Source organism: Poecilia formosa, unplaced genomic scaffold, assembly GCF_000485575.1.
Source record: "Poecilia formosa unplaced genomic scaffold, Poecilia_formosa-5.1.2 Scaffold34, whole genome shotgun sequence".
NCBI classification, from domain to species: Eukaryota; Metazoa; Chordata; class Actinopteri; order Cyprinodontiformes; family Poeciliidae; genus Poecilia; species Poecilia formosa.
Genome location: NW_006799973.1, coordinates 3,030,621 through 3,097,661, shown reverse-complemented (window position 1 = coordinate 3,097,661; position 67,041 = coordinate 3,030,621). Strand labels below are relative to the sequence as shown.

The 67,041-nt window shown below is 40.0% G+C and overlaps 3 protein-coding genes across 6 annotated transcripts in view; all 3 read right to left on the bottom strand.

Annotated features, from left to right (window-relative positions):
• Nucleotides 1–14,152, bottom strand: part of LOC103136825 (glutamate receptor ionotropic, kainate 5) — a 134,791-nt gene extending 120,639 nt beyond the window's left edge. Inside the window, exons 1-3 of the mRNA XM_016670476.1 lie at nt 13,784–14,152; nt 13,397–13,564; nt 7,570–9,444 (exon numbers count right to left, since the gene is read on the bottom strand). The gene's annotated coding sequence lies outside the window, so the exon portion shown is untranslated. The remainder of the gene's footprint in view (nt 1–7,569; nt 9,445–13,396; nt 13,565–13,783) is intronic.
• A 14,074-nt stretch (nt 14,153–28,226) lies between these two features.
• znf574 (zinc finger protein 574) lies at nt 28,227–54,997 on the bottom strand. Of its 4 annotated transcripts, none has more exons than XM_007550236.2 (10): nt 54,893–54,997; nt 50,916–51,073; nt 44,043–45,234; nt 43,031–43,239; nt 42,322–42,501; nt 41,024–41,115; nt 37,836–37,930; nt 34,212–34,360; nt 32,142–32,429; nt 28,227–29,851 (listed from the first exon to the last, which is right to left on the bottom strand). In XM_007550236.2, the coding sequence occupies exons 2-10, from the start codon at nt 51,069–51,071 to the stop codon at nt 29,252–29,254; spliced, it is 2,961 nt and encodes a 986-aa protein (XP_007550298.1). In that variant the 5' UTR covers nt 51,072–51,073; nt 54,893–54,997; the 3' UTR covers nt 28,227–29,251. The 4 variants fall into 4 exon arrangements, with proteins under 4 accessions (XP_007550298.1, XP_007550299.1, XP_007550302.1 ...); XM_007550237.2 differs by having other exon boundaries at nt 50,916–51,076; nt 54,893–54,992; XM_007550240.2 differs by having other exon boundaries at nt 54,904–54,987.
• Nucleotides 54,998–62,216: 7,219 nt separating this feature from the next.
• On the bottom strand, nt 62,217–67,029 carry LOC103136806 (glycogen synthase kinase-3 alpha-like). Its single transcript, XM_007550235.2, has 6 exons — nt 66,764–67,029; nt 66,443–66,647; nt 65,131–65,226; nt 64,815–65,001; nt 64,603–64,680; nt 62,217–63,449 (listed from the first exon to the last, which is right to left on the bottom strand). Exons 1-6 carry the CDS (start codon nt 66,988–66,990, stop codon nt 63,382–63,384), a joined length of 861 nt encoding a protein of 286 aa, XP_007550297.1. The 5' UTR covers nt 66,991–67,029; the 3' UTR covers nt 62,217–63,381.
• Nucleotides 67,030–67,041: the final 12 nt, after the last annotated feature.

Genomic DNA, 67,041 nt, shown 5'->3' with positions numbered 1-67,041 from the left:
TATATAATGTTGTGTTTTTTTAGCCACATAGTCCAGCCCCTACACCCTTTAGACTTTTTCACATTTCTTCATGTCAGAACCACAAACTTCAGAGTATTTTGTTGCAAATCCTTGCAGTAGCTCAGCACAAAGTAGCCCCAAAATGTGAAGTTGTAGAAATACAGCCAAATAAAAATGTTGGTATGCATATGTATTCAGACCACATTTCTGCTAAGTTTCCAAAGCACAAAAACACTTAAAAATAAGTGACAGATTTAGCCTCCCATCCTCCTGAGTCACTGTGTCAACCCCGCTTAATTAGAAAAAGTGATTTAAGGCTATTTCTGCCTGCGAGCTAACTTTCCCATGCAGCTTCTTGTGGAACAGAAGAAAGGAGCGAGGCTGGCCAGACCAACTGGAGCTCGAGACACGATGGGCATGGTGACATAAGCTAACCCTGTGGTAAGATTCAAAAGGCTGACATGGATGTAATGAGCAGTCATGCCACCATGAAAACAACACGCAAGGCTTCCCAGAATGCCTTTCTCCATCTCCGCTACATTCTCTTGGGAATGAGTCCTGAACTGACCTGAGATCAAGCTTATCAGAGTTTGTCACTCCGGCAGCCGCACGAGGCAGCAGCAATCTGACTGCTGCCGCGACGCGAGCCTCAGCCGGCAGCCTGATTAGAGCGAGCCAGGTTAAGACTGATTAGCTGAGCCTCAGACCGCGTTACATTCACACCGGCAGAAAACTGACCTTTTCCACTAATGCTAATGCACAACACCACCAGCGTGTGTTTTGTTGCCATCTGGCAAATATGTAGCAAAAAGCTGAACAAATACAAATTCACTAGATGGTTACAGTAAATGTACAAATATACAAATGATCACGCTTCTACCTCAGATCACACACATTACACACATCGCCTTTATCTCCTTGCAATCCAGTCTTAATGACTCCATTAACGGAGAGGCCATTAGCAGCATTCACTTTATGGCCAGCCAAACAGCCCAGCCGGGAGCACATTATGGAAAGGGCATGTGTGTCCTAATGTCCACTTCTTGTCACTCGGCTCGTACACACGCACTCCGTCTTTCCCCTCAAGGCCGGCCGGCCCGAAGCAAGCAGGACTGAACAAAGGAGAGTCATTTTCATTTGCGCAACGTGGGGCAAAGGTTTAGCGCAGACTGCTTTGTGCTGGTGGTCCATCAACGGAGGAAACTTAAGTGCTGTTAGGAGTTTGAGCAGATCTCATATCCCCAAATTAGCTCATTGTTGGAGCAGAGGCTGAGTCACGGGTTGCAGCAGCAAAAGCTCGTCACACTCCCAAGTTGATGACAAAATGATAGATTTCGTGTTGATAACATAATAATTATTTACTTCAGCAAAATGCTTTAGAAATGCTTTTAGGAGAAGCATATCCTGTTTTGCTAGATGCAGCAGCTGCTTTCAGGGCCCGGTTAAATGACTGGATCAGTGATCTGAAAGGATCCGAGCAGAACAAACTAGGGTAATGAGAGGCTCTAAAATTCAGGGTAAATTGTTATTTCATGAACCATGTGAATTTATGGCACAGTTTAGAGCAAGTCGAGAGGAAAAACTGAAGTAATCTTTCAGCGCAATATATTTCTGCTCGTATAAGACTTTAAAAATAAAACGCCATTTGATTTAAGCACACTGCTGCTTATTTGTTCCACTTACATATTGCATTCCTGGAATTCAACATGAATCCTCATTGAATGGATGTCACTGAGGCAAATACAACTAAAAAAAAACCCTCTAGAAATTTGGCTATAGGGTTAGGGTTAGGGTTAATTATATAACCCTAACCCTCCAGCTGCTAGATAGGATCAGAACATGAGGATGGAGAGACCAGCAAGTGTTGAGTCAGAGAAGGCCAGGTAGGGAAGTAAGTATTGCTTTTAAGGGCCAGGTGTATTTGGCTAACTATATTTCTCCTAGTCAGTTTATTTATTAGTTTTAAAACTAATGCATGCTTATGAGTTAGTAATGGTACATTGTAATAAAAATACAAAAATTACCACCAACATCCTGGCAGAAGTCCTAAACAAGTTTATATCCAAGCTTTTTTTTTTTTTTTTGCATCTGGAACACATTAAAAGCGAATTACCAAATTTTCTTTATTCCCTGTTATGTTAACGTTCAGTTATTTCTCCCTTTTTCATCCTCACTGCAGCTGGAGCTGGACTGGAGTTCTGTTTGGCTTTAGTGGCTTCTTGGATGGAGACATCGGCTGAGCTAAAGCGGCTAACAACGCAACATTTTCCCTCTCCTATCATAAACTTTGCTTTTCTTCAACCTGGAAAATACTCCTACATCAGTATGATGTTGATGATGATGATCCTCTCTAGCAGCTGGAGGAATCAGTAATACCTACAAGCCTGTCCTGCTTCAGCTGCACTCTGCTGGTCATATTAAATCTAATTCAAAATAAAACTAAGTACAAGACACATACACACCAAATAATAAAAAACACAGAAATTATATGAATGTCCTCCTTTGGCCTGTGACCTACCAGCTTAGTTTTACATTTTACATCTGGAAGAAAATGTATATATTTAAGAGTTGCATTGCTTCCCCTCATCGACAGCACTGATTATGTGCTTGGTAAATAAATAATCTGCACAGTCACTTGACGTATGGTGCAGATTAACGTGGACCTAATAACATTGGTGCAACGATCCGCTGTTTTCCCATTTTAGCTTCAATGCTAGTTAATACACACACACACACTGAGGATTGCGCAACAGTTTTTTAACACATATTTCCTCCAGATATATTTGGTATTTTCCACGCTTAATGCCACTCGACAGAGGTGCGCTGGATAACGAATTCAACATTAAGACAAGCCAATATTACACAAACCCAGTTTATGCATTTTACCTTGTGCTAACATTAGCTAGCACAGTATGCTACCGGGGATCGCGGCAGACAAAATATGTGACTGTCGTCATAAGTTGAGTAAGATTTCTTCTTTGAAACAGGGTGGAAACTTTAGAAGCTGCTAAACGATGTAATTTTGTGAAGATTACTTACCATTCACATCCTGTGTCCCGTCACCGAAGCCCTGCAGTTCGGGACAGAGTTCTGAGATCTCAGGGAGTCGGAGCTTTAGTCAGCGCTATCCAATCGGAACACGTCTTACATTGCTCGTCTTTAAGCCCCGCCCCGGATGCTCATGTGAGATTCGCAAGCAAAAATCGTTGAGTTCAATCAAAAAACAGGAACTTAAAAAAAAAATTTAGAATCAACCAAAAAATTCTGATATGCAAAAATAAAAGTTTCAAACAAAACTTAGTGATTTCAATTTTAAAAAAAGTTTTTAAAGCAAATCTTTTTGCTTAAAAAAAATAATTCTTACAATTTGATTGAAATATTTTTTTTGTTTGAGACTTTTTTTTTTGAAAATCCAAAAGTTTTGAAGTTTTGATCACAACTCTATGTTTTTGTTTGAGACGATTTTTTCTTTTTTTTTTTTTTTGATTGAATACTACGTTTTTGGTTTGACATGATTTTGTTTTTTTTATTGAATTGTGAAACAAATCTAACTCCATACAGAACTGATGACCTTGTTTAGCAAATGCGGTGACGTCATAGAAAATAAAAACGTCTTGAAAAATTAGAGAAAAATGAACAGACAGAAATGTAACCCCAAAAGAATATAAAGATTACGTATTAAATTGAAGATTATAGACCGCAATAATATTGCGGCCTTTAATCGTGTAAGGCTCTCATAATTTAATATTATAGCAGAAAGACGTTAAGTATTCAATTATGCCATATGAGCTGACCAGTACATTATTAAGAATGCAAAACGTATTGCGAGGGAATGCAATACTTTTGTGAGATAAAGGAAAGGGAAAAAAATCCCCTAAAAGACATCTATGCAGCAGCAAGACAGAATAAAATTATACTTCTTTGCACTGCTAGACACTCAAAGTACACAAAACATGTATATAAGGGCTAAAACAAAGTGGATTTTGCATGATTTGTCCATTTAAATCAAAGCCATATTGGTGTGTTAGAGAGGCAGAATAGTCTAAATTTAAAAATTACTGTTAATCCGAGGAAGAACAGCTCATAAATTTTGGTCTCTAGATGTACAAAACTGGTGAAGGGGTACTAATAAAAATGTGGAAAATCTAAAAAGTTCTGAATATAGCATCTGAAAAAGCAGACAGAAAGTAAAATCTGTTTTTCATAACTTACTGATTTCATTGTGTGGCCTCAGCTCTCCAACGTTTTTTCTCATCCTGACACACCATCACGTGGTAAATGTGTCTTTTCAATTGCTCCTCCAAGCTAATCTTTAGCTCTGCAGGCAAATGGTTGCTCCTACTGAGAGAAGAGTGGAAATACCTCATACCTCTTAGGAGGGGGGCTGAGCCCAGGCCAGTCTTTATATTAGCTCTCTACTCCGGGAGCCATGGGCAACAGAGAGACGTTCTCCACCTCTGCTGAGACAAACTGGACGGTGGTACCTGCTGCCCGCTTGTTTTTTACCCCTGCTCTCCCATGGGGTGGAAGACTATTTATCTGCTGGTGGGAGAACATGTATCAATGTGCAACATAGCTTGGGATTTGAGCTTTTATTACGATTCAAACTGCAAGGTCAACTTCGCATGAATTTGTGTCAAAGCTATCAAGCAGAGAAACATAAAACAAAAAGCCCACACAGAGGAAGCAGAGTAAACAACGGGGCTTAGGGGCCAGATGTCTGGCTGTTTTTTTATGCTTTCACGTGTACAGTCAAGTAATATGCAGCGTTTGGATCTGAAAGCGCATTATTAGAGACAAGAAGAGATAAGTGAGTTGTTGTTGCATGATGGCACATAATGACATTTGTGGAGAAAACTTATTTTTTCCCTCTGTATCTTTGTCTGCATGGCTACTCTTCAGATAAAAAGTGAAACCAGCTCTCGTCTGAAGCTCAGGCCCTTGTGTCAGTGTAATGTAGTCGGATCTGTCATGCCTTTGATGCCATCGTATGCCACTCCTCCTCTCTTCTCTGGGCTTTCTGACAGTGACAAAGGGGATCGGCAGCAGCGTGTTATCAGTGTGCAGCTGCAGTAATCGTATTATTTAGTTAAGCTTAATTCTGAGAGGCTGACCAACAGCGTGAACAAAGCGAGGCCTTGCTAAGCCCATCAGAGTGCTCCCATGGAGCAGAGGTCTTTTCCTGCCTTGCGGCCTCTCTGTACCCATGCTCTCCCATTTTCCTCGCTGTTTCCCGCTGCCCTCCTCTGCGTCTGCCTCTCTGTTGCTTTCTCCCTCGCGCTCGCTCTCTTCCTCCTCTTGTTTTTCTGTATCCAGGATAGTTTTTCACTCCCCCCAACCTCATTTTCCTTCCATCTTCATCCCCTTTAAATCTTTCCTTTCTGAAATGCTCAGCACTGGGAGTTTGTATAACGGTGTTATTCACAGTTCATTGGTCTGTTTGAAGGTACTGTCTTGATTGAGGGCTTGATGATTGTGCGCGTGCATAAAGAGGTGACCATGGAGATAGATGAGCTTACTAATATGCAGGACATTGCAGGGGTTGTAGATAAGTGTTGAGCTTCATTCAAGCAGCTCATTTGGGGATTGAGAGGATTGGAAATGATATGGAGCCGTTGTGCAATACTATTAATTCATTGTCGTCCGTGTACTTCTAAACATCTTGTTAAGCTAAAACCAAAACGTTAAATGTATTCTATTGGTATTGTAGGTGATAAACTACCACAGATTAGTATGCATGTGCATTCAGCCCTGCTGCTTTTCTTGAGGAGACTGAAATTCTTCTGAGCAAAAAGGTTCAGCCTCTATAGGGTAGAGTTTCTAACTAGGAATGCACCAATATATTGGGCCGATATCAATATCCAATATAACTAATATTTCTGTGGTATATTTTATGTGTATATTTCACTATCACTTTGACACCTTAAAGAGGCAGTATTGTGTACTTTATAGGTAAATAGTGTCGTTTTATAGCATAATTAAGTAACTGTCACCTTCAGTTGTTATAAAATGCTCTCTATATAAAATATGACTGAAAAGAAATCTGTCTTCATAATTTAGCATCTTGAAATTGGGCCTCTGTCTCTTTAAGAAGCTCCTGCTCCATTCCTCCTTCAGGAAGTCATAGCAACAATATTCATCTATTGAGCCTTTGACAAAGTCCTGGGGAGCTTTTTCAATGGGAAGCAGTTCCTATGATAAGATTATTAGATGTGAAACTCCACCAGGTGCTAAATTTCTTGTCTTGATAAGAATTTTGATTTTTAGTTGTCACGATACACTGTCTGTATTGTCTGAATTATTATTGTTACCCTTTTCTCTGCTTTTTGATCAATGAGAGTATCAATAAATATCAATAAAGTTGAACATATGATATATGTGTGCAGTTCAGTGGTACAAATCACATATTTTTATGTGGCTGGGGTCCTAAAGAAGTGCATTACAAGTGGGAATGTTTCTGAAGAGCAGTATTTGTGTTTGTGGGGCTATGATTGCTGTGACACACCGTCTCAGTCATACAGCAACCTAAAAGAGAAGCAATAAATAGTCTTTATTTATCTATATCACAATGGTACCACAGAATACCAGGATAAAATCTTGAGTACATATTGCCCATCCCACTCTTGTATGTTTTTTTTTTTATTAATACCATCCTCGCCCTCCGTTTAAATGGACAGCCATGTCTTTTTAGGTTTGAATGCTCTTTTTGTGTGCAAAACTTGTTATATCCTGCTTTAAACTTCTCCACAACTTTCTCCCTGATCGTTTCTGCTTCTTCTTGATGCTGTTTTCTATTAAACCTTTATTTTATCAGGATAAAAACCCATTGAGATTAAAAACCTGCTTTTCAAGGGAATCCTGGCCAAGAGCAGCAACAAATACGGTAATGTCCTCTGACAAACATCTGAGGCATTCACAGAAAAGATGCATTTAAACTGAGATTAAATTACATACAAGTGGACTCTGTTTACTAATTACCCATCACATCCAACCTCAGTAAAATGCATTGAAGATTGTGGCTACAACATAGCAGAATCTGGACAGGTTCGATGGATATACACATCTCTGCAAGGCATTGGATGTTAAATGCAGGTAATAAAGAAGTCAAGGAGTCATTCTCAGTAGCTGATGCATCCAGTTTCCATTCGACCCTCAGCAGTGTTAAAACATTAAAACAGAAGTGAAAAATATGCAAAAAAAATTCTCATTAATTAGCTCAAATTAACCCTGGGGGTTCACACAACCAAGGGAAAGCACCCCATGTACCTTATTCTGACACTGACTCTCTTGCAAGCTTGGATCTGAGATCAAACTCATATTTGGCAGACTCTCACACACGCATGCACGCACACACGCACGCATACACACCCACACACACACACGCTCTCCGCCCGAAGCAGAGAAAGCACAGAAAAGCAAATCCTCTGTGAAGGAACCATAAAACCAAACGCTGCAGCAAGACAGACCACTCCTGCGCCTCACAATATATGAGCTTAATGAATGTTAATGACCTGTAGCGAGCATGTGAAGACATACATTCACAGACAGATAGAAAGAGGCTTTACTTACAGAATGATTCAGACAGTTTCAGAGGGGCCGTGCCATACTATAGCTGTAGTGGTGAGTCAACGAGGGCGCTAGGATCCGACGGCACAGAGTTCCTGCACCTCAGCCGGCGGGTGAGGGGGGACGGAGGCTGGCGGGGGAGCTAGAGGAGTTTGTCACTGGAGGGGAGGATGTGTGGAGGAAATCTGGAGCAAGCCAGTGTTTAAAACTCAGAGGAAAAGGTAATCCATGTAGAGGAACAGTCGATGAGAGGGGAGATTCAGTTCTTGAGTACAAACAGAATGAGGGATTGATTTGGTGGGTGTTTTTCTTCTTTCGCTTTACTCAGAGAAAAAATAACAAGAGGCCATCTCGACAAACTGGAAAAGCAGGGGGTGAAAAATCAGTCAATGAGAAAGGCTCCATCTTTTCCCTTTCTTGTGGTTGTTGTTGTTGTTGTTGTTGTTGTTGTTGTTGTGGTCTTATTCTGCTCTCCTCTGTCTCGCTTGCACCCAGGGACTGCAGAGGGCTTATAGGAGGAGTAACGCTGGCGTCAGAAAATCAATCCCTGTGCCAAACGACGAGCGAGCATAAAGGAGTAAATGACAAGCAGATGAAGGGGAGGATTTCTGACACCTGCTCTCTCGCTCCGCTTCTGTCTGCCTCCCACCCTCTCTCTCTTTCCAACCTGGATTTCCTTTTTAGTAACAACCCTCCCTTTGCTGTATGTTGGGCTTTCTTCAGTGCAACGGTACTGACTTAGATGGATCCTAAAGGAGCCACAAACACGAGGATGCTCCTCTTCGCTTCTTCTTACCTCCTCTGAAAACAGTGAGTGGAATGACAATGAAATGCAGAACGTCGGCTCTGCCAGCTCTGGATGTCTGCTGCCTTTTTTTTTTTTTTTTGCCTGACACTTCGGCTGTGTAGCTGTCTTCCTCTCTGTCTCAGAGCTTCTCTGTCAGTCCTTACAGGTGTCTGTTTACCGGGCCATGGTTTAGTTCAAACACCAACACGCAGAGACAGCAGCTTCAGACCAGACAGTGAACTCAAGCCCCCTCTCTGGCTGAAATCCTGACCCCTCCCCTGCCCATGGCGTTAACTACCCTCCAACACACCCCAGACGAATTACAGGAGGTCTAAAAAAAGGGACGCTGGACAATCCTAGTTAATACTGGGGGGGTTTTCTCGCTCTCTCTTCTGTCTGTTTCCTTTCGTGTTATTTTCTCCACCTGTCCTTCTGTTTTCTGCTTCCCCACCCTCCTCCTCCTTTGCTCTGTGGCTGTCTCCTTATTCGTTATCTATTCTGGACAGTCTGTCCCTCTTCCCTCTCCGTCACTGAGGGAGGATGAAGAAGAATGGTGCTGCTTCATAATATATTTCTCTGCAATGTGAGAGAAGGGACAGGGAATTTCAGGTACAGAAGCTGCTCCTTTGAAAAAAAAAAAAAAGTAAAAATAAAAACTAGCCTCCCAGGGGGGGGTGATTTTCAATTACTCGCCTTTGCCCACAAACTTATGTGGAAAAAGTGACCCGGCACTGAGGTGCGCCCCAAAAGTGTCGTAATCTCAATGAAATATCCGGCCAATAAATCCGTACACGTCCAAAAGCTCCGTACCGCTGCTCAAGCATCACCGCATCATATTTCATTTCACATGAAGTTCAAGCAGCTTAATTGCTCGACGCACTGACTGGTGGCTGGTGGCACGTCGACTCCTCCGAGGCCTGCTTATCTCTGCTTCCTGCAGTCGGCTCCAGGCAAACCCCAACCTCAATTCTGCAGGCTCAGCGCTGGCTGCAGCGGACGGCTGGAGATGCTGGAGATGGTCAGGTGTGGAAAGCTGGCTGCTGAAGGGAACGTGTTGGCCATTCGGCGACCACCGCTCCCAGGCTTTGGGCCTAGAAAGGAGAGGAAGAGGAGAGGTAAAAGTACAAGAGAAGAGGAGTGAGAGTGCATGAAAGGTTAGCTTGGCGACATTTGTGTCACTCTGTCTTATCGCGCATGTCATTCTCCTGCCTGTCACACTCCTCCCTAGCTGTCGTCCTGCTGTCTATTCTGTCCTTGTCACTCTTTCTCCGACTCTGCTGCTTGTTTGCTCCTTAGTCCTCGGGACTCGCGTTAAGATTTGATCCTTTCGCTCCCCTAACAAGCTCATCTTCACACAGTCTCCACATGACATCTCTTCTATTCCCCCTGTGCAATTTAATAACGACACCTTTACTGCTTTCATTCAATTCGTTCTGCTGTCTTCTTCCTCCTCAAGTCTTTGCGTCAGGTGAAGCATGGCGACGCCGAGTTTTAGCAGGAGTGAAACGCAGATTTATTTAAAGTGTTGTGGTTGATCCCGACTTCAACTTAAAAAAAACTTTAAAAACTTAAGTTCCCAACTTAAAAAAATCAATGTTGAGCGTCTGCAGATCCAAAAACGCAAAGTCTTAACGACGTTCTGCGCTTAAATAATATAACTTCACTGTTGAGCTGAAAAAAATGTATTCTTATTATAATCTAACCTTGAGTTTAAAATACTGTGGTTTCAAAAATATCACAGCTTTCACACAAAAATACAAAACAGATGTTTAACATGATCCAGCTGCTTTGAACAGGAAACCGTAAACTAATCCCTCTGCTGCCAAAATAATGCAACATATTGATTATTACAATTAAAACAGTGTTACCTTTAACACTTATTTAAAGTTAATGTGAACTTTATATGTAAACTTAAGCAAAACCACAATATAAACTCATTTGCTTTATATATTCTTTATATTAAATAACACAACTATAACAATCTGCTGATGGTAAATTAGTTGAAATATATTTTAAGGTAGAGCTTGCTTTTTGTAGTCTTTTGAAGGTTTTAATAATAGTAGTAATAATAATTGTATTTGTGTAGCTCTTTACAGTTGCCAGTAGATAGAGCAAAGCACTCTACAGTGGGTAAAATAAGATAAAACATAAAAAACACAAGACATAAAACAGGATGTTGCTGTGAAGAGGCTGTTTGGTGCTCAGTCGGTTTCCACTCTACGATTGTTGAGTTTTTCCACAACTATTGATATTCCTGAAATGCCAAACTTGTATTTTTATTTTCAACGTGAGGCTAAATTTAATGTACCAAAAGTCTGCAGCAACAGGTGGGTGAGGGGCGGCGCTGTATTACTCCACACAGCCTGAGAAAACTCCATTTAAGAAACATTTTCTCTGCCATCTTATTTAGAGATTCAAGCTTTTTCTTCCGGACTGATTCCCATTTTGACCGATCCTGACTGTTTTAAATCGAACTGAAATGAATAAATCACACGATTATTTGTGGTATGTGGGATTTATGCATTAAATCACATGCATACACCTCATGCATTGAACTCTATGTCCTTCATCTGATGTTTATTACTGTCAAAAGAAGTGCGTGAAAGCATACACTGATTGATAATGCATATATAGACTAAAAATGGTGGAAATTATTAGTTTTGATGCGTTAGGTTTAGGTTTATTCAATAGATCAAGAACAAAATCACCTCATTCCAATCTCTGCATAACTGAAGCACCAATGGCTTTATTAAAAACATTTTCAATAACAGAAAGGAAGAGTAATTATAAATTCATTTCAAATTCTAATTTTTGATTAAAGCTATTGTTTGAATGAAGAGAATTTCATTTGATTATCTGCAAAAGCAAATCAAAGAGACAATTTGAACCGTTGCTGCTGTTAGTAAACAACATGATTTCATGTGGCCAATAGGTGAACAATTCAAAGATGGTAGTTAATTGGGTAAAGAATGGCTCAAAACACAAGTCAAGAAGCATCAGAATAAACCTGATCATTAGAATGAACTTTCATTTAAATTTTGTTTAACAAAACTCATCCATCACCTGTCAAACTCAACCAAACAATTATGTAGAGCGCTACTGAAGCACAAAAAGGCTCTCATATTTATTTTGGTTCTAATGCGTCACCTCATTACACAAATACACAACCGCCTCCTTCTAATGCCACCCTGGGAAACTGCCCATTCATCCCAGTTTGCTCAGCAATGGTCCATCTGGACCAGAACCCTGCAACCTGCAGCCCCAGTCCCTCCAAATAATATTTTTAAAAATGGATAATAATAATAAGTATTTAGCTTTTTTTTGTGGAATATTTTAACTACAATTCCAAAACAGTCTTACATTAAAAGTACCAGCCACATGTTTTTACAGATATTTTCTCATAATTATAAGCATGTTCTTTTTTTCATTTAAAAAAAATACTAACATCCCACAAAATAAAATGTATCCATCTTCTTTTTGCAAAAGTTTTCTGATTTTCTCTGTTTCAAAACTTCAATTATAATAAGTTTTTTCAAAAGGTCAGGTAACACCATCAACTCTGAACCAGAATTAGGAGGCGACAGTGAGGGTAAAACTTATTTTTTGGATTGTAAAGGTTGCAGACCTTTGATCTAGATATATGCAGATGAGACCCTGATTTTGGTTTTACCTTAAAGAAATTTGGATTTCTTGCCATCGCCTTCGACTTTTTTAAAAATCACACCCTCTTTTGTTAAATAGACAAGACAATTAGCATGATTCAAAAATAGCAGCAAGGTGTCAAATCTTCCCTAACAGGTTGTCTTGTCTCTCTGTTACTATGCAACAGTTAGCACCTGTTGAATATGAATTATTGAATCCTGAGAAAAACTCCCTGTGCTCACAGTTTCGGGACTGGTCTCCTCTTCAGTCGCAGAGGAAATATAGAAAGAAGCAGATCCATGCAGGAGTTATATTACCTCTTTTTACGAACTCATTAAACCGGGTGAGTGACTCCTTCCTTTCTGCAGAGCACAATGAAGCGACGCTTCATTTGCAATAAAGCACCAGAGCCTTTTCAGTTTATCAGCTGCAATCAATACGACTCTGCGGATAGATATGGCCCTCCTCTGACACCGTATCCTCCCAGGATCGTTTAGGACGGGAGTCTGAGTGTTCCTGCACACTTAGTTAGGTCAGGGCTCAGCGTCGGCTGTTGTGTGTCCCTCCGCTGGGAACATTTGCATGCTATGTCATTGCAGGTGTGAGGGGATGTAGATGGGTGTGAATTGGTGTGCAGAAGGTATGTCAGCGTGAAGTACAAAGACATGAGAAGAAGAAGAAGAGGAAGAAGAGGAGGAGGAAGAGGAGGAGGGGGTTCAGCGTTGCATGTGTCACATCTGTCAGGCAGGAAGCAATTAATTACACTGATCTACTTCATAACCTTTTGTTTGTTTGGGCCCAAAACACCAAAATAAAGCCAAAAAAGGTGACTGACACAAACACACACACACACGCACACACACACCAATCAGTGCTGATTGCCTGTGTCAGGATAGACTCTAACATCTCTGGTGAGCCTGAATTCAAACAGAATGTGGAGAAGAGCTTGAGGAGAGAAGGAGAGAGGGATGGAGGCGAGGAAGGGGGGGAGGGGTGACACAGCCGAGGAGGGAAGGATGGAGAGAGGGATGGAGGGAGAGAGGGATGGAGGGAGGGAATGCGGTGTGGAGTGGCATGGGGTGGGGTGCGGGGGGGGGCAAAGCGCAAAAAATGAAGTGAGCCAGTCCAATTTTATCCAAATCCATCAAGCTGGACAGTTCTGTTTCAGGAATGATTGAGAGGTGCGGGGATGCGAAGGGATGGAGGGAAACAGGTGGGGCAGCGGCGGGGTGAGCGGGTTAAGCAAGGAAAACAGAGGGAGCCCCTCAGAAGTAGAAAAAACGCTCTGGATGAAACTAAAACGGGAGGAAGATGAGTTAACCGGTGAGCTGTGACACATTTGAGGTGAAAGAGGATGGAGTGATGAGGCTGGGAGGGGGGACGGGAGACGCGGACACTCACCCATTTCAGCGGGCTCTCCTCAGGCAAGCACAATCCCTGCTCTGTGATCCCATCCCGGGGAAAAGGCGCAGCGAGATCCTGGAGCTCCCTCCGCTGAATACCAATGGAGCTGCTATTATCAGCTTACACACACTGACTCACACACACACACACACACACACACCGGCGCTGAGGAAGAGGCACAAACGCACAGAGTCAAGTCAGGGCTGCATGTTCAAATCAGAGGGGGAAAAAATGCAGTTTGACAATGCATGTCACAGTAGAAAAATCACTGGTGTGCTCCCCCCTACCCCCCACCCCATTTTTTTTATTAATGTTTCTTCATGAAAAAAGCAGCCTGAAACAACCATTCACACACTCCCGTTCCCCGCCTGTGTCAGTACTTACTGAGATTATATTCAAAATCCCAGCGAGTCCCACGGTTGACTCTGTTCCGGCTCACAGCTCTGCTTCCAAGGGAGACGAATGAGTTGTCCGCTATTTTCCCTCGCCTCCCCGTGGGCTCCTCGCAGCTCTGATGCAGAGATACACACACATTAAGACAAACACTTCCTCCTTTATACGCAGTATCCATCCAGTTTTTCAGTCTCCATTTGTTGATTTAGGTCCAGTTCGTCCGCCTGGCTGTGGACTTCACTGTGATTCGGCGTTCACTCAGTCACGCACTCCCTCTGCTCAATAGTACAGCCGTACCTCCTTGGCTCTCTCCAATCTAATCAGCTCTCTCTCTCTCTCTCTCTCTCTCTCTCTCTCTCTCTCTCTCTCTCTCTTTCACACACACTCTCTCCCACTCTTCCCTCTCCCTTGTTCCTCCTTCCCAGCACCCGCTCCTTTACTCCTCCTTTCTCTCTCCCTCCAAGATATTTTTCTCAAAGATGAATATCTGCCCTCCTCCACTCCTCATCCGTTCTTCTTTCTGTCACTTCATCAGATAAGGGTTTGAAACAAGAGCAAAAGAAGAGAGAAAAAACTGGTCATCTGGAGCATTTTTTTCACACATCCACACAGAGAGGAGGGAGTATGGGAGACAGAAGAAACTCATGAGGATGTGTTTCATCGTCAGCAGGGTAAACTAGGCTGACAAAGTTTGTCATGCCTCCATGGTCGGGGTGACAAACACCATCAAACCACCACACGACTCGCCTCACACCCGATGACACGCAAACACATTTGCGCAGAGACCGACTGAAATCTGATGGAGCAAACACTTAGGGTGATGGTAAAGAGACCTTCCAACTGCAAAAGCTTCACCTTATTCATAAAAAAATGCCGTAATGCTGAATTAATCGGATTAATAAGCGGTGATTGAAATAATCGTCAATTTAGAAATCAATTAATCGTTACCTGGCATATACAGACTCAAAATAAGGCCATTTGCTGAAAAAAACAACAAACTCAAAGCAGTAATTAAGCCAAATCTGCACAATACGTATATAGAGAGATATATTTATACAGCTCTGGAAAAAAAAAGTAGGAGACCACATAAAATGATCAGTTCTCTGATTTTTACTTTTTACAGTTATATGTTTAAATAAAATGAACTTTGTTCTTTCATTCTATGAGCTACTGACAACATGTCTCCGAAATCCCAAGCAAAGATTTAGTATTTATTTTCTGAGAAAATTGAGAAATGGTCAAAATAACAAAAAATCGATTGAGTGCATTTAGACCTCAAATAACGCAAAGAAAACAAGTTCATATTCATACTAATGTTTCAACTCAGGAAGGGATCAGAAATCAATATTTGATGGAATAACCAGGAGCTTTTCAATGGGGTTCAATGCAGTGGTGGCTTCATTTTGTCCAGAGCTGTATACATTTTCTATTTAAGATAAAAACACTCAGTCAGTTCAAATTCACTGAAGGAAATCAACGTTTTTAGGCAACAAAATGTTTAACTGCATTACACACATTTAAATAAATCTTAACACAGAGCAACAGCTCAAACATGTAAGCAGGCACACAGATGTGTAAAAGGTTTAAAAATAAATCCATCTTTTCTTGCAGTTGGATAAACTCACTGATGATTTAAATGAACTATTTAACATTATTCTTATTTTTGTTGTTATAGATCATGGCACTGGTAGTCATTGTATCAGGGTTTATTTACTTAATTAAGTCTTCATGTTCCATTATTATTTATTAATTAAACGTAATATGACAATGACGATGATGATCGTTGCTACTATTATGTTTTAAATGTCGCACACATCCATGCTAACATTGACTTAAACTATCAGTCATCGCACTGTTCTTATAACATGTATAGTTTCTAATATATGTTTTGCTTTTCTGTCTTTAAAATCCCGCTGCAACATAAGCTGAAGTATTTGGATCTGTTCTTTGGGTACACCATGTGAAGACGATGCAGTCCTGGGTTAAACTGCTTCCTTAAAGTCTTTTGCTTAATGTCATCCCCTTTATCTTTCTGCCCTCTTTCCAGTCAATTTAATGTCAAAAAAGGCCTCTAGTACCAAAAAATATTCTTGACTTATTTAAGATGAGAGTTTCTAGGAACTTCTAATTAGTAACCCATGATTTTGTGTTTGCCTCGGGTATAAATATGATAAAAACAGACGCATTTTTACTCATTGAACACAAGGCTGGACATATTTATCTTGATAGAAGGATCATAAGGGATGCTTTACAAAACACTTCCAGCTTGAAAGCTCCTGCAAAGAGCAGAAGTGGTTTTTGTCCTACCATATCAAATGTCAACATGTAGAGTTTCCTAAACTCTGCTGGGATTTTAACTGGGACCATAAGCTTTAGCCAGATGAGACTGGATTTATTTGGCATCAAACTCTGCAGGTGGATTTGACATAAAACATTCTACAGAGAATGAATGTAAGGAATAAAAAATAAACTAAAAACTAAAGCAGCATTATCCTATGTAACTCATTGGAGTAATGAGCCAAAAGAAAAGGCTAATCAACATATTTTTTTTTTTCTAAAGGTGCAAAGTCAATCTTTTTCCTTGGCTGTACAACTAAATCTGCTGAAGGGAAGAGAGTATAAAACATAATTCAGGATCCTGGATTATCTAGTTTCTAAACCTTTCTAATCTTACAACAAAAAGCATTATAATATAATGATTGTTTCTATTTATAAGGTTTTACATTGTTATTTAATCTAACTTCTGAAGTCAGTCTAAAGCATTGGTGTCCAAACTTTTTGCCATCAGAGCTAAAATCATTAAGTTGAACGCATGTGCCACATGTAAAAAAAAAAGAAAGAAAAAAGAAGCTAATATAAAAAAATTAATAGAATTTAATACAACTTTATAAAATCAAACTTTTTGAGCCTTTTTCATTTTATCTGCTAAACAATGAACCAAAAAAATAAAATTTTATTGTTGGATTTTTAAACAAACGGATCAGTAAATCAGAAAACATGAAGGTGCTGCAAGACCAGACTGCCCAAAATCTTTCATAGGGCTCCAAATGGCTCCCGGGCCGCACATTGGACATTAGCAGCTTGTTGATTTACCTAAAGAGATTCTGCAAGGATGATGGATTCAAGATTTCTCCCTCAAATCTTGTGAAATGCTAAAGGAGAAGACTAAGTGCTATGCTGCCACTAAAGGATGGCTGTAAAAATTATTAACAGCAGAGGTGCCAATATTTATATCACCACTTAAATTAAAGATTGGATTCTTGATTGCTTTAAATTAAAGCTAATAAATTTGCCTACTGCTGTGCATTCTGCAAATGCCCGACTATCATAAATCAAGTGCAGTAAAGTATTGTGGATACTTTACCAGACTGTTTACATACAATAAATAAAACGAGAACATAGATATGCAAAGAGAAGTGTTCAGTTACTTCCTCGCCATCATCCTAATGCACAGAAGATGGAGTGAAACAGTGTTTACATTACTGAAATAATGGACACAGCTTTAATGAAAATGAAAACTGATAATGTCAGCTCAAATGATTGTAATTATGAAAACATGGCAGCTCGGTTTGCAGGGAATTGTGAACTGTGCCGCTTGGACTCCTGCAGCGCCATGTGCAGACGTGTCTGTGTGTAGTACACATCCATAGCATCATTACTCCTCTCAGCAGAGCATCCTGTCACTTTATGCAGGACGCCGTTGAATGGAGCTGACACACTATTTACAATGTTCAGACATACAAGAAGAAAACCCACAACAGCATGAAACCAATCTGCAGCGACGCTCATCCAGGCCCGGGCATTAGGAGGCACTGGGGGGCATTGCCCGCCTAAACAGTCAGCCGCGCCCCCTATGGACTTCAAGCTTTTTCTGCTCATTTTTACCTCAGAGTGGCCAACTTTCTATTATTTCTATCTCGATTTGATACAGTAGGGGTTCCCGCACTTCCCTTATCTGTGATTTCTAACCCCAGAACTTATAACGGTTTAATCCATTGCTAACATGTTGTAACGTATTTTTCCGAGCTGCTTTTAAACGCAACATGAGTCCTAATATGAGTGGCAGTGACGGAGACCTGCCGCTGCTGCGTGGAGCTGCACAGGTGTGTGTTAGAAACAGTAAACCCGCAAAAGACAAAAGAAAACTTTTAACAGTTTTACTTTCCCCCGAAGCTAACCGAGTGAGCTGAGTAATGCTGCTGGATGCAGGTAATGTTAGCGAACATTAGCAAGCTAACTCCAATATACCACGTTACGCTAGTAATAAGTATAAGCTAAGTAATGTTCTCATCTATGTTCAAAAGTGGGTAGTACTAGTTACATTTACTTGAGTAACTTTTTTTTGGGGGGGAAAGGTACTTATAAGAGTAATTTTACTGCACTGCACATTTTTTTTTCTTAAGTAATATTATTATTCCTGCCATTTCAATAGATTGTTTTCGCAGTTGGAAACATTAGATTCTTAAACTGTTTTTTGGCGGTTTCTCCTAAACTGGAGACGCAAAAATAAATAAATAAAGTCTCAAGTTTACGGTAAAATAACGGAAGCTGTGGTTGTTAGAATTTTCCCGTTTAAATACGTATAAATACAGTGAAGTTTTGCCATTTATACTGTATACGTATTTTACCGTATTCATATGAATTTACCGTATTTGTACGGTAAAATTCTGGCATCCACAGTTGCGGGTATTTTTTATCGTAAATTAGAGAATTTTTAGTGTCGATTTCTGCAATTTATAATCTAATGTTTATGCAAATCTGACATGCTGATTGTTTATTTTGTTTGAAAGGTGACATAAAGGTGTGTCTATGTATTTAAGCAAAAGCTCGTTTACTCTGGCCGCCCCTGTTAAATTCCTCTGGAGCTCATCGCTGGTACTATACGACGTCCCGTGTCGCCCTTTCCCCCCCCGCAGCTCTGGGCCTGCAGCCTGAGGCGCCTCTGCTCCTCTCGGCTCAGTCCACCTCCTGTTTTTGATATAGATCTGTTCCTCAACCTTACGGCCCCTGAGCTCTCCGTGTCCTCTAAAGCTATTAAACTCACCACAGCGTGTTGAATCATTGATTTTGTCACTGCGCATGACTTGGCTTTTTAATTGCTAGTGTCAACACTCTGCTGGCTTACAACTGCATTTGTGAGTTATGCTCTGAAGAGATAATCAGTTCTAGCGTCCATTCAGATTGTCAGAATAAGCAGCGGGATCTATTAATGATGAACTCTCATTCATGATTCGGGCGCAGAGCGGTGTGGGGTGTGACTGTGGGACCGATCTGTGGCTGAGTCGGGAGCCTTTGGAAGGATCAGCTCTGGTTTGTCCGGCGAAGCTGTCGCCTAATCAAACGAGGGAGCAAAAATAGCATGTGACAATGCTGAGCTGTCTCCTCTGTTTTGCTTTCAAACAGCCTCCACCCCCACACCATTCATCATCATCATGTTTTCACCTATTCACTTTGCATCTCATGAAATAATGCGCATCTCAAGATGTCTGTGTCCAGTGGGCGGACAGTGCTGGATCACCTATTACTCACTCATGCTTGATCCTATTAGACTGCAGCCATGTCACGCAAGAGTTTCCCTCGGGTCGCACAGGCTGTGTGTGATGCGTCTGTACGGGCATTTGGATGCATCTGTTGTTCAGCCTCCCAAATTGTAGATTTCTGAACTTTTTTTTTTTTTTTTTCAGACTGTGCATGAGGAGTGTTTATGTGGCGGAGCGGCGGACACTGCCTCACCCCTGGCTGTGACCCTCAGCTGCAGTTTTCAGGAAGTCGGGAGGAGTCTCCATGTGCTGTCTCTCCCATTCCATCACACACACTGACACACGGCCTGCAGTGCCAGTGTGTGTTTGTTCGAGGTCTCATTCCGCCTTAGTCTAATTTCCTCCACTTTGCTTCTAAATGCTGCTTTGCAAAAGTATTTATGTCGTTTTAACCGCTAACTTCTATGTGTTTCTGGTTGTATTTTATGTAACGGATTAATCAAAAGTCTATCACACATAAAAATCTAAGAAATGTGGTGTGCATTTTAATCTGAGCCGTTATAACATAAATATTTTTAATCTAAACCTTAACATTGTTGCTCTGGATGTAAGTTATTGTCTTCTTTGAAGACTAAAGGTTGTTCCTTGGTCTTCAAAAACTAGAATAACAGCAGCATCCGATATTTAGATTTACACAAAAAAGTTCTTAAAGTGTTAAAACAATATATACGAAACAAGATTAACAATAATAGTAATAATAATAAAAAATACTGCAAATAGGAATATCGGATTCACAATCCAAGGAATGTGCAGTCGAGTCAGATGACTTTTTAAGTAAATTTACGTATTATACACGTGTTTTGATTTATATTCATGATGCAGTTTGTGCACTGATGTTCACAGAACGGCTGAATTTATACTGTGAAACTTGACGACTCTTGGATTTTATCAAAGGGTGTCAGAGTAGAGGGGTATGATTACAGAAGTGCACTTTATGTTGATTTATAACACAAAATGTCAATATTGCACATGGAGGTTTTTGGCTGTATGTGAAAACATTCAAAGGGTGTGAATACTTTTGAAGTACACTGTTGCACTTTTAAGTCAATAACTTAAAAAAAAAAAAGAAAGATTGTCTGCCTCCATTAGCTAAACATTTGAATGAGAAACCACTTAATATTAAATTAATATTTAATATTAAATGCAATAAAATCATTCACTTCCATATTAATGGTTATTCAGGCGCCAGTGTTTGCACTGAGACTCTGCTGTCACTGTGTTCACCACTCTCTAAATATGCATTCAACAGCTGTCTCTCTCTCTCAGCTCCATCCCACACCACTTTGCTCTTGACAAATTGATGTGCAGCACTTTTACATAACAACTAAGTAATATACACACAGACGCACGCACACTTGAAAACCCATCCACGGCACAAATGTGATCCTAACTCAACCATTACACACACACTGCAGAGCAGGTGTTAAAAGCCCAGAGTCTGCAATCGCTAATGCATGTTTGCATTTCCTTAATTCACTTCTGCAGAACACAAATGTGGTTCCGATGTTAACTATTGCTTGGTAAGCAAGGCAAAGGAGGGAAGAAGTAGACCGAGGGACTGGGGGGGGGGGATTGACATTCTGCCTGAGTTCTGCGCTCTGCTGGTGGAATAATGATTAGCTCCTCTGTATTCCAGGCACATATTCCCCACTATCAATGAAGGGAGGAGGGAGGCGCAACCGTGAGGGAGGGACGGCGAGAGGTGTGGGCGTCACGCAGGCGAAAACAAGGTGAGCGGGGAAGAAACGCATGAGAAAAGTGAGGGATAATGGAGGACAGGGCAGAGCAGCACACACCACCGCCGCTGCTGCAGCAGCCGCAGCAGTGAGTTCATGCATGTGGTCAACAACTGCAACTTCAAAACTTTAGGGAAGCTTCTGCAAAGTGAAGCTGCTGCACACTTGTGCACCCATCCATACACACACACACACGCATTTATATAAAAAATAGAAAACTACACGCTTGGAGACTACTTTGTCAAAGTCATAGCAGGTACAGCAACCTCAGCAAAGAGAGACAGAGGCTGCATCGCAGGGGGAGAGCAGGGGGGGAAGTAATGAAGAAAATATTACAGCGAAGAGAAAAGGAAGCATGTGAGAGCTATAATTATATAATTTAAAAGCATAGAGAATGAGAAATGTACACTATTACTTAAATAGGTCAATCATGCATTAATAAGTACAATATGATAATAGAGCTCAGAAGTCAGCCGCAGCCCGCTGCGCGAGTTTGTGCTCATTAAATTACAGAGAAAAAGACTACATCGTGTTTTTCATTTAATTTTTAAGCGAAGGTGAATTTCTCCAGCGAAACTCAGATTATTACATAATCTGGCGTCGTTCACTGTAATGGATGACAGTTTCTTTTAACATAATGTTTGACTTTATGCAGCGAACGCGTTTTTCGTGTTTACTGGGAGCCTGGATGAGTGTTTTTACCGTTTTATCGTGTGTTAACAGCTAAACTAACATAATCACCATAAATGTCTCCTGAGCTGCAAACAAGAAAGAAATATGAATACAGTAAAGCAGACACTGAAAATATCAAGGGATGCATAATTCTGTGTAACGAATATAAAACAAAACCTCAGGCAGACGTTGGGATGTCATTTCAAAATCTACATTTTGGTGTGCATGTTAAAATGTAAGTAAATAAAATATGCATGTCTTTCCAACATAAAGCCACTCTATATAATTTTTCATGCCGAAGCGTATAATGCAGAGTTGCACATGCAGTGAATTGAACTTAATGTGATTTATGATCTTGTCCTTCTCCTGCAGAATTATTAGTACATGTGATATTCACTGTAAATTGTTTGACCTTTAATGGCCACATGCAAGCTCTGCTGAGTTATTTCAGCTGTCAGGTGTACGCTGCATCTTATTGTTTTCAGTCCTTTGTTCAGGTGCTGGATGTATTTTAACTTATAATGTCTAATATAGATATTTACTGCACATAAAAACTGCCTTTTATCTATGAGGAATAACTGTAACGTCATCCAAAGGCTGGCTTAAACCTGTCAATATGAAGAATATAAACAATGTGATGTCCTTGTGACGTACCAATAAATGGCCTCTATCTAGTTAGTTCTCAGCGGTCATTTAGTTTTTAATTTCTGAAACGTAACATCATCGCACATTAAGGTGGATCTGCTGATTTGGGATCCAATAATCAATTCTTAACACATCAAATCACATCACTGGGCTTCCTGATTCAAAAATCTGCAGCCTAAATGTCCTTGAATCAGAACTCAAGGACATTTTTGTTTTTATTATTAGCACAATTTTAGCAGATGGTTTGTCATATTTGCAGCATAAACGATCAAATATAAAATGTAAGGTCCACACATGGCTGTGCTGACATTAGATCTTCCAGTTAGTGTTGGAGCTGCTTCCTCTTTTATAATTATATTAACACCGATAGATAAAACATTTGGCAGGTCAAATGAGGTAGGACACACACGGCTGCATCTCACTAAATCCAAACCTCATCTATATTTCAATGATTTAATTATAAAGGTTAAACAGAGCTTCATTGCACAGAGTGATATATTTCAGTTTTGTGTTTTAGAAACATCAAACTTGTGAGTATTTCTTTGAACTTTATGCTGCATGTGTCGCCTACAGCTCTGGTAAAAAACAAACTGCACTGAAAACCTCGTCATTATTCCACTAAATATTGATTCCTGAGTTAAAACATCAGTATTGTTGTTTCTAAATGAATATGAACTTGTTTTCTTTGCTTTGTTTGAGGTCTGAAAGCACTGCAATTTTTTTATAATTGTGACCATTTTTTGATTTTCTACTAATACTACATTTTCGTTTGTAACTTCAGAGACATGTTGTCAGTAGTTTATAGAATAAAAGAACAAAGTTCACTTAAACATAAACCTACAAAGAGTAAAATCTGATCATTTTAAGTGGTCTCTTAAATGTCTACATTGTTTCTCTCATCTTCCTTGATTCCCAGATTCTCTGTAAGGTTTATTTCACATCAGTTTTCTGCCCAATCAAACACAACGAGATTCAAGTAACTAACTTGAAATTGGCTCTGCAGTAACACAACATCTTAATGTACCCAACCTGAAATGAAAATATCAGTCTCTTAACTCATTGTCTTCCTAATGTGAAGGCTGGCACTGTTATGTAAATGTGAACCATTTCTTTATCCGCGCCTCTTTTCCTTCCCATTAGCAACCCTTTGTCCGATTTTGGCATTCAACCCGAGTTCATTTTCTAAATTTAATTAAACCTGCTGGCCTCTTTTGATACTTGCCTGTTTGTACATCTGTCTCCTCTTTATTTGTGTTTGCTGACCTCAGAGTGAACTCTACCAGCCTTTAGTTTCTCTCTGCTGAGGCTGTGAAAACACGAGTGCCATCCATCTGTCCGTCCGTCCGTCTGTCCATCATCTTCATGTCTTCCTACATGCTTCCGCCACTCACCCAGGGGGTTGGGTGCCAAGTGATGGGGGCGGCGGCCAAAGGCGGGGTCTTGGCGATCCGATCCTCGGCTTTAGAAACTGGCTCTTGAAAATACAGAAGCATCTCAGTAAATAAGAATATCATCCACAAAAATATTTATTTAGTAAATCAATTAGAAAAGTGGAGCTTATAAAATGTTGATTCATTATAGAGGCATATATACATATATAATACATATATGTATGTATTATTGTTACAAACAAAAAGGGATTTTAATGGAGAAACGTTCAGCTTACATGACACCTGCCAGGTCATTTCTAAAGAAGTTCAGTTCATAGAGCGCTGTAGCCAAACACATTAATGGAAAGTTAAGTGGAAGGAAAAAGTACTACACAAAAAGTCTTAAAAGGGTTGTGACACAAAACCGGTTGAAGAATTTGAAGGAGATTCACAAGTTGTGGACTATGTTTGAAGTAAATTCTCCAATATGAAAGTTAGAACCTTCATGTTGTTTTGGTTAAGTTACTCCAGAACAAAAGACCACATGTGAAGCTTCTTACCTGAAATAAGGACAAAAAGGACCATACTTTTGTTTAATTTCCAAATTCCTCTTTTTAGATGAAGGTAAAGTTTGTGTTTCATTTAGAAATCAAGGAGGAAGGCAGAAAAGGCAGAGGATCCATGCTGCTTAGTGTGAAATTTCTACAGTCGGCGATGATTTGAGGAAACATGTCGTCTGCTGGTGTTGGTCAACTATCAGGTCCAGATAAATCAGCAAGACTGCAATCCAAATCCAGACTGATGGATGGATTCAACTTTCTGTTCAACAAAATAATAGGAAGAAAGTGCTAATATCTAACCATAAAACAAAAACTATGTGAATAAATAAGAAAAATGCAGCAAACCACTGAGAACATGCGAAGTAACAAGAACTGGCCCACAAAGTTGACTTTTATCAGCTAAAATGACTAGTAATTACACATTTATGCCGTAAAGTTGGTGTTTTTTAAACTCCACACAGATGACAAAAAGTTTTCCAGAGTTGTTTAGTTTCACACAGCCCCTCTTACGGCAGTAAAAAAACACACACTTTAAATATGGTCCACTTTAAATGTCTCACCTGGTGATGAAAGCCGAACACAAGCGGCTCCTGGTGTCCTCCACCTGCTCAGGACTCTGTGATGTCAGCGGGTTTGGAGAGCTGAGAGCTGAATTTGCATCTTTCTCTGCAGGGTCAATTAGAAACAAAGAGCAGGAGAAACAGCGAGAGGACAGCTTTCCTTGTTGCACAGCTGGGATTCCCAGAGCTGCAGCCAGGAAGCACAAACTGTGGGGTCTTCAGTTTGATGTCTGGAGTCTCAGGTGGTTTCTGCTGCCATTAGTCTCTTGCTACCCGGATTATTTGCTCAATTTTTATTGTTCAGCAAGTAAACTTTTATAATTACGCACTAATTCACCATGTTCTGTCACGTACATAGAGAGTTATTAGTTTAATGTGACAAAAAGTGAAAAAAAATCAAAGTCTATGTGTGCTTTTGAATCGATACTGATGCCTATTTTTGGGTAAATAAGGAACTAAAACAAACACTTAAAAAAAAAAGAAATCCACTGTTTGAAAGGTTGACCTTTCCTGCATTTATTTACATCTTAGATTTTTAAACAATCTGATATTTTATAAATTTTTTTAGATCCCATGATGCTGAGAAATGTAATATTTCACTAGATTAATCCGTCTAATCTCTGCTTGCTTTACTGCCACATAAATGCCCTAAATAATTAATGGAGGTAATTGCAAAATCCCTGTGCACAGGCACCCGCGAGAGCTTTTTTTTTTTTCTTTACTTCCAGCTCTCTGCATGCATGATCGTACGTCATTTAACACGGAATTAGACACGTTTTATGAAGCTTATCCACTTCTTGCAATCGATCCAAGCTTTGTCACAAAGTGCTGCAAACACAAACTACGGTTTCATCTGGAAGTCTTTGACTCCGGTGGAGAGAAAACTTTGGTTTCCAGGTTTTGTCCTAATTTCCACTCTTTTACTGCAGCTGCACAAGAAATGAGGTGAATAACTTCACTTCCTGGAGGGATACTTGCTTCTTGGAGGGTTTTTTTTGTGTGTGGAATAATTTCATCCATGTTTAGCAGAAAATGTATCCATCCAGAGTTCAGAGTTCGTCTGTGACATCATTTACTCCAAGTACCATTAGAAGACATGCTTGTCAGGCTGCCTATATGTCTCCACTTGATGATGCTTCACATCATTAACTATATAGAATATTAGCATTTTTTTCCTTCCCGTCGTTAAATCTTCGTTTTGTCTGACTGAAAAAATCTATTTCAACATTTTCCGACATGTTTCAACCTGTCCCTGAACTCCTTGCATTTGCTCTTATGAGGGTTTTTTTTTTTAAATTAGTACTATTTTTGCCCTTCCTATAGTCCCCCCCCCCCAGGTCGTGGCCATGAAGCGGTTTTGCATCAAATCCACTTCAAAACAAATGAATTGAAAATCTCCTAAGGTTTGCAAAAGGTTTGTAGACTTTCCTCTGAACTGCGTAGAGTTCAAACTCTTAATTCAATTTAATCTTATTTTTATACCACATTTAAAACACATATTTAACCCAGGGGGCTACAAGTAGAAAGAATGAAATTTAAATCACCTTAACAATAATCAGCAGCTCTGTTAAAAAAGGTTTGCAAATGAAAAGGAAGCAAAGAAATAGAATATAAAAACCCTCCGCAGCGAGAACGCAGCAGTGGTTTTCTGAAGAGAGGCCACAGGTGGAATTAACTCCCCAACAAAAAGATGAACAAAGAGTCGCTTTTTAGTAGCTGAAACACAAGTTTCTAGAAAATATGATGCATTTTTAAGACTAGAATTAATTCAACACATTTATACACACATGAGTTACACGTGACCCAAACATCATCATTAATTTGTGAGATCGGCCGATACTTCCACGTGAAGCCGATCTTATTTACCTCAGCAGATGTTTAAAATCGACCGCCGTCCTCTTCTGCTCTGCAGTGGTCGAGGTTTGACTGACGGACCGGCCCTCCACGCACGCTTCACTGTTGCCAACTCAGCAACTTTCTTGCTATTTTCAGCAACATTTCCGACAAAAAAAATTGGTATCAGCCAAAATCGAAATCAGCAGGTCAGGATTTTTAAAGATCGGTAATCAGCGATCGACCAGAAAACTGCAGCCGGTGCAGCCCTAAATATTAAAATACATAAACTCACTTTTATCCAAGGAACTCAGTACATTTGAAGCAACATGGATATAGGTCTGGGCTTTGAATAGGCCATTTGAACACATTGATATGCCTACAGCAGTTCTGACCAGCTTACCTAGGTGGGCCCCATACGAGATAAATATGGGCTACAATAAGGGTCCCACAGGGATTTGTCCAGATGTGTTTGTCTTTTTCTATCTTGCATTTTAAAGATCGACTTTGTTAAATTAAAAAAATAAAAAACTGGAGAAAAAAGCTTGTTTCATCACAATCTAAAGAGGAATTTTATTTATCTTTGTTCATCCAAAAACATCCAGGTCTGAGCCAACAGTTGAACAGCAGCAGCATTTTGTCTTCGGCGCATCTAAAAGTCATTAATACTGCAGGCAGATTCTCTCAGCAGAGCATTAAAGTCTCATGATTTCAACGCCAGGCTAAACTATTTAATTACACGTCTGTGTGTGTTATTTCTGCTTCACTGTTGGGCACCAGGTTGATAAAAAAAAGCACTCAACCAGAAACTGCAGCCCTCAAGTTTTTTCCAGAAAGAAATAAAAATAACACGTTTTCATCGACTGGTTGCTCGTCGAGGCTCCTAGAAACGGTTCTTGACGCCCGCTTCTTTCCTGAAATGCAGCCACTTCCCCTCATATTTTGGGTTTTCCAGCACAATCATCAGCATTTCTGCCTCCATGACATAAAACAAACGAAGACTGAGCGCCTCTGCCTCAGTGTGTGCGGTTTGAAACCCCCCTGTCAGCAATCACTGGGTGGGAGACGGACATAAACCAGGCTTTAGAAGCCCATAATGGCCCACTGCAGCGCTGGCAAAACTTATATCACATTAAGCCTTTTCCCATTCAGACACAAATAGGATCATTATTTTTGATAACTATACAGCAAGTGCCGGATGATTCAATTACATTACTTGCCACCGCACATTTCTGCATTTCGGTTAAATCGTCATAAATCTCACCGTGTCCTCATTACTGTATTTAATTATAGCACAAAACGAATCAATAACACACTGCGCAACAAATTATCAGAACATTGTCGCCCGTCGGCGAACAGCAAGCAGGTCCGATTCATTTTCTCCTCAACCAGGAGTCACACTGACTGCTGCTTACTGGGTTTATTTATTTTAATTTTTTTTTTTTAGGAGAACAGCCTCTACTTCTGTTAGAATGACAGGAGAGGTGATTTACAGGAGGGCCAATAAAGCAACGCAGGTTCACCAGAGTGGAAGCCGAAGCTTTTTATTTTTAGGAAAGAGGACAACATTTTACAGGACAGGCTGTACAAACATATTAGTTTAGAATCAAAAAGCCATTTTCACTATTTTTAAATCACTTTAAATGTCTATAAATTAATCCCCTGAACAGATCAGACTTTACCCCCTTAGTCACACGTTGCTACATAAATTGTTTTTATACATCTATACATCTGTTTGCACCTCTGGCAAAGATGACTCTCTAAATAAATTATTTTCTTACCGCAGCAGCAAAATCTCACTCAAATTTTGAGTGAGATTTACTTTGTAGGCAGCAAAAATTGTGTTGTTACAAACATGGGTCAGTTTTTATTAAAGTTTTTTTTTATTATCATTTATACCTTTTTGAGTTCTTGCTCAGACTGGTACACTCACATTATAAAACTGCAGCAAAGAGGCATGTTGAGATTTATTTCTACACGTCAATCTGTTTTTTTATGAGTGATACTTGGGGGAAACGTTCGTCTCCTACAATCACAAACATAAACAAGCTCAAATATGTAGCGACTTCTCCTAAGCCTGTGTTAGATGAGGATAAGATTGAGTGTTTCTCCAACACTGCAGGTGGGTTTGGTGTGGAACGAAGGATGCGTTTGGGAAAAAAACTCCAAGTCTTAACAGGAACCTTGTAAGGAAGCATGACAAAGAGATTTTGAACACAAAAATCAACACAGAAATGTCTCAGAAGACATAAAATAGACATTCAGTCCTGGTCATCTCAGCTCATGGATCTAAATCTTATTAAAAACTCTGGAGAGAGGATTTTCTTTGTGTGTTAGCTTCGTGCTAATGAATTATGTCAAGTGCTGTCCTATCGGCAAAAGAGCACTTTCAGGAAGCTTTAAAGGGATTTTTATTGTGCAATTTTGCTGCTGCAATAATTTTTTTAATGCTTTTAAGATTTCTTCACCAAGGTTGCCAAAAAGAAAAAGAAAAAAAAAACGTTCAAAGTGAATCACTTTCTCATCTTCAAACTTTTCTGGTTTCACACCGTCTCCTCCACGATGAACTCGATGGCGTGTTGCGGCGACTGACCCGTTTCCACCATGGTGATCTCGCTCTCCTCCATGGCGATGGTGGGAACCGTGATAGCCTGGCCTCCCAGCACCGATGAGGGCAGGATGACCACCTGCGAGGTTCCCTCGATGCCGCTGAGCGAATCCGACGGGATCATCACCGTCTCGGTGCCGTCGTCGCTCTCCTGCAGCACGTAGATGGTCTGAACGGTGCCCGACTCCAGGTCCGTGGTGGTTGCCAGCGACGACAGCGCCTTGGCCCCTTCCAGCACCTTCTGGACGTGGGCGACCTCAGCGGCATGCACCACCTGCTCGGCCGCTTCCGGGGGCAGGTCGCCGTGTTGGCGCAGGTGCTTGTCGAGGTTGGGGCGAGAGCGGAAGGCGGCGGGGCAGTGGGGACACGGGTACGGCTTCTCGCCGCTGTGGGTGCGGGCGTGCTCGGTCAGACGGGCCGCCACGCTGAAGCTCTTGCCGCAGATCCAGCAGCAGAAAGGCCGCAGGCCTGAGTGGATCCGCTCGTGGTCCTGCAGGTGGGGCAGCTGGCGGAAACGCTTCCCACAGGTGGAGCACTGGAGGAAAGACGGAGAGGAGGACCGGTCAGTGGAAATGCAAAGAGGACAGAGAAAAGGAAATTTTGTCAATCATTTATCGATAAATACGTTTAAATTTGGCCATAAAACTGAATTTATTTCTTAATTTAAAAGAAAATTAGTTTGTAAAGTCGAGATCTAACTGGGTTAACCATTTTCTGTTTAATGTTCTGGACAATATGGCTGAAATTTATTTGTCACATTTGACAAATAACTTCATGATCTCCTTTTGGAAAAGATGATGTGAAGTGATGAAACAAAAATGAGTTTTTAGAAGATGTGAATCCCGTTATTAAACTATCTCACCCTGACAGTCTGGGCTGCTTCGCTTCCTTTGGACATGGAAAAGTTGCTGCAATTAATTGAACCATGAATTTTGCTTTGTACAAAAAAAGCCATAAGTTTGTGATCTTATGACAGTCAACCTTTAGCAAGCATGACAGAAAGTTCACTTCCAAACGGCTCAAACGAAAACAAAATTAAGATATTGGAGTGGCCCAGTCAAAGTCTTGATTTGAATCCAAATGTAGCTCAGAGGTGTTACCTTAAACGCATCACCAGGCTGTTGGTGCCTGAACTTCTTCCAGTGTGGGTAAAAAATATGACACGATTCTGACAAACGTCAGTAGAAATTTCTCCCCAGCGATGCAAAAAACTCATTGCCAGTTGTCACAAATGCTTGACGGCGGTCGCTGCTGCCAAGCTAAGAAGTTTAGGGGAGATTACTTTTTCCACATTGGGTCGAATTAGTTTGGAGAGCTTCATTACGTAAAACCAGAATTATCATTTTCAAAACTGAGTTCATATTTTTTTGGACAAAAAGCTGAACTTGTTGGAGCGTCAACGAAACGAAAACAGAAGAAATCTGTGAGAGCAAAAACACTGAAGTCAGACAAATGGCTAAAACTTTTAAACAAAGGGACAGAAAATGAAGTCTGGAAATACAAATGTGTTCCCATACTTTTCCAGCCTGAGGAGGAACTCTGGTTAGAAAAGGTTGAAATTTAAGTTAACTAAAGTAATCCAGTCAGTAATCGGCTGTCGCACCTTTCTCTGCCACACTGCGATTTCCTCCCTGCACGCTTCCACCTGAACGAACACAATGAGCCGCAGCTAAACGCCTGATTAAACCCGAGGCACAACAAAAGAAAGACATTCTGCGTTTGGTTATATTCCCACTGGGGACGCTCAAATTGAAACCGCAGCCCCTGACGGATTGGCACCGCAAGTATCTCTGAGACATACTTTCTCATATTCTTCTTCTCAGATTGCTCCGTTGGTTTCCATGCAAATATATATCCCGATACGTATGTCTGGGATGCAAAATGCACTTCAGGCAGTTCCGTTTTGAAATATAAACACTTGACAACCTCCTTAAGTTTCAATTTAATGTTGCTCATTCAGCTGAGCAACGTCAACTTGTCAAACGGAAATCGCTGACGTGCTACGAAGGAGTGGCTGTGATGACAGGAAAATGGAGAAAAATTGCAACGTGTTGGAAAATGACATAATGCCAAAAAGCGACGTTAATTTTGATGGCTTTTGTGAGTTAATTCATTTCATGGAGCAAACTTAACTTTTCATGTAGACGGTATTTCTGCATCAACATCTCTCTGTTCAGGGGAAATTAAGTTTTCATCTTTTATTTTTCTGTTCAGCAACTTAAAATGTTCCTGTTTAAGTTTAATAATGTGAAAAAACTACAAGTTACTTTTTATTTCAGTCAATATTTAACGAAGGTGACACAAAATAAAATAACATTTTAATTCAGCATATTTATGTTATGGAAACAAGGAGAGCCATCTTGATGCAAGAGAAAACTCGGGTTTTTGAGAAAATGTCCACGTAGTCGATCGATAAGATCAGCAATAAATTAACTCATTAATCAATGATTTCCATCGCTAATCATAAAGCAAAGCCACAAAGATTAAACCACGTCCTGTAGCTCTGTAAGCTTGGGTTTGGTTGGGTCTGTAGCTGCTGTCCTGCTCCGTCGTCTCTGCATCAGAGAGAAGGAAAGGATCCCAGAATAGAATCAGGCACAGAGGGGAGCTGACAGGCTCCAAGTCAGCCCCGTCATAAATCACAGGTACACAGGGAGAGGAATCACCCTCAGGACACAAAACTGCATGAATGTCTGCGCTGTGGAATGGTCACAACCACCGTCTGTGTGTAATCATCCCCACATAAGCAGGGCGAAATCTGCTTTTAAAAGCCAAGACAAATCTGGCGTTTTATGCGAGCGCACAAGCTCCGCCGCTGTCCTCACCTCGAAGGGCCTCTCATCAGTATGTGTCCTCATGTGAACGCTGAAGGTGGAATTGTAGGCAAACTCCTTGAGGCAAATGTCGCAGCGGAAGCGCGGCCGGGATTTGGACTTGGACAGCGTTCCTTGGAAGTGGGCCAGCACGTGCTCCTCCAGGGCGCTGTTGGAGGTAAATCTGCGGCGGCACGGCCTCACCGGGCACTTGAGCGGCGTCTGGCCCGTGTGGGATAAACGATGGAGATCCAGGCCCTCTTGGGTCATGCAGCGGTGCCCGCAGAGGTCACACTCGATCTGTGGGAGCAATGGAGACAGAATGAGGACAAAGTATGGATGGGATGGAGACAACATCGCAGTGTGTGGTCAAACTGCGGGATAAGTGCTTTACAGCTCAAATGCAGCAGATAATCCTGTTGACACTCGTGGTAGGGGACACGTAAGAAGCCTTAACGTTATATTTTATTGCAGCAGCACGATCTCTTGAAACATTTGGAACAATTCAACTTCTAACATGAACACATTTAAGAGGGAGAAGTGATTAGACAGCCCCTAGGTGTGAGTGTGTGTGTGTATGCATGGTTGTGTGTCTCTTTTTGCCCTGCGACAGACTGGCGACCTGTCCAGGGTGACCCCGCCTCTCACCCGAAACGTTAGCTGGAGATGGGCACCAGCACCTCTCCCGACCCCACTGGGGGACAAGGGTGTAAAGAAAACGGATGGATGGATGGATGGATGGAAGTGATTAGATAACTCAAACATACTTTATCTTAGAGGAAATTAAATGTTGTCATAACTCGTATCTTATACTCTCGGCAAGAAGGCTCTCCAGTAGCAGTCAGTCTTGCAGTGAATCAGAAGAGGCCTCTGACTTAAGACTGTTGTTGCATGATATTGTCACGACATGACAAGTAAGCAGCGTAATAGCAGACACAATTAATAAATTATTCTAAAAGAAAAATAGTTAACAATAAATGCAACTAAAGTTTGTAGTTTATACTTTTTTTAATTGGATAAAAGTTTCTACAAACTTCTAACAAACAATCCATGACTTTATGTTTCCAGATTAATAAATAAGATGCATCACAGAAATGATTTGCATTTCTATTAGATGGAAGAGGAAACTAAAAAAGAAAAGAAAATCTTTTCTTAAATATTTATACCAGATATAACAGACAAACGGTCAGGGAATACAAATATTTTTCCTGATTTTTTCCATTTAAGCCTACTAAAGTAATCAGTCACCAGCAGTTGCACCTTTTTCTGCCACTTATCAGACCAAGGTTGACATCTTAGGGTCACCAACTCTCCATAGCAACCATTACATGCTGCAAATTGTTAGGTGGTTGAATTAAACAGTTCAACTTTAACTGGTGTAATTTGGTTCAGATGAGACTAAGATTGAGGTTTGCAGCAACAAACACTTGAAGTGGCTGTAACCTTAAAAAAAAAGGAAAAAAGACGGATATATGAAAAGCAACTCATGCCCAATGTTAGGTATGGTGGAGGGTCCATCATGCTGTGGGGGTGTTTCTCTTCTGAACAACCTGGGGCCGTTCTTACTGAATATTTATGCAGTTGAAACAGCAATATTAATTGCTGGCCAGCAATTATTGAAAGGTTTTGAGGTTTATAAATAATTATTGATATGCTTAAAAAAAATGTGAATGAAAAATAATTTATTATGCACATTTTAAAAAAATTATTATCCGAGATATGTCTGTCTCATTTTCTATCAGAAACAAATTAAAATAATTTTTATTCCAACTTTTTTTTGTTTTTGTTTTTAATACAAATGTACCATGGATACAAATAACTGAGTTCATCTGCATATTAGGGGACATTACTACGCATGTAGTAATGTCCCCTAGAGTTCATCTGCATATTAGGGGACATTACTACGCATGTAGTAATGTCCCCTAATATGCTACATTACTACACATGTAGTAATGTCCCCTAATATGCTACATTACTACACATGTAGTAATGTCCCCTAATATGCTACATTACTACACATGTAGTAATGTCCCCTAATTAAAAACGGGAGCAAATATCCGTGAAACCCTGAAATGCTCCAACCTGTCCAGTGGACCGTCCGCGGCCTTGTCCTCGCCCACGCCCCGTGTTCCTCTCCTCCTCTGACGAAGGACAGCGCTGCAGGTGGATGTCCAGCACCGACTGGTTGATGAACTGCGACGAGCAGTGAGGACAGGTCACCGGCTGCTTGTCTGCAAACACAAACGTCGTCAGGTTTTACTGTGTTGAAACATCTGGTCAGCCGATCCTCCTGTAAGCATGTGGCTGTTAGCACGCGCTGATAATGGATTCATAATGAATGAAACAACAAAACATGTGTTGAATCCAGATGTTGTGACTCTCTGTTGTGTCTCTGTGGACGCCGTGGCGACTGATCCACGCTAAATATTAATTAAACGCTAACAATACAAATCCCAGGTATAATTAGCGATCCTTCCACATGTCTGTCAGGCGTTTTTTTGAAAAAACGACCCTAAAACGTTAGATATTAGCTTCCTGGTAGAGCGACAACCAACCTGCCGCCACGTCTCTTTTCCACCTACATCAAACCAAATGCTCCTCTTCAACAGCACAACCTGAATTTTACCACCAATATGCAACATGAAGAGAGAAGGTTTGCTGCGATCAGAGGATATTGGTTTTATAACATTTAGTGACACCTCTGGAAACTTAAGAAATTAAAAATCCATGATGAAAATCCGTGGGGCTCGTAAATACATCTGTGCATGTTTGTGTCTAAAATCCTGTCGAAAATAAAAGCAGAGAAACATTTCGCACCTTCTTTGAAAACTGGTGACTTGGCATTATTTTTCCGCTGTGGTTTAATAACGTCAATGAACATCTGCCTGCAGAAAGTCATTTGGTTTGATCAGGGATCATAATCTGTCATGTTTACTGACAGCTAATAAGTGCTAATGCCTCTCAAACATTTCTAGAGTCGATGCAACATTTCTGCAAGTTTCAGGAGTGTAAATTTAATATTAATGTTATTGTTACAACATTTTATGTTATTTTATTTGTAGGTGATTATAGATATGCACATCTGTTTGATTGTTAGCTAATTTTGTTTGACCTTGTGTCTGAAAACAAGTTTATATCTACTTAATAATCTTCATAATCATCGTTACCTGCATTTAAAACAAAGTAATTACACTAAATAAAGAAGTTAATCAAAATTGACTTGTGTCACAACTCACTTACTTTATGTAGTTGTTAATTTTAGGTGTTGTTTTTCGGTTCCGTTATGCGAGCGTTGTAACGTATCCTTAATAACAGCCGTCGACAGGTTTCACTCAGGTACTGAAATCCCTGAAGTGTCAAATTATAAAAACTTTGTGCTTTGTTTATTTAAGGTAGATGTGAGCCTGCTAATTTATTCAAAATTTAATTTATTCAAAGCAGATGAGGAAACGTGGTCAGACAAGGGTGCAGCTCAGCGGAGAAAAGGCACCAAACTCACAGTGAGGACAAGATTTATACCAAACAAAAACGTGTCAACAGAGTCACAATGGCTGGTCAGTGCATAAGTGGACAAAACTGGTTCCTGTCCTGACTAGATAACCTGCTAATGCATCACATTATTAAGATCGTCTGCAGACTCTTCTGGACAATTTGTTTCTTGTGCTGGTTTAATGCAGCTCACTGCCTTCAATGTAGACGCTGGGTCACAGATTATTTCACACACTTACATTAGTGTTCGTACCCCTCACACAGGCGCCCAGACCCAGTCCTCAAATGGTAACTTTTCTACTTGAAGTCAAGCCAAACCTCCTTAAATCTTCATATTCTTTTCTATTACGAAGGAGCTGGTAGTTGGTACAACCAAATACCAAACGACAAATAATTTACAAAACAGAAGCAGTTTTTTAATACTATTGAAAACTTTGCAGAAACTTTAATTCAAACGACTTAAATAAATGTTTTCAGTGGAAAACGTTTTAAGTTTTGGGACTTGGAGTCTGCACCCTCTTTAGGCCCTTTGTTTAGGATCTATAAAATCTTGACTAACATAACAGGAACTCTGTTTATGTTTCTTTCAGGACAGAAAAAAATTTAGTTTTATTACCTGATTTTATGCTAAAAAATACACTAGTAACACCAAAGGGGGGGGGGCAGGTTGTGATGCCTGCTAGTGTGCTTAATGTTGCAAAAAGAAAGAAAAAATACCATAAAAATGTGTACAACACTTTAAATAAAGATGTGCTTATGGCTCCCAGCATTTTTACGTTAAGCACAGGCTGAATGACGAAGGTTTTATTTTAAGATAAAACCTTAACTTCAGTAATCAATTTGACTACAAAGATAATAATACTTTGCTCATTCAAACATTAGGATTTTCTGGCAAAAGATTCTAACATAAAAAAATGATCCCACCACAATACATAAATAAAAATATATTGGGTTCAAAACGTGAGAGAAATTTTCAGTATTATAGAAGGTTAGAATAAAGCAAGAATAAATATTTCTGAACTTTTAGCTTTCTTCTATACAAAAACCAATAATTACACAACAAACAGACCACCAATAGGGAGATTTTGAAAAAGAAAAAAAAAACAGCCACAAAACAAAGGAAGAGCAGCAAACGCATGAAATTACTTTTTAACAAACATGAACACACATACAATCTTTGTCATTACATACTTTCAAATCCACAATCAAGACGGTTCTGTTTAGTCTTCGCAGGTGATGCTTTAAACTCTACCGAAGTTCATAAGCATCTATTTATAAAAGGTTTTATTTCCCTAATTCTTACAAAGCAGCAAACTAAGTGCTTTCACTTTGTCAAAGTTTCTTGCATTTCTTGTTTGTCAGTTTAGCATTCAGGCTCATCGATTCGTCTCTATACAGCTGGTGTCCCACATACGTTTTGGCAAAGTAAACCAAACTCTCAGTGGGTCACTCTAGAAAAGCTGGCAGAGGACTGCTGGCATTGACGGCCCCATCGTCATGTCCAAAGGCCATCATGCCAATATCTTGCAATCTGCTAACCATCTGCGGTGTGTATCCCATTAGCGAGATGCACTCTGCTCCCTGCTGGGACCCTCTAATTAAACCTTTAATAAGGACAATCTCAGCTTAAAGCCTCGCGCTGATCAATAGATCAATCTCTCCCATCATCTTTCTCGGAGGAGACGCATCCCTCTGACCTCTGCTGGACGCTGACTCCTCAAGCTTAACTAATGAGGTTGCAGCGCCAACACCCCTCTGATTAAGATGAAGTGTCAACATGTTGACCCAGTTCATTTACCTCCGCCCAGCTTCTCCGCTCCTCGTGGCACACAAATCAATTCAAAGTCTGTGACCTCATGCATCAGAAGAACAATGCGCGTACAAAGCGGCCGCATGTGTGGAAATAATAAAAGATAGACCACCTACACAAGCCGACATGTTCATTTATCAAGTGCCTTGAATTAATCGATAGTAATTCAGTGTTTGCTGTACTGATAAGAACATCATCCCTGATTGATTTCCATTACGGTGAGCCATGGGCTTTCATTTGGTTTCTTGTTATGCTCGTCACATCCTGTCAATTTCTTACTCCTGCACGGAACCGCTAATCAAAGGCGAAAAACACCAAGGTTGCACAGAGGCAGACGTAAGCACAGATTGGATTTAGAAACAAAACATTCAAACTCGCGCTGCCTCCATGCGCCCCGTTAAGCTCACCTTGATGTATGAGCGAGTGAAGGTCCAGCTCCTTCCTGCGTTTGAACGGCTCTCCACATTCAGGGCAAGGGAACGGGTGGCTTGTGTGGAGCAATCTGTTCAGACAGACAGGGTTACGATGAAACTGTCATTCATTATGGGACAGGAAAGTTACATGTCAAATACATGTGATTATTCTGATCATTAATCGAATAAAATACACCGACAGTTTTCATTTAAACCTTTTTATGCAATATTATAACACATTTTTAAATAGGAAAATAAGCATTTTATTGCTTAAAATGCAATGACATAGTATTACTTCAGTGTACGCTTGATCGTTTGTAGCAAAGGAAGCATCTCCAGCTAAAAAAATACTTATTGTAAAAAATTGCAGTCCTTTCTGCTTGAGTTATCACTAAAGGGTGGGACTGATCAGCTGACTATTTCTGCAATTCCAAAAAGAAGAATGTGATAGTAAGTTTTTTTTTATCATCACTCCTGTCATCATAAAATATAAATATTACAAACATATTTTAATAAACATTGAAGTTAATGTCTCTCATCCTTAACAGATAGACAAATTAAGAGAGCATGGATGGAAAAATGGATGGATGGGTTGAATTTAATGGGAAACTGAAAATGGCAAATATTTTCTTCTGATACTGTAAAGTTTTCCCAACTTTACAGAGGCAGGAATTTAACCTCTGTGGTTATGAAAATATGAGATCATCATATTTAAAGGCGACATTTACAAAATACAGATGATTTTAAAAAGACGGTTTTCTGGGGAAAGTGTTTGTTTTCTGGCAGCTGAATGATCTTAAGCATACAACCAGAGCTACAATGGAATGCTGTGATAAAATGGCCCAGTCAAAGTCCAGGTCTCAATCCAATCAATAACCTGCAACAAGACTTGAATACTGACATTCCCAGACACACAGTGTTTATTCTGAATAAGATGAAGGTACTTTTTGGGTCACAAAAGCTGTTGGAGAGAGTAAAATCTCCAGCTGCAAGTGTTTCTACAAACATGGCCTGGAAAATACTTCAATCAAGTCCCAGATTTTTCCTGACTGAGTGGGAACTCAGAAATTAAACCTCTGAGGTAATTAAAAGACGAGATCATCACACCTCCAGATATAAAAGACTCTGAAGACTGACGTTAAAATTACAGACCTGTGAAAACCAGCTACAGAAGTGATGGTCTGCTTTTCGCTACACTCGTGGGAGGATTACCAGCATGTGCGTACTTAGCCGTACTCCCGTTCAAATGAAGGCATTAGCTAAGCGTATAGCAGCTAAAGATAAAAGAACAGCAGTAAACTGGGAGGAGTCGCAGTTAGGACATGAAAGCCTATATTTATCCATTGCATAATGTTACGCCGAGTATAGCCTTAGGGGAGGAGAAAAGTGTTGGGATGTATTCACCTAATGCCGCATTAGGACTGTGAAGGACCAAAAAAAAACAAAAAAAAAAACAAAACAAATGCTGCAGTTCATCATGATCAGAACAAACGCAGGCGGATGTTTATGTTTTACAAACCACATCCTGAGAAACTGTACGCACAAGTTATTCCCCATTAACTTAAACAACAGTAGGTAGGTAGAAAAGTTGAAATAAGCTGTACCAAAGGTGAAAAGCAAGGTGAGTGTTGGAAACCAGACGGTTTCTGTCGCATGTTAAAAAGACAATCAGAAAAACTAACAGGGAGAGCCGACGCTGAAGCAGTAACCACTTCTGACAAGGCATCTCTCCACCTTACCAGCTGTTCGTTTATATGAAGCAGACGTAAAAATCATCAGAAAACCCAGGATGGCTTTGATTGTGTGGCTTTTTTCCTTTAAATCAATCATTCGAGTGATTTGAAATAAATGAAAATCAACACTGAAAATGTAAAATTGCTACTTTGTCTTTCACAAGAAAGCGCAGACAGCAGTATAGCGCATTTAGCAGAACAACTAATCAAGGGCATACTGAAACTGTAAACAACATTAACAAATAATATATGAATTCATTAAAAAAGTGCTCTGAAAACTATCCATACTTTCTTTTTATTACATTAATGTACTTCATATTTAGGGACAGCCTATTCTCAAGTCCTGTTTCTAAGTTAAATTTCAAAATATGAGCTGCAGACCCGTGTTAATGTGCCTCATCGCCAGCTTTAGGAGTCACTGTTGTAAACCCATTAAGGGAGTCGTCCTTGGATAACATTTTTTTAAAGGGGCAACCATTAAAAAAATATTAAACAGGAAACCAAATGAACCATCTGTCCTTTGCTGTTGATCACTGATTTGTTTCAGCTAATCAGATCAATGGAGTACAGCCAGTTTGAAAAAAACTCAGTCCTGCCAAAATCATTTCAGAGACGATTAAAAAAAAAAAAAAAAAAGCTTTTTCATGGCGAACAGCCTTTAATGTCTTTCGAATATAACCAATGCAACCTCTTTGCTGAAAGTGTGCATGAATGAAGATGAAACGCAGAATTTGGTCTGACTCCATGAAAAGCAGTAAGTTATTTATTCAAAAGGCATACAGTATTTGGTAAACAGAATCAAGTCCAGATCATTTTTTGATGATTTTACAGACTTGTATATCAGCGTTAAAATGGGTTTTTGCTGTCTTTGGAAATGATGGTCACTTTTTTATGTTTTCTGGCTGTCTACATATTTCTATTTAGTAATTTAAGAACCAAGGCACATGTTTAATTTCGCTGCACTTGTATCAAACATGATACAAGTGCAACAAGAGAAAATTGAGTGCAAATGTAAGTAATCGTTTCTGTTCTTCCAAATTTGTATTACAAACACACACTGTCGCGTTGATATTCTCGCCGCTCGTCAGCGAAGGAGGATATGACCAGGCTGGTCCATCTTCCCGTTATCATTATCATCTTAATTCACTGAGCCTCCAGCTGCCAATCACATACAGGCTCTGGCTCAAAGGAGCCCAGACATCTGCATGTCTGCTGCACAGCTTAAAGGTCTAGCACAGCATTCGGACACAGCTCAGTTCTCACAGTTCCCGATGAGAGGAGCCAAGGTTATCTAAATCCTGTCCTGGCTCTATATTTGAAATGTAAACAGAGTTCAGAAAAATGACTGAATACCCACAACCGCATGACATTGTGTAGTCGGCAGCAGACATACGGACCAAAAAAAACATCATAATAATAACAACAATAATAGGAGGAGAGAGTTATTACCTGTGGTCGTTAAGCTGTTCTTCAGTGCTGAAGTGTGAGGGACAGTTTGGACAAGCGAAGAGCGCAGAGCCGTCGCTGTCAACGCTACATGCCTGCGATGACAGACACAATAGTGCAGATCAATAAAAAAGCCATTTCCCAACATGTTATCATTGTGAAAAATAGATTTAGTGGCACTCCTATTAGAAAGCTAATGCATCTGTGGAATACCCCTTCAACTTTTCTACATGTTTAGATGTTACAACAAAATTTAATGCATTTCATACGACAGACCAAAAACAAGTTTAATAGAAAACTGGAAGGAAAACGACATGTTGTTTTCTATCTTTTCATAGCTAAACACTCAAAAAGGGAGGACTGAATTTCTTTTCTCTGATATCCTAAAATATAGTCTGCTACAAATAACTGTCTTCACAAGTCACATAATTAGAGTTAATCCGTCTGTAAATAAATCTCACCCTCCAGAGGCTCATGGTAACTCTGGAGGAGCTGCAGAGATTCACAGCTCAGTTCAGAGAATTTATCGACAGAACAAATGTGGCAAAAAATTAACCCTGCAGGAACCATTTCCACAGTGAAACAGGGTGGTGGCAGCACTATGCTGTGGGGAGTCTGTTCTCCAGCGAGAGAATGAAACTGGAACTCCAAGAATACAGCCAGGATTATAATATAATAGTTTAAATGTGAGGAGAAAGTCCTAAATCGTATCGAAAATCAGAAACAAAATTTGCAAACTGATCTTCATGGAGTCCCCTCCATTTAATGTGAAGAATATTTTTGGGTCTCTACATGTGTAAAACTTTTAGACACATAGATCTAACTACAGGAGAACTGACTCCAGACATTTGTTTGTGAATGAAAAATAATTTTAAAAAAGGGTTCAGATTTCATTCACCTCCATAATTATTTGTTATGATGGATCATTAGGACCAACCAAAAGAAAAAAAAATACAAGAATAAAGTCAAAATAATATTAGCATAAAGACATAACATTATGAGGATAAAGTCGAACAACTGAATAATATCAGAAGAATAAAGTTATAATATTGTAAGACTAGTCGTAATATTAACAGTTTACTCTAGGATTATATTTTTTCATTTTCTTAGCGTAGCTTTAATACTCCATCATAATTTGTCATTTTCTGCTTTATCACATAAAATCTTAACAAAACACGTTTCGGTTTGTGGTGACAAAATGTGCAAAATCTCTGAGTATAAATTACTTTTGCAGAGCCCTGTAATGTCAGCTTCACATTTCAGAACCGGTGTTTTGAGGAGAAAAAGGTAAAAGCGTTTACTGGTTTGCGTCCCCTCTTGCGTGGAGGCTCCGTTGACGAGTGAATGAGGTGATGTCTTTTCAGGGTGGTTGCCTGCGAGAAGCTTTTCCCACAAACGTCGCAGCAGAAGGGCTTGTTGCCTGTGTGGTTCATGCTGTGGCGCAGCAGGCTCTGGGAATTGGTGAATGACTTTGTGCACACCTTCACAACAACAACGAGGATTAGTCAGATATACACGATTATAGGAGTTTTAATTACTTGCTGGGAAACAAAGACACGTGTATAGTCGGGTGCAATAATGAAAAGGCTCTCTTGGCAAATAACAAATGATGTTTTTGACTATAAAACAACTGAAAATGTGATGTTTTTTTTTTTTTGTAATGATGAAATCCTTTCATCCTCATCATAAAAGCCTTCACAACTCGTGAGGGATTTTTTTTTTCTGTTGTAAAATCTGTAGTTTATCCACGGATGCCCACACCTGGCAGACTGCATATATGTACGCTTAATCCAAATCTAATTTTTAAAACATTTCCTGTTGTTCAAAGACACAGGGGGACCTGTCAGATTTAATGAGGCCTGAAGTTCAAACTGTGTCATCCTCCACACTTAGAAGTATTACATCATCTCATCAAAGTCAGCCGCGCGACCTAAATGATCTTTACATCAAAGCAAATCATCCCTCAGGTTCAGGGAAAGGGACACTTTGATTAGGCTTTCTGACTGGCACCTTGCATGTGAAGAGCTTCTCGCCGGTGTGGCTGTAGACGTGGGTGCGGAGGAAGACGCGCCTGGTGAAGGTTTTGCCGCAGTAGGGGCACACGTGGGGCAGCGGCGTTCTGGCCCAGTCTTGCAGCAGCTTGGCAGGTGGAGGCTGGTTTTTGTTGTTCGTGTCGCCTGCACCGCTGCCCTCCGAGTCGTCTTTGGAGGCTTTGGTTCCTGATCACATAAGACAGGATGTGTTGAGATGGATGACATCTTTTTTTTTTTTTTTTTTAATTATGGTGCCAGGCAAACCATTTATAGACTAGTAAGAAAATTGGGACGTTCCGTTAAAAATGTCAATGTATTTTATTGGGATTTTATGAGACGTGCCAACAAAGCTGTCAAGATTAAAGGAATATTGTAGTTTTCAAATTAGAACCAAAAAGTGCATTGGCATTCAGACGGTCTCTGATAGCTGTAACTAAAATCCAGACAAGCCAAGCAACAGCCAAATGTCTCAGCCATTAGCTGTCCAAATCTGGCAGAGACTGATGCCCCAAAACACTTGCAGATTTAATTGTGGCGAATGATGATTCCACAAAGTATTTTGTCTCAGCTGAAAGGAACTTGAATGCAAATGCATGTTAAATAATCTATCATTTGTAGCACTGCACCGATTGCAGTTTCTTAGCAGATTAACCATCTTTAAAAAACCTGACTGGCCGATGCTAATGTATTTTGTCTGAAATGTCACTAAATATATCAATAAAGTCGCTGAGTTGTAAACAGTGGGGTGACTATTGTTAACTGCAAACATGCCCTGGTGAGCCAATCTTCACTTACATATGAAGATCGGCTTCACATCTAAGTATTGACCAATCCCTGATCTCACACGATTAAGGAAATTGGCACCAACAAATTCTCTAAATTGGCACCCCTAATCATTTTTTATTAACTTAGAAAGCTGCATTAAAACACATCAAATAAAAGTAAAAAGGTATGAGTACATTTGCCAAACTGCAATGATTTCCACTGACCTTGTAGTGAACTGGCACTTAGGATCCTGAATGAAGGCCGGCCCCTCTTCGGAACGGGAGACCCCGATTCCCCAGCAGAGGGGGACAGCAGTCTCTTTGAGCTCTGGGGCCCGTCCTCACCGCTGACAGGGGCTGACTCGTCGCTTACTTCGACCTCGTGAGTCTCCTCGCTCACTGAGGTGAAGCGGTGCTGCAGCCGGTGGTACAGGAACTGAGTCGTGTTCATGAATTTGTCTCCGCAGTAGGAGCAGGTGTGCAGCGGCTGGCTGAGGCTGTGCTTCTCCTTACGATGTTTCGCCAGGCCTTTATCGTCTCCAAAGCTCTCCCCACAGCGGGTGCAGAAGAACAACTCGGGCTGTGTAAACGTGCGCGTCACAGTGCTGGAAGAAGAAACGCCATCCTGCGCGCTGCCCCCGTTGTTTAGGGCGTAACCCTCCGGTGTGACTTCAGGGACCACCGCCACCGTCTCCTCGCCCTTCTGCCTGTGCTGCTTGCGGTGATAGAGGAAGAGCGTGGTGTTCAGGAAGCTTTCTCCGCACACGGAGCAGCGATGCAGAGCCTCCTCGAAGCCGTGCTGGGTCTTACGGTGGGACACCAGCTCAGACACCAGACCGAAACACGAGCCGCAGTCAACACACAGCAACACTGGCTCCGGCTTTGGCTTCTTGGTTATGCCTCTCCTCCTTGGAGACGAATCGTCCGAAGCAGAAACCTCAGCGGCAAGACCGTCTGGGGTCTGAGACGAGGACGTCTCTGGAGGTTGCGTCTCGCTTCCCTCCTCAGTGTTCTCCTCTGGTTCTGGTTGGACGGTGTTGCTGCTTTCGCTGTGCGGGGCAGAAGAATCGTCTTGACCAGCTGCTGCGGCCTGGCTCTCAGAGGCCTCTGGCTCACCGTTGGGGTCCGGTGCTGATTTGAACCCAGCTTGTTCACACGTCCCTTCTTTACGATGCTGCTGCCATTCTTCAAGGCTCTTGAAAAGTTTATCGCAATCCCCACACTGGTAAAGGATTCGGGGTTGGTCTGTTGCTTGCCTTTCGGGATCTGAAACGTCCTCCAGTTCTTTCTTGATTGTCTGCACAGAGGGAAGAAGCGACTGGGCTTCGACCTGAGCGGCGGCGCTCTCTGGGGCAGCGCCCTGTAAGCCATCTCCCTGTTGGTCCACCACTCCCCGGGAGATGTTTATTACATGTTGCTGTGAAAAGGAGAAAAGACAATTTTATAATTTTTCAGTGTTTCACACAACCTTCATTTCTTTTATTTAGAGAATTACACAAGCTTAGCCTTTTAAAAAAAATTAAATCCATCGTGCAGTGTTCATTTTTACTTCGTATTTCTCTTAAATTATGCTTCCTTTAACAGATTAGGATAGGTCTATGGGCTACATTCTTATATAATGAGATTTCAGTGTGGTCAGTTCTGTCTATTTTGAGCTCTTTTCAGAATTATCTGTTTTAGGGTGTCTTGGTACTTTTAATCAAAATAAACTGATGCTGACCACGCCCACAACTCAACGTTTTCATATGTGAAAATGGTGGCAAACACATGCGCAATTATACAGCTTGAAACTTGGTACTTCTTGGTACTTCTGCTTGAAAAGCAGAAGTACCAACACAAATGCAGGAAGTGGTTTCTGGATGGTAAGTCAACAACTAATCACTTGTCTTTTTCAGCAGCCATTGTACAGTGCATAAAGGGTAAAACACTAACTGACCAAACATGCTGGAGCTCAGCTTGCGTTGCTAGGTAACTGGACAGTGCCCTTCAAATGTGCCTTAACAATCGAGAGGTTTTTGAAACAGCTCATTTCCCAGACACCGAAAAACGGCTCTTGGACTGTTTTTAGAAGCCCTTAAAACCCAAACGGAAGTACAAAAACCTTGTAAAATGTGAATTTTGCACAATAGGTTCCCTTTATGTCAGTGAGAAATGACCATTCATTGCTGGGGAATGTAATTAGAACGAAGGTTCCTCTGAGGGGTTCAGGTAGCCCTCATACGGCCTCACCCTGTGAGACAACGCACAGAAGAGCCATCGATGGTGAAGAGGTCACTCCATATGGTTTCATCCACTTGGATAACAACAGAAAGAACATCGAGGTCAAGTATGAAGAAATTCTGGAGCAGCTTCAATCAGTCCAGTTCAACATGAGTCACACACTAATGATATGTGGGAGGTAGTGATATTCAGATGTATGAGCCATAAAGGCCACCTTCAGATGTGGTCGGGTCATTTCAAAAAGCCTCCTGATTGTAATCACATCTTAAAATTAACGTGCATTTTTCTCCTAAAGGACTACTGACTCCTAATAAACAGGAAGTGAGTCACATGTGGTACCCTCTATTGATGACTTGTACTCAACACTTCCACAATACACTAGTAATAATGATAGTATTTCTTTAAAACATGACTGGTTAAAACCTTCTGAAAACATTTAATGCTTAGAAACCTTTTTGGGCATCAATTCAGCTGAGATGTGGTGCTGTTGTTGCCTGGGAAACTCTTCAAGTAAAGTGAATACAACTGCCGTTGGAGTCCCTAATTACTGCAAAGCAGGTAATTAAACAGGAAGCAGAGCGGAAAAAAATGCAAAAGCAAATGCAAATTGAGAACCGCCTGCTGCGCCATTAAACAGCAACAATATCGTCAAATCTTGAACCTCACTACTGTTACGTGCATATCACCAGTTCTCAAAATAAAAAATAAAAAAATAAAAAAAAATTAATTTATATTTTAAAGGGGAAAAAAATCACTTATTAGTTGTACTTATTTTTCCCATTTTGTCACATAATAACTGAAATTTACTGGTATTTTATGTGACAAATCAAAGAAGTACATCATTGCAAAGAACAGGAAAAATAGAATTTGAGGGTTTTTTTGTTTTCAAGTTAAAGTAACAGGAAGTATAGCATGTGTTTGTATTCTATTTTGTTTACAACTCCAATTTTCCGTCTTGAAACGGCAAATTTACACACTGAAAGAAATTCTAAACTGGATGTTGAAGAAAATTTAGCAATCGTACACTTTCACCTACAACGGTAAGGTGGTGTCAGAGCTGCTGTCCTGTTGGACGATGTACTCCTGCTGCAGGCTCAAGTCTTACCAGATTCTTCTTATCTTGCTTAAGCAAACTGCATGATGCATCCACCCATGTTGTGTTAGTTTCCCATCTTGCAATGAGTTTTGCATGTAGCCTGACAAGGGTCACTTTTGGTCTCCCAAGAACCAGAGCACCTTCTATGAAAAAGGCCGGATTGGTGGAGTTGTCCTGTTAACACATTATCCATAAACTGGCTGCACTGGATTGTATTTAGTAGTTTTAGAGTAAAGGGGGCTGAATATAAATTCAAGCCACATTTTTCTCATTTTGAAAACTTTGCATCATGTCCCTTCCACTTTATAATCATGCATTTCTCTGAGTTAATTTGCCATAGAATCTCATTAAAAAACTACATTTGTGGTTGTTGTAACAAAATGGAAAGAAGTTGAACAGATATGAATACTTTCCAAGGTACTGTAATACACTTATATGTCTCTTCATATTAATAATGTCATTTTGTTGTTTAAATTGTTTACCACTGTGGCAATAGTAAACCCTCAAATACCGTATTTTCCGCACTATAAGGCGCACCTAAAAACCTTCAATTTCCTCAAAAGCCAACAGTGCGCCTTATAATCCGGTGCACCTTAAATATGGACCAATATTGAGCCACAACGGGTCTACCAACTACAGTAAGCAGCCGCCGACTTCATTTTTGCCCGTAGAAGAAGCGCGCGGTGCATGCTGGGATAGTTGTCAGAACACTGGTTTGTTAATAAAGTTTGACTGATCTATCTACCTACCGACCGTAGAATCAGGTCGTCTGCAGGTCATTTAGCACCACGTTCTCCACCAACATGCTGTGCGCGAATGGAGAAGGGTGACCATCGTCCGGCCACGCCCCGGCCCAGTCGCGGAAAGCTCTCCTCGCCGACTGGAATTGGACTGTTTTGTTGACATTCTTTATGTCAAGAAAGTTGCTTTAGACATTCATCCGGGGTGCTTCGACTAGGGTTACCAAGTGACCAGCCCCAATACATTTAAAGCCGGGATGGGGGGTAGACGGAGACAGAGACTGCGGCGGCAGCGTGTCGGTTGGTCTGTGTTACCCAGAAAGTAGTTGGGCACAATATTGCAACACCAACACCGTGAGTGAAACAATGACTGGGGCAGCCTACTATATAAAGTACTTGGGGACCCTTCCTGTAGCATCTATTCTATGTGCCTTATAATGCAGAGCGCCTTATATATGAAAAAAGTTTTAAAATGGGCCATTCATTGAAGGTGCGCCTTATAGTGCAGAAAATGCGGTAATCATAATATCTCTTACTACAACCTCTTAAGAGTTTTGCAAAGTGATATATTTTTTCAGGAACTAGTCACTATTTTATTTAATAAAATATTTCTATGAGGGTTATAGATTTTGTACAAAGCTACATAGAAAGTTATGTCACATCTACACCATCTACACAAAGACTGTAGATCAATATCATGACTATACCAGTAGAACAATAATGGATGATAGTTTTGGCCGCGTACCTGTGAATCTCGTTCTTTCGATATCTACCCAGATCTTTTGACCGTAGATGAGGGTAGGAACATAAATCAATCTGTAAATTAGGAGCTTCACTCTGACTTTTTTTTCCCCCAATCACATAAGTAAAAAGTAAATTAATCTAATCTGAAAATAAAATGAAAAGATAAAGGAAGGGCTGGGGGAACAACTCAGTTCAATTCTGAAAAAATTTAAATTAGAAGCCAATTCTAACTTTCTGCAGAGAGATCTGCACAGCATTCTCCGCTGACGCGCTGTACTTTAACAACCAGATTTTAAATTAGCGTCACATTACAGCGGCGGAAATTACAACACAACAGCTAATGCAGAGTGTAGACACGCAATAAACCTACTTATAGCGAATCATGTGCCAGGAAGCCATAAGCTACGGAGGGTTTATAGCGTTTCTCCAGCTGCTTCATCCATGAGAAGGCCAACGTATGATCCGTCAGGAGAAAGAGCGGTACTGACTGGAGCATTTCTCATGCTCCTCTTCCCGCTGGCGACTCAGGACGCAATCTGTCTGTCACAAGTGTCACAGTGTTTTATAGACGCATGTTTAAGATTGTAAAGGATGGAAGTCCGGGCACAAGCTCAGACAGCCATGCCCTGAAGCTAAATGAGGGAACAGAGACTGCTTTTAACCCTCAGGGCTTTTTGAAACTGTCAGGGGAAAGGCAAAAATAATAAAGTGCCACATTTGTCCCAACACTCGGCTCAATCTGTCCAGGTTTAGCACACAAAAAAAGAAACCTTATTTTAGAACACTGAAATGTTGCTCTGACTGAATAAACTCCACAACACGGTTGTGTAAATGGAGCACAACAGAAAATAAAAACATAAACACATCATGCAAAACAAAATCTGTATGAGTCTCAATTGTAAATGTGGTCAAATTAAAATAACAAGTGGATGTAGAATAAATCCAGAAACAGTGACACAGATAGTGGACTCGCCTACAGAAGAACTGGATCATCCCAGATTTCTAAAGCAGCAGACTGTTCATTATAACTGAATCATGGGGAACATTCTGGTGATTCATCTGAACTCGGCGGATATCATGTAAATGTGCCACTGTGGACCTCAATCTGGCCTCCATCTTTGATTATGTTCTCCTCTTCTGCCCCTGATCTCTTTGCCTTTTTCATCTGCAGTAAAGTCAATAGAAGCTAAATAATGAAGTAGTACTTACTCATACTTATCTAACTTATGCTTTGAGAAGCTGCACTGTTATTTTTACATTAAACAGTTGCATCCAACAACATGTATGCATGTCTTATAGCTTTATGAACTTTATAATCACTCCTCCTCCAGCGTTATACACAGCTTTGTCTCATTAGTGACTCATTACTTTAGTAAACAATGTGCTAATGAGTAATTCTGTTGTTATGTTGGCGAGAAAGCAAAACCAAGTAAATTTAAATGAAAATTATATGCATACATTAATAAAAAAATTTATGCATACATTAATAAAAAAAGGCTTAGTGAAACCTTGGTTGAAAAACAGAATTTTGCTCTTTTAATGTCAACACAGACCTCAGAGGGAAACCAGATGCTGCCGTTTGAATGGGAATGGGTGAAACTTGTGGGTGTTTGACACAAAAAATGCATAAATAAACTAATAAATATATATTTGTGCATTTTAGGTGTTCCGACAGACAAGAAAAGCAATAATATGAAGTTACTACTGTTGAGTGGCAAAGGATAGTTGAAAAGTTTTTAAATAACGGGTCAAAAGGTCTCGTCACTGCAGCTTGCCTCTAATAAAGAGGATAAAGAACATATTTTTACATGTCAGTTTAGCAACTTCTACCTTTTTCAGTAAAAACACATCAAAATTGCGCCACAAAAATAAAAATAAAAAATCTCATACATAATTATAAATCTCACATTTTCCCATTACTCACAATCCATAAAGTCCTGCTGGTTAATCTGAGGTCAAAATTATAACATCAAAGCACATCTAAATCAGATAATAATGTGAAGTGACCCTTTAAAATGAGCCAGTAAATAACCACAAACATCTCAATGTTAAGTGCTTAAGTGATCCCTCCAAGGTCGCCATTAGTATGATGGGAAGCAGGAAACTGTATTTTATGACTACAGATTCACTTGTCAGCTCAATGTCAGTCTCTAAATGCGACTCAGAGGTCTTATGGGATCATTTAACGACAAACAGCTAAAACATATATTTTATTGCTTCCGTTTCCAAGTTAAAACTCACATGAATAGCGACACATTGGAATCAGAGTAGCCAGGCGCTGCATGTTCCAGTGCTTACCTGTGTCTGCAGCACTGAAACATCAGCAGGGGCAGCTCCCGATGAGCTGGACTGATCCTCTTCAGCGGTGCATGTCAACTGGTGCTGAAGGACTTCTTCTAGAGTATTAAACTCCTGGTAGCAGGGGAAGCACATGTACACCGATGTGGTCTCCATGACTGCTGGGGGAAAACACATCAAAACATTTCATAAGAGATGCAGAAATACAAAACTGGCTTAGGTGGAAGATAAAAAAAAAAAAAAGGTGCAACAGTTCACAAAACTAACCCATGCTTTGAATATTTGAGAGAGATCTCTACGTGAAGCTTGTACAAATTCTCCCAGTAACGCATCTTAAGTTCGGTTGTGAACATTGCCCTCTACTGATAAAAAGGAGGGCGTGCAACTCTGACAAAGCCTGGGAGCAAGAGCCAAGATTTCCTGAAGTTGCCAAGATGACTCATCGCGTATTGAGCCTGAGCTGATTGTTATTTTCACCATGCAGGTCGCTGCTCAAGAGGAGACCTCACACACTTCCTCCCTCTCTCTGTCTGTCTGTCTGCTTCATTTCATGGTCTGAGCTGAAATTTGGCCTAAACATCAATTAGAAACGTATTGTAATTGGTCTCAGTGGAGGTGCAGTCAGACTCATGCTGCTGCTGAGAGGGGCAACAATCAAAACACAATCTCTGCAGCGTTTCCTATCCAATCAAACCTCATGGTGCATAAAATACGGGTAAAAAAAAATAAAAGCTCCAGATAGGAAAGGCTCTTTAATTTACTTGCATTAATATAGAGATATTAAGACGCAGCAGATATTCGGTGATCATTATTTTGTTGGAAAGTCTGATGAAAGATCTTTAAATAATTCAGCAAGAGTTGATCTTTTTGGACAGTAAGATCTGCTCCAGAGTTTGCTCCAAATGCAAAAGCACATCTTTGGAAATAAGAGTTGAGGTTTAAACATTTGATATGGTTTTAACAGTTTGATGTATGTGAAAATGACTGGTGGCTACTACATTTACTGCATTCAATTCATTTCAAAAGCTTTCAAATATAGATTTGATGATGACTTTTGAAACTCTTTGGTAAAAACCTGCTTATTTATCACCAAAGTTGTTAGAAATGAGTAGAATTGGCATTTTAAAAGTCAAAGTTTGCTGAAAATTCATATGAATAAACATCTGCAAACGTTGCATTTTATCACTATGACTAGGCTCCATGGTTTGCTACTTATACAAGTAGAACCGGAAAACATGTAGGAAAAAACTAAAAGTGATTCAATTATTTTAAAGCGTCATTTTTATTAGGGCCATTGCTTGTGGAAGAACAATCATGGGACAGATGTTTCTGATTTTAAAGGGTCTTATGCGCCTTCTCAGACAGGCCAAAAGGGAAATATTCTGTCCATCACTGCATTTTAGATTTTAAACAAAGTTTGTTTGAATAAAAACAAACCTTGTTGTGTTTTTACACACTCAGCAAAGAGATTAGTAATGCACCAGTCATGGAAATCCAATAATTGTTGCTTGACTGGCTCTGAATGGCAGCTCAGATAATGAAGAATGTAATTTATTTTTTTCTCTAGTCATTAAATGCATTAAACGACAATAATAACAATAATAATAATTTCCAGTCTGGAAAAACATCAACCAACAGCATTTTGTTTGATACATTTTGTTTTAGGTTTAGTTAAAATAAGACACATGTTCAGTTTCTATTGGATTCAAAGCTGCATATTAAGCAACTTTTTCCATTTTTTTATTTCATGGACTGTGTTAACCGTTTTAAATAAAGTTAAAGTTGAGTTAGCATTTTAGTCGCTGCAAACAAAATCAGAACTAGCCGGTCACACCTGTAAGAAAAAGTCGATATTTAAAAGGGATCAATTCGTAATGTCTGTGGTGGCAAGATATTGGAAAAAGAAAACAACAAACAGCATTAAAAGCAAAAACAGAAACAGAAACTCAAATTCAATAGCAGCATATTTAACCCATTTTGGTCTGTATGTAAAGTGCCAATTAACAACATATATAACATTTAGGAAAAAACGGCTCAAGCTCATACCAATTATAGGGAAGCCAATTTGGTTCAGTTACATTTCACACCCAATTAAATCCAATCATATTGTTAGATACATTTCCAGTTACATACAGTCACATCTGATCCTGTACTAGAGCAAGTTTGTGTTTATGTTGGTTGAAATCCTCATTAGCATCAGCAGCATGCTGCATCTGCTGTTCTTCCTGGTGTCAGTTTACAATCTACTGTGTGTGCTACAAGCCTCCTAAGTCTGAATAGAGAAGTAAATACATAAGTTTAAAAATATGTTGAACATTTTAAAATAAAATGGACAAAAAACAAGTAAATTCTTCAATAAAGACTTAATCTTTTTTTTTTTTAACTTATGCTTCATTCAGGATCCATTTTCAAATGCATATTACTCTTCTCCACTGTTTTGCTATTGACCTTTAAATCTACATGTCATTTTCCACCCTTAAAGCCTTTTATAGGTGAAATTCCCCTCAGAAGATTTTTGTGCATTTTCCTTTGATAACACCATTTTGCCTTAACCTTTGCACCTTGCACTGCATGTTCTTACAAGTACGCTAAGAGATCAAGGGGAAGACTGCAAACTTGACACCTGTCCTGAAAAGAATTCCCCAAAACATCATTTTAAAAATGAGGGTACGCCACAAAACATCATTGCTTAAAAAAAGATTAATCAGTGAGTATATAAGCAGAAAATCGGGTGGAAGGAAGAGATTTGGTAGAAATTAGGGCATTTTTTTCCATTTTAGTTTTTAAAATACCAGAATTTGCACAATTTTTGGGTACACTACCACCTCTGGTTGAATGCAATGTTCAGTTTCTGAGAATTTCGAGCGTTAATTGACTAATATTGAAATAAAATAATTGTGTAATATGCATCTGTTCAATAGGAGTCTCCTTTTTGAAATGAATGACTGAAACAAGTTAAACTTCTCAATAAAAATTTTATTGAGTGCAACAAAACATGTTTTATTGTGAAAATTCACATTTATTGTATTTATTTGAAGTCGTTTTATCTGCTCATATTTTATAATAGTTCCTATAGCTACTACCTATACTTTACGAAACATCTTCCATTTAGTCTTGTTAATACTCTAAGGTTAACACCAACATGTAACTGATTCAAAAGTAACAGGATAGCAATTTAGAGGCCATAAACGTGCGTATTATGAATACTATTTAGTTGGGAGTCTTTATGCAGCTTTAAGGTATAAATAAGATGTGAACTGTACCTTAATGGACTCATCGTGGTATCAATTTTAAGCTAGGAGATTTGTCACATTAGTGTGCAGGGTGACCTAATGGTAGCCAACACTGTGTTTACTGCTTAGCTAGTGTCAACTGCGACGGGTAAGAGGGCAAAACTGTCAAATAAATAAAATACTGATGACATTCTATGAGCATAAATGGTTTCAAAATGCTAGCATAATGTCAAGCCCTCATGTTTCCGTGTTCTTGGTTGTCCGATCAGCAGCGACAGCCAGCTAATATGACCGTTCAAATGCAGGCTAAACGGGGCTAGCAGCCGTTAAAGACGGTGGCTTTATCTATGAGCAGAGCAGCACACCTAACATGGCCATCTTTTTTGTAACATGGCTAACGTGTCCCCGGCGTGGCAGGCGGCTTCTGCCGCCAGCTCCAGCCTTCTTTACGAGGGTCGATGCCACATTAGCCGGAGTCGGTGCCCCGTTTTACAACTTGTACTAGTGCTGCTTACTTTCTGATACCGAGGAGAAGAAGAAGAAGAAAAGACTCAAGAAGGAGGGCGGGATGTGCTTCTTCGGTGGTATAATGGCGGCGTCAGACTAAAAGTTAACATTAGCTGTCTCCCCCCGTTGAAATCCTCCATATGCAGTCACCACAGGTAAATGTAGCAATGCGATATTTTTTTACGAAAAACAACGACAACAGCTTAAAATAAGTAAGAATAATATAACAAAACTCACCGCAGACATACGTTAGTCGTCGAGGAGGAAATAGAACAACTTCAGCTTTTTCTCATTCTTGATAGGCTCAACCTGATTGGCGGAATGTCCCTCTTTGTCCACCAATAGGATTCAACGTTACAAACCGCAAGGATTTTGTAGTCCAAAAGCCCGCCACCATCAACGACAATGCCGTAATAGTAGATTCATTCAAAGATATAGATTACAACTTTTTTTTTTAAATGTCCTGTTTTTATATTTAAAATACTTGCAGACGTTCTTTATGATCCACAGGACTAATCTTTCATTTATCTATCCAGAAAAAATTTCACATAGCAACACAAAATATGATTGACAATGAAAAATCATTCAAACCCCATTATTTTGTTTGGCTACCTAACTCAATACCAGAATTTACACCTGGGTTTCTGGGTCTGGTTTGAATTAAGAAAATATTGCATCCATCCATCCATCCATCAGTAAATCCAGCCATTTATTCATCTGCAGGTTCTGCATTTACAGTCTGACCAAAATAGAAATATCCTATGAGGTCAATGGTTCAAATATTTACCAAGAAAATTGAGCCTGGAACACTCAATTTGCCACTATGCCTTATACATTTATTCTAAGCCCTGTACTGAAAGTAACTGGATTATTAATCTTTTCATCATTCTTAGTCTTATCTATTTCAATGTGCCTTTTGTGATAGGGTCCTGGATGTGTGTCCACAAAACTCTCATGGTAAATCTGTGGTCCAACAAAAAAATTAGACAAAAATTAGCACAATAAGTTCAAGCAGAACATCAGGTACACCTAAAACAGCCAAAAAATAAAACAGAGTAGTGAAAAAAAAGTGAAATTCACGTGTCCAGGTAAAAATGTTTCAACAAAGATGAACCAAATGACTCGAAAGAGTTAAAAATAAATAAATAAATAAATAAATAATGAAAGCATTGAAGGACTAAACAAAATGTTCTGTTTATTAAATAAAAATGTAATAGGTTTGATTATGTTTTTCACTGGATTAAAGTTACAAACTTTCACAGGCCTGTTTGATTGACTTCATCCAAGTGTATTTAAAGTTTAAAAAGGAACAAGCGACACATTTAAAATCATGAAATAAATCCAGTGCTGGAAGTCATTCATGGTGTCCTGTAGATGGTAAGTCAGGAGTTTGGGGGGATTTAGAGATGAACATCCTGATTCAAATACTTAAAAAAGATAAAATACTTGAAAGTGGAAGACATAATCAGAAAAAATGCTGAAAGTTCATTGAGAACATGTAAAGTCCCTTGGACTGTTTTGTCCATTTGACCTGGAAACTGGTCAATATTCCCTCCATTTCAACAAAATGCATGTTCATTCAGTAAGTAAGTGGTTATAATTGTGCTGCATGTGCTGAATATCTTGGAAGTGGATCAATGTTTTGTTTTTTTCTTTTTGTTTGGTGAAACATTATTTGAAGGTTCTGAGTTCATATTTTTAATAAAGTGATGTTAATAACTGGAATGAATCCCCTCAGAGGGCTGGTAAACCTGACTATTTGCCCAAACACTTATTAAATTACCCTTGCTGAGTGAGAGGACAGCCAGCTGTTTGCTGTATCTCAATTCTGCTGCGTCAGACATTCTCCACCCAGGTCAGTTCATGCATAGACTGGTCCACTCCACTAATTTCCAAGAATGCACTGCCTGTGGCCACCGTCTGATTGAAAAGATGAGCAGCTCCGTCGGACTGCTTAACCCGACTCCAAATGGTATTAAAAAGCCGGCCGGGCATTCTGCCAGAGAAGCCACTTATTGGCTCCCACAAAAACTGTCCAGTCTGAGCAGCACACTGCAGAACAGCATCATTCAACCTTGTCATATCGTATCAGCATGATGACAGCTTAGCAGGCAGGCTTTTCATTGGAGGTTACGGTTCAGAGACTGCAGGTCCCAGGAGAAAGAGGAAGTGTTGTCAGACAGCATTGATTGCTTTACATCTTCACCTCCATGGTCTTCTGTTGTTTTGCCAGCATCTGTGTATCTGTTGCAGTACAAGCTTTTCATGAAGTCAAGAGTAATATGTATGTTAGTTCAGTGAAAAGTCTGTTTTGTGTTGTAAAGATGTGAATTACACCAGGAGACAAGAAACAAAGTCGTGACAAAACATCTCTTGGACATGCTGTTCAATTAGATGCAATCAAATGTGCAGTAAACAAGTATAATTAAAAAGAAAGCTTAGGTTGAGACATTTTCAACTAGCCTCAAAAACATCAGCTTGTAGAGATACGACAATATTCAAGGCAGGAGTATTTACCTTTGTAAAGAAGATGTAACTAGATTACACTGACTTACCAAAAACAATGTATTCATACAGATAAACTAGACCAGATCAGAATTAAATTGCTTAATCGGGAAACCACCAGCATGTAAATTAATAGAAAAACCATAAAATGGAGCAAAGTAAGGAAAAAACAAATAGAAAAAAAGTATAACTAGAATAGAACAGATTTACCCCAAATATCCCAGCATAAATATTAGTAAGTGTAATAATAATAGAAAAATAATAGTAATATTTATTTAAATAGTACCTTTCACCCTTGTTCAAAGCATTAAAAAATGCGCAATCAGCATGGCCCATGGTTGAATGAGGCCTTAATCAGAATATCATCAGGAGGCCCTCTTCCTGTTAGGAACATCACCAGCACCAATTTGGTCATTTGGTCTGGGAGAGGAGCCCAGGTTTAACTGACCAAACTTAGAAACAATCACTGTCAATTGGCTATTATTTGGTGAGATGTATTTGTGAACAAACCAAACTTAAACACAAAGATTAAACTCATAACATCAGATTGTAACCATGGTAACACAAACATAAGATTATTCTGCACTTTTGCTTCTTTCCAATCTGAAATTTAAATGTCAAACACTTCAAAATCTTTTAAGTTACCTATGCCAAAAACAATTCAATTCAAATTAATTGTATTCATATTCTTAATTAACAAAAGTTAAAACTCTAAATCTACGGTTTGTGTTAAAATTCAAGTATTTATGAAGTTAGTCTCCTAAAGGTATGGAGGCGCCAAGCAGCTGCTTAGTTTGGTTATGCCTTGGGCTGGCTGTGGGTTTATATAAATACTGTATTATCTTTAATAGGGGTGAAACAAATGTAAACTTAATTTTCCATGTGATGCATAAGTCTTTGACATCATCTGTATGAAGAATTTACCTGAGCTGCAGCCATGATGAAGGGCAGAGGTCCTCCAAAACGTTTTAGTGAATCCTGGAGCAGCAAAGGCTCCACCAGCGCTTGCAAACATTTATAAGTGAACGGAGAAAGAAAGAAAAATGTTGAACATCCAGAGACTACATTAAGGCCAGCTCTTATTTTACTGCACATTTTTAAAAAATCTGAATAAGGTAGTGAGGGAGAGATTTTATTCAAGGTGATGGATAATTGAGATGATTAAAAAGAAGACAGAGTAAAAAGCAACAAACGGCATGTCCACCAAATCACATCTGATCTGATCCAGCTGTGGAAGGGCAATATTTCACCCGCCGAGGTCAGAGATATCCTCACTGACATTTGAGTTAGCTTGGTTCCCATGACAACCACTGAGACTGCATCACCACCCAGCCAATCTTACCCAGATTTCAGTGATTCAGCTGCAGAGCATGAGTTGATTTTAATGAAAGGCTGACCCAACAAACACACGACAGCATCTTAATATAATGTACATACCCCTAAATACAATGTAGTGCAATAATAAACAGCTCCCTTAATTGAAACGGAATTATCATAAATAGAGTCTGCCTGCGTTTTAATTTGATCTTAAAAACCGGATTCCAAAAAAGTTGGGACACTAAACAAATTGTGAATAAAAACTGAATGCAATGATGTGGAGGTGCCAACATCTAATATTTTATTCACAATAGAACACAAATCACAGATCAAAAGTTTAAACTGAGAGAATGTATCATTTTAAGGGAAAAATATGTTGTTTCAAAATTTCATGACGTCAACAAATCCCAGAAAAGTTGGGACAAGGCCATTTTTACCACTCCCCTTCTTACAACACTCAACAGACGTCTGGGGACAGAGGAGACCAGTTTCTCAAGTTTAGAAATAGGAATGCTCTCCCATTCATGTCTAATGCAGGCCTCCAACTGTTCAATCATCTTGGGCCTCTTTGTCACACCTTCCTCTTTATGATGCGCCAAATGTTCTCTATAGGTGAAAGATCTGGACTGCAGGCTGGCCATTTCAGTACCCAGATCCTTCTCCTACCATGATGTTGTGATTGCTGCAGAATGTGGTCTGGCATTATCTTGTTGAAAAATGCAGGGTCCTCCCTGAAAGAGATGTCTACATAGGAGCATATGTTGTTCTAGAACCTGAACATAGTTCTCTGCTTTAATGGGGCCTTTCCAGACATGCAAGCTGTCCAGCCCACCAGCACTCATGCAACCCCATACCATCAGTGATGCAGCTTCTGAACGGAGCGTTGATAACAACTTGAGTTATCCTTGTCCTCTCTGGTCTGGATGACATGGTGTCCCAGTGTTCCATGAAGAACTTCAAATCGTGACTCATCTGACCACAGAACAGCCCTCCATTTTGCCTCACTCCATTTTAAATGACTCCTGGCCCAGTGCAAACGACTGAGCTTGTGGAACTTGCCTTAGAAATGGCTTCCACTTTGCACTGTAGAGTTTCAGCTGGCAGCGGCAGATGGAACGGTGGATTGTGTTCACCGACGATGCTTTCTGGAAGTATTCCTGAGCCCATGCTGTTATTTCCTTGACAGTGGCATTCCTGTTTGAGGTGCAGTGACGTTTAAGGGCCCGGAGATCACGAGCGTCCAGTACAGTTTTACAGCCTTGACCCAAACGCACAGCGATTGTTCCAAATTCTCTGAATCTTTTGATGATGTTATGTACGGTTGATGATGATAACTTAAAAGTCTTTGCTATTTTACGCTGGGTAATACCATTCTGGTATTGCTGCACTATCTTTCTGCACAACAATGGTGGAATTGGTGATCCTCTTACCATCTTGGCTTCAGAGACACTGACGCTCTAAGAAGCTATTTTTATACCCAATCATGTTGTCAATTGACCTAATTAGTGTTAATTGGTCTTCCAGCTGTTTGTTGTATGTTCAGTTTCCTTTTTCCAGCCACTTATTGCTACTTGTCCCAACTTTTTTGGAATCCGGTTTGTAGTAGAAATGCAGCTGTTCTGTTAAAGCCTCAGAGGTTTGTTAAGAGGACATTAGTGAACAATCAGCATCATGAAGACCAAGAAGCAGGAAGTTTAAATAGGACTGGGTTATAAAACAGCTTTGAAGTGTATGGCACAACTTACCAACATGGCCATCCACCTGAACTGTCCGGTGCAAAGAGAACATTTATAATACAACCAGCCAAGAGGCCGGTGGGAAGTCTGGAGGAGCTGCCAGGATCCACAGCTCAGGTGGGTGAACTTATCCACATGACGACCATTAATCGCACACTTCATCTTTACTGGACAAGTCCCAGTCATCTGCATGATTCCTGAAGAATAACTGCTAAGCTACAATGTTAGAAATAATAATAAAAAAAAATCATCTAAAATGTATAGAATTACTTTTATATTTAAATCAGTTTGGCCCAGAATCATTATTAGTTTTTTTAAGATGGCCTAATGTGTCACACAAGGCTCTAAAAATCACTATACACTATTGCAGACTCCTAATTTAAGGGATAAGGTGTCTCACAGTAAGATAAACACATTTTAGTCTCTTCTGTTTGCAAAAAGTCCAATTAACTCACACTCTTTCCCACAGATGAACAAAAAATGAATTAGACACCAAAATATTTAAATTTCTTAACTACATAAGTAATGCATCTTTTTAACTACGATTACCCACAATAAATGTAAACTTCTGCAACTTGTTCGATAAGGTAGTCGCTCCAAAATTATTTAAATTGATCACAAAAATCCCAAAATCCGAGAAATGTGGCCGGCCATGTAACTTACGGTAATTTTGTACTTCTTTGTGATAAAAACACAATCACCTGGTGTCATTACATGGTGCATCCTCTGCCATGACTGTATTTCAGAAGCCAGTCAGTTATGAATGTGAAGCAGAGACAGTTTCATCACTTTATTAATGAGTTTAATTATTTATACCAACAAACAAAAACTGTCTCTCTCCCTCCATCCCTCATTTTTCATCATCATCATCTCCTTTATCAAACGGCACTGTCCCCAGTAATGACATGTTACCCTCTTAAAAAAAAGGGGCAATAAAAGGGTCACCGCAAATAAAGTGTCACAACTCAGGAAATTGCGGGGGGATTAAAAAAAACATGATTAGCTAGCTCTTCATGTAGGAGAACGTTTATGGTCAGTCAGCGCGCCACACACACACACGCACACACACACACATTCCCTGCTCAAACTTTCCATCTGTGAAGATTACAAACTTGACTGACAGGTCAAAACTTTTACACACAGAAAGCAAAAACAGCTCACCGTCAGACAAAGGAGATGATACATGTCTTCTAGATTGATTCGTTTTTCCCTTTTCCTCCACACACACATACACACAATTTGATTTGTGCCCACATCCACTCCCTAAAACGCACACACACACACACCCACACCCCCCCACACACACGTACGGGCCCCAGGTATACAGAGGCTTGTAACATTCCCTTCACATTGAAGTTTAATGGAAAACCAGAATCGGTTCGCAAGTGCACCTGCATACATACAGGACCGTAAATCAGTACAGTATCTTGGATGTGAAATTATTTTGCATCTGACAGAACCAACTTGGATTTGAAAAATAAAAATCCAATGAGAAAGTCCCCAGCCCTCCCCTAAAAACAGTACAATAAATAAAACAGTCATGACAACATTAATGGAGGACGAGGGAAAGTGGAGGCGAGGAATGGAGGAAGAGAGAGAATAAAAATGAAACATTTTGTTCTGTTTTTCTCCCCTTTCTGAACAAGGGACTGAAATGAAACTGTATTTACAGACTGCGACTGAGGATAAACAGTCCGGCTGCTGCTGCTGCTGGGCCGGTCTACTACAGAAAAGAAAAGAAAATTACAAGAACAACAATATAATAACAATAATAACAAAAAATAACAAAATAAAAGGTACTTGATATATTTACAGTTCAGCTGTGAAAAAAAGGAGGGAAAAGTGGGAGGAAGAGGAGGAATGGAAGGGGGGTAGGGGAGGCTCCGAAAGCTGTCGGGTTTTTCCAGGGGGTTTGAGCATAACATCTGGTCAGATTATAACATATCAGTCGGGTCAGCTTGAACTGAACATGCACGTCTATGTTGTTTTTGTTTTTTTTTGTCTTTTTTTGTCTTTTTCCGAAAGAAAGAAACCCATCTCGTACTGACAGCGGACTGTTAGCTTAGCAATGCATTCAAAGAGCTACATGATATGAGCGGCCCCCTGCACCTGATGTCAGTCTTTTAACATAATCGAGCCGATGTGAGACGCAACACTGTACAGCAACATAATTAACGCGGCGCTGCGCCTCGACGCGTGGCAGGCGCCGAGGCTCGTGTTTTAGATGCGACCGGAGCCCCGCGGCAGAGGCTCTCTCTCCTCTGTGTGACGTTAAAAACTGGCCCCTTTGCTTCCTTCCACTCCCGCCTGGAGATGTGCAATACTTACTGAGAATCAACACCAACCACTCCGCTTTTCCAGCTTGACAAACGAAGCTTATAAACGACAAACCTGAAGCAGCGCAAACTCTGCTCAAACACGCTTCCTCCTCGTCGCAGGGAAAAAAAAAAAAGGCAGTTTAAGGAGCTAAAGCACGAAAACAAAGCGGTAAACAGCAGTGGCGCTCAGTTTCTGTACTATCATTAAAACCAGCTCTCGTTTAAAAGGTTTCTCCGGTGAGACTATAATGTTAAAATAACTGTTTGGACATTTTTTGAAAGCAACGGAAGAGGATCTTCTATAAACGCTGAGCTCTGGTTGGGATGATTGTCAAAAATCAAGCTGTGAATACTCCTCGTCATCTCAACTCCAAAGCCAATCAAAAGTCAAATCAGTGGCCATTTCTAAAATATTTTAATGCAAATTAAATACATTTAAAAAAGAAAAAAAGAATAATAAAAGTCAGCTGTTGATTTCAATACAGAAACCCCAGAATGTGTAGAAGACTTCTCCTTATCCTACCGACTTTGACTTTTTATTCGCCCATTTGAACTGCAGCTTCCATTAAACCAAAGGGCAGCTACAAAACGCCGATAAAACAACCCACAGCTTCATGAAGCAAGCGGCCGCAGCAGCCGCTTTCTACAGGAATAGTTTTGGAAAAGATACAAATGCAGAGCGTTTAAGTTGAGTGAGTTTGGTTATCTTTTTCTACTTTAAAGGTTGGAGCCTGGACGAAGTTTTTAGAGGGAGAGGAGCAGGGGGAAGAAAAAAAAAAGGATGTGGGGGCGGGGAGGAAGAAATAATTGGGGAAGACGAAACTGAAATTTGTGATAGAGGGATGGATGCTCAGGTGCTGTTGTTGATGGATCCGGGTGCTGAGCTGGGCTGGGCGGTACTGTCCGACACGTTGCCCTCTGCAGGGGAAAAGCCAGAATTACTATTCACAGGTCAGCTTTCAAACACGCTGCAGTCGGTTCACATCTTCTCATCTTTGCCATAAAAGTCATTAATTTGAAGCTGAAGGTGTTTTTTTTTTTTGTTTTTTTTTTCAGGGTGGAATGAAGATGCAACAAACATCCTCTGTTGCATTTTTCAGAGCGATTTCCAGCATTTCACAAGCTTTTAGCATTTTTTGGTGATACATTCAAATAATTCAACTAAGGAATAGAAAATGTTTGCAATAATTTGAACCAAACGCAGCAACATTACGGACAAAGAAGATTTTTTATTTTTTTAACAGTTTTTGCTTAATTACTGGTCTGAATGTGTTGTTTCAGTAAACTGTGAGTCTTTATGCTGCTGTTTCCACCTACATCCATCCATTCTTTATAGTAGAGCTTCTTTAAATTGCTTGATATTTTTCACTCTTTCCTTTAAGTGAAATCATGATTAGTTTTCAGCATGTGGTCAGTGTGTTTATAGAAGCCTGTTGTCGGCCTGTTGTGATCCTGGGCTTTTCCCAAAAATCCTGACCAACTTCGATAGTTTGGCTCAGATGGTTTGAAATTTGGACAGAACTAAATAATCCTGCAAGACAATAATCCCAAACACATCACAACTGGTTTAGAAAAGAATAAAGCAGGTTTACGTCAAGCTAGTGTAATAGCTGTGACCTCAACCGCATTAAAAATATAAGGACAAAACTAAAACGGTCTGCACATAAAACCAACTAATGGGTGAAATTAAACTCTTTCTGCCAAAAAGACGGCTCAACTATCCTGAATTATAGTTCAGGATAATTTGCTATGTTGCTATATTAGCAAGTTGCTTGCTGATCAACTTGCTATGGGAGACTTAAACATTTATTAAGGTTCTCTGTTTACAGTTCTCACTTTTGACAATAATTCAAGTTAATTTCTTTTTTTTTTACTTCACCCTGGAAAATGGTTCAAATGACTCATTAAAAGGCCAAAATGAATGAATTTCATGCTGCTGATAGGAAGATCTAAACCTTTAACATCTGAGCTTCTGTTAACATTCACATCTATCCATGTTTGATTTCACTTTAAACAGAAACAAATGCAGTTGGACCAAAGTGGAAAGCAGAAGCAAAGCGGCTAACTGTACCGTGTGAGGCAGGCGATGTCTGTGCACGAGCGTGAGGAGGAATGAGTGTGGAGTTCAACTGGGGCTGAATGGACAGCTCTGAAAGCGGAGAGGAACAAATTGTCAATTACAGATAAAACACAGTCGGTTAAACAACAGCAGCTGCTAACTTATGATGCGAGTGTAAATTGCCAAACGGTCAGGCTGAACGCAGAGGGCAGAAATGAACTGACCAACAGGACTGAAGTTGAAAAGGGGCGGCAGTTCCCGTCCGCTGGGCAGGCGGGTGTTGGGCTGACGTAGCTCATCGAAGAAGGCGTGCGCACACGCTTCCAGAGGAGACAGTCTGGAAACGGGGGTGTACTCCAGCAGGCGGGAGCAGAGGGCGATGGCCTCTGGTGGGGTGCGAGGCTTAAACACCTGAGAGGAGAGAGGAGGTCAGCATCAGTGTACAGACAAAACCCGTCAAAAGAGAAGCAACTGGAAATTTGGGGGGGAAATAGGCAGAGATTTAAAAGTTTAATTGTATGAAGTCAGAAGAAAGCAAACCTTTGTCCAAGGATGTGCTTTGATCTGTGGGAATTTAAACTCTGTGTAGTTTGGGTTCATCTCCCGGATCTGCTCCCTCGTCGGCGTCCCCAAAACCTGAAAAGGATGGAAAATTACTTGTTACCAATCAAGACCATTAAAAAAAGTTATATTAAGGTTTCCATTTATATGGTGCATTACATATGTTGACCAATTGTTGACAAAACGCCTCTTGCAAAAAAAAAAAAAAATTAGACCTCCTCCTTCTTGTAACAAAGCGGTAATCAGAAAAGTTTCATAGACTCGTTCCACTCCTGACTGGTAGCTGTTTATTTTTGACTCCCACGTTTATTTTTTTTTTTTTGTTAGTTGTTTTTTTTGCAAATGTCGTTTTTTTTTCCATGATTGTTTTATGATTCAAACTCAGGGTTCCTACATATTTTCATGTACAAATTCCAGACTCAACTTCCCAAAGTCCTCAATAAATATAAATAGAAACTGCAAAAGAACACCATGAATTTATAGCGGATTCCTACACTTTAGACACAGAACATGAAGAAAAGAAACAGGAAGGAAGTAAGGAAGCACACAAGAAAGTAACAAAAGAAAGGAAACCAAGTATGAAAGGGAGGGCACAATGAGGGAAAGAAATGCAAGTAAAAACAAAGAAAGGAAGAACATGGAGAGGAAGGAAGGAATGGCAAAGGTAAGAGAGAAAGACCAAGTGAAAGACAAGGAGGGAAAGCAAGACTGGAGGAATATAGTAGTGAAGGAGGAAGGTCATGTTGAATGATGAAACAGATTTTGAAACAAAGCCATCTGCTCAGAAAGAGAGTTATAAAGTCTGTAGACGTAGGAGAAAAATGTCCTCGCCAAGTTCACCAATTAGAGTTGAAGAAAAAGTTGTAGAAAGAACTGGGTTTACTAACTACATAAATATATGCGTTAATAGATCTACATCCGTCTCCTCGGTTTGACAATAAACCATTTCCTCAGCTGCCGTTTCCACAAAAAATGTCACCATATTAAATTATTTTATAAAGCAAAAACAAACACCCTCCTATTTTCCTGTCTCAAGTCAAAACCCATTTTTTTTCCAACTACTCTATTAACTTCAGGTTATTAACATCAATTAATAAGCTGCTGTTTCTAAAAACTCATTATTTTGCTTTAAACTATGTGATTTGCACACACATTTAAACAGAATTACAAACTTCTTATTCAAAAAACCCCCATTCTATCACTACGGTAACCTGCATGTGGTACGTTAACGCAACATGTTATCAACTGGTTTGTTAGCTTTTCTGTCCAGACGACATCAGAGCGGCGGTACCTTAATGATCTCTACTAACTGGTCCACACCGCTGTCCCCGGGGAAGATGGGCTGGCCCAGCAGCAGCTCGGCTAACACGCAGCCGGCCGACCAGATGTCGATGTTGGACGTGTAGTCGGTGGCGCCGAATATGAGCTCTGGGGCACGGTAGTACCGTGAGCAAATATAGGACACATTCGGCTCCCCTCGAACTAGCTGCTTTGCACTGTGCAGTTTTTGAAGAGTGAGGGGGAAAACAAAAGACAGTCAGAGACAATAAAATTGTTTTGTTAAAAGTCAGCAATCAAAAAAAAGAACTAAACAATGAAGCGACTTTCCAACCTGCCAAAGTCACAAAGCTTGAGGATGGCCGTCTCTGGGTCTACCAGGAGGTTCTGAGGCTTTATGTCTCTGTGACAAACGCCCTGGGAATGGATATAAGCCAGACTGCGAAACAGCTGGTACATGTACACCTGAGAGGGGCAGACAGAAACAATCACAGAGTTAAACAAGCAGCCAGTCTCACCAATTATGGAAAAACAAGTAAAAATGCAATTTTCTTTTCCCATGTTTCAGCGTTAAAATAAAATAAAAAAAATGGGAGGATTAATATAAAAACT

Excerpts from the sequence above, each read along its gene's own strand:
- znf574 (XM_007550236.2), bottom strand. The coding sequence starts at position 51,071 with ATGGAGACCACATCGGTGTACATGTGCTTCCCCTGCTACCAGGAGTTT. Across the intron at positions 41,116-42,321 it reads GCAAGAGGGGACGCAAACCA|GCATGTAGCGTTGACAGCGA; the intron begins GTAAACGCTTTT and ends CTGTCATCGCAG. Across the intron at positions 29,852-32,141 it reads CTGATGAGAGGCCCTTCGAG|TGCTCCACCTGTGGGAAGCG; the intron begins GTGAGGACAGCG and ends TCTTTCCTCCAG.
- LOC103136806 (XM_007550235.2), bottom strand. The coding sequence starts at position 66,990 with ATGGGAAAAGAAAATTGCATTTTTACTTGTTTTTCCATAATTGGTGAG. Across the intron at positions 66,648-66,763 it reads AAGCTTTGTGACTTTGGCAG|TGCAAAGCAGCTAGTTCGAG; the intron begins GTTGGAAAGTCG and ends AAAACTGCACAG. Across the intron at positions 63,450-64,602 it reads GACATCGCCTGCCTCACACG|AGGGCAACGTGTCGGACAGT; the intron begins GTACAGTTAGCC and ends TTTCCCCTGCAG.